The 72,089-nt window shown below is 42.1% G+C and overlaps 2 protein-coding genes across 3 annotated transcripts; both read left to right on the top strand.

The window, feature by feature from the left end:
* Positions 1-26,186: 26,186 nt before the first annotated feature.
* Positions 26,187-65,501, top strand: LOC107396314 (acetylcholinesterase). The gene is made up of 10 exons (XM_015975977.3): positions 26,187-26,251; positions 26,925-27,231; positions 38,962-39,184; positions 54,877-55,009; positions 55,095-55,246; positions 57,154-57,340; positions 59,044-59,354; positions 63,238-63,447; positions 63,528-63,688; positions 64,897-65,501. The coding sequence occupies exons 2-10, from the start codon at positions 26,931-26,933 to the stop codon at positions 64,986-64,988; spliced, it is 1,770 nt and encodes a 589-aa protein (XP_015831463.1). The 5' UTR covers positions 26,187-26,251; positions 26,925-26,930; the 3' UTR covers positions 64,989-65,501.
* LOC107396315 (P2X purinoceptor 7-like) lies at positions 39,110-54,862 on the top strand. Of its 2 annotated transcripts, XM_070543491.1 has the most exons (3): positions 39,110-40,462; positions 41,081-41,152; positions 50,535-54,862. In XM_070543491.1, exons 2-3 carry the CDS (start codon positions 41,123-41,125, stop codon positions 51,018-51,020), a joined length of 516 nt encoding a protein of 171 aa, XP_070399592.1. In that variant the 5' UTR covers positions 39,110-40,462; positions 41,081-41,122; the 3' UTR covers positions 51,021-54,862. The 2 variants fall into 2 exon arrangements, with proteins under 2 accessions (XP_070399592.1, XP_015831465.1); XM_015975979.3 differs by lacking the exon at positions 39,110-40,462 and having other exon boundaries at positions 40,471-41,152.
* Positions 65,502-72,089: the final 6,588 nt, after the last annotated feature.

Raw genomic sequence — 72,089 nt, 5'->3', positions numbered from 1 at the left:
ACTGCATTTTTGGTTCTTTTTTTAAACGCAGAAAAGGTTGATTTTTTACCTTGCTGACAGTCTCGTTTACCGGCTGTAAACTTCCTCAGAGCTGACGCTGATGGTGGCGTCACTTCCTTCTCTGTTTATCAGCAGGCAGCAGAGGACGTTGTCGCCCCCTGCTGCCCGCTCTCCCTTCACTGATGACACCCGATCCAATGTGTAAACCCCATCGTCTCTGTTCATAGTCCCATATTCATGTCTATGGCTTCCTTTATCCATCTTTTGAATTTCTGTTGTGCGGTGTTTATGATCCTTGTGTTGTCCCAGTCCATTACATGGTTTTCTCTTGTGCAGTGATCTGTTATGGCTGACTTCTTTATTGTACTTTCTGCTTCTTGTTTTTCTGCTCTTGTGTGTTTTCGACTTGTTTCTTTCTCACACTCCTTTCTATGTTCTATTGTTCGTGTGTTGAGTTGGCATCCGGTTTCTCCTATGGACATTTTATTGCTGAGTTTACATGGGATTTTGTAAACGACTTCACACTTATGTAACTAGCGTTGCCTCTCTCCGCTTTCCATGAGAGGAAGGGGGAGGGTTGCTTTATCGATGTGAGAAATTGGAGGTGTAGCATGAGAACGTGTGAAGGAGGGGTCAGATCTGTGTGATTTGGGGGCCCTGGCTCAATGTTAAACTAGCCTACTTTACCCGACAGCAGAGTAAAACAAAAGGATTTTGCGGCTTTAGAAAACATTTCTGGGTCGCTCCTGTTTACTGGCTTTGGTTCTTTCAACAATTCTGTTGCGTTTTGCTGGCTGGTGTTGGAAAACAAATCCCGGCACAGCAGCCTTCTCTGGCAACTCTGCAGGCTCAAATATTATAAAAAAAAAGTCTTCGTTCCTCTTTGGGTTTTTTTAAAAGGAGAAAAAAACAACATCCCCCAGTGAGCTGAGAAGGAAATCTGTTTCAATGTAACCTTTCTTCTGACATGATTGAGACATTAGACTGTTTTGTGATTATTTTAACAGGTAAAATCTGAAGTATTACAGCTCTCTGCTCTCTTTGCAGCAACAGCAGCTTGTCGTACTTGGTGATTGGATTTGGACAGCATAACACAAAACCATGTTCATGTCAGCTAAAGTCAATTAGTAAATTGATTGGGAAAATATCCCATAAAAAAGACTGGCAATGTATAACTGTTAAACAATTGTTCGTGTGATGAATGCATCATAATGGTTGTGTCAATGGCTGGTCATGCATAATTATTGGAAAACAATGTCAATAAACAAGAGCCTGTGCAACCATTATCTTTTCTTTGTTACAAATCTTCATGGATTTCAAACTGATGATTTGAAAAAAGAACATTGACACCCAGTAGATTAGCAGTGTATTTCATCTAAAAAGAAGGCTAAATCATTGTTTCTGTCTTTGTGCAGTTCTAGAAGAAACCCTACTCATTTACTAGCCAGAAGCTCAAAGAGTTTAGTGAAAATAGTGGCGAGAACGCTAGGGGAAAAATGGTCGATATGCAAAGTTCAGTCAGATGAGACGCTGAGGTTTGCTGAAACAACCTGTTTAGTGCTGACTTTAAGATGAGGTGGGAAAGCTCATTATTGCCTTTTAAGTAGTAAGTCATGGCCCCGGGCATAATTGGACATTTAGATAAATAATTAAATCCTCTTTGTGTATTTTCAGTGTTTTTCTCTTTGATGGGTACTTTTCATATTGAAGATGTTAAATAAGGGACTAATTATGGAGGTGGTGTCTGTAAAGGTTTGATGTTCAGTGAACTTCCATTGCCAGAAAGGCCTATTACTCTGGCAGCTGGTCTGTTTTTTGCATCCTCAAACACAAGAATATGCAGGATAAATGTTGTCAGTAAAAAAAAATAAAAAAATAATATCAATGCGTTTTAAACCTTTTAAAGCCTTATTTGACATGACAGTGAAACAACTGCAGTTTATCCAGTCAGTTAATACTAATAATGCATTTACATAATTATATTAACTTTTATTAAATGACTAATGTTACACAATTTTCATACAATTGGTCCTTCACACCTAGTTCTGTATTTTCCGGACTATAAGACACACTTTTTTTCATAGTCTGGCTGGTCCTGCGACTTATACACCAAAGTTACTTATATACCAAATTATGTACACCACGCTGCTGAGGGCCGCTCCGGACCAGGAATGAGCTCCCCTGCCCCGCCATCACCTGCTGGAGACCGTTGCATGCTGCTAAAGGCTGGCTCCAGTCCAGGTTTCAGCTCCTCTGCCCCGCTGCGAGGGTTTCAAACAACGCCATTACCTGCTGCAGCCTGTGGCGGGGTGCTGCGGGCGCTCTCACCGCCCGATGGGAGGGTTTGAAACACCGCCATCCTCTGCTGGAGACCATGGCGCGCTGCTGCGCCCTGGTTGTTTATTCTGTTATTGTTACCAGTACTTTCCTTGCAATGTGAAATGCTTGGTCTCAGATTTTGTAAGATAAATAATAAAATTTCCCCCAAAATGCGACTTATATATGTTTTTTTCATCTTCATTATACATTTTATGGCTGGTGCGACTTATACTCTGGAGCGACTTAAACTCCGGAAAATACGGTACTTCTTATTCAAAAACCAGAAATTGGAGTATAAATACATTACAGCAAGCTTTTGTGGAAAGTACAAATCCTGTTAAAGAGGTAAAAGTCCTATAAAGAAGCCATTATCAGCTGCTTATCTGGGGTCAGGTCGTGAGGGCAGCAGCCTAAGCAGAGAAGCCCTGACTTCCCTTTCCCCAGGCACTTGGGCCAGCTCCTGTGGGGGAATACCAAGGCATTCTCTGGCCAGCCAAGATACATAGTCCCTCCAGTGTGTCCTGGGTCTTTCCTCAGGTCTCCTCCCAGTTGGATGTGCCCGGAAAACCTCACCAGGAGGCATCCTAACCAGATGCCTGAGGAACCTCAACTGGCTCCTCTCGATATGGAGGAGCAGTTCATTTACATCCAAGACCATGGTTTGGAGTCGGAAAAGCGTAGAATGCTTTCTCCAGGTCTAGAACGAAGTCCTTCCCCAAGTGAAGGAGTTTAAGTAGCTCGGGGTCTTGTTCACAAGTAAGGGAAGGATGGAGCGTGTGATAGATATGTGGATTGGTGCTGTATCTGCAGTAATGCAGGTGTTATACCCATCTGTCGTGGTGAAGAGAGAGGATAGCCAGGCGGCGATCTATGGTCCTACCCTCACTTATGGTTGCAAGCTTTGGGTGATAACAGAAAGAATGAGATCACAGATACAAGCGGCCAAAATGAGTTTTCTCCGCAGGGTGCTTGGGTTCTCCCTTGGAGATAGGGTGAGAAGCTTAGTTATTTGGGAGGGGATCAGAGTGGCTTCAGAGGAGCTTCATCAGACTGTGATCTCCAACATTCATTGGAGTGGGTCACAGACATGTGCGAAGCAGCTGGGATGAGAATCAGCTCCTGGAAAGAAGCATTACAGAAACATATATTGCGGTCTTTACTTCCTTTATTTGCAGAAACAAATACCGCCATACTATGGTAGCTGGCTGTTTTACCTTCACTTAACTGTGAAATCCTTCTGTATTTTCATCAGATATTTGGCAATTCAGATTTAGCAGAAACAAAATAGTCCTTCCATTGAGGCTGTGTTAACTGTTATAGCAATAAAACAGGGTTGTGTTTTGAGGAGAAATGTTTGAAGAATAAAAGGTTTAGCTGTGTAAGAAAACAGTGAGTACTATAGCTCAAAACAACGTCAGCAAAATGGGATGGAAAAAAAGGAAAGACTTTAAGCAATTTAAGAGAAAAAAAGCAGTACAGGGGATTATTAATGGATGGAGAGCTGGCAACACAGGAAGACAGGCTGAGTAAAGAAAAGCTTCTAAAAACAATAAAGCTTGAATGGTGGTGTATTAGGCATCCACAGGGCTGAATGTCAATGAGCACGAGGGAAATGGTAGTTACAGGTTAGGGGGAAATTCTCAATGGCTCAATTACACAGCCTTGTATAACCTGAGGGGACTGCTTGATAGGTCTATTAGCTCACAGTCAGGGCACCAATGCTGCCTGTGCGACCTTTACTTCAACACACATCCTAAGTACTTGAACATACCTACACACAGAAGTGGACACATATGCACAACAGCCCATGTGCTTAGTAGAATTATTAAACTATTGAGTTGAGTATATATTGCTGAACATCGGTGGTTTTATGTCTCCAGTGAGCTGGATGGGTTGTTTGAGCGTGAAGGAAGAATAACTCCTCCATGCTTTGTGTGTTTAATATGTAATTACTTACACCACCATAATGCACCAATCTAGAGGAAAAATGGTGAACATTGTGAAAATAAAACATAAAAGCTATAAAAAGGTATAGTGGAAGCCTCAAAAGTCAGACTGCTAGATCTATTGAGTCAATCTTTTTTTTTATTTGTTATTTGCTATATTTATTCATATTTTTTATAAATGTACAGTCTAGATTACCATTCTAAATTATAAAAAAAAACATTCGTCATACATGTTAGTTGGTTTCACAGTCAAATAAACAACTTTTTTCTAATTCGGATTTTATGTTTTTGAGTGATTTAAGGTCTAATATGCAACCCCTTTATGTCCAAATATAAAAAAATAAGTATAAATGCATAACGTCCAGGTTGTGCTGAAAAGATTGATGCCACAGAAGGCAGTGGTTATGGTTTTTATTTTGGAAATATAAAGGAAAACTCTAAATTAGTCAAAAATGGCAAATTGCACCCTGGACCCCAGAGGGTTAAACATGACATAGGATTGCTTTATTGTCGTGATTACAAAGACATGGCTAACCTCATGGGTACTGTCTCTAACAAGCCTTGAATCACAAGTTCTGTCTGGTTTATACAATGAGATAAATACGGCAACTCCTAAAACAAGGCTTGACTCAAAACAGTAGCCCACATCTCTTCTCAATAAGCCCTTCCCACAGTTCTCTGAGCAGGTCTTAGTCAGACCCATCATTTTCTAATTTCCCTGAAGACCTTTCAAGCTAAAACTGTCCAGGCAGCAAATACCCCAGGTGACACCATTCTTTAAGGGGTCACTTAAGGCAGTTGCTAGGGTGTGTTCAGAGTTAGCAAGTTTAGTTTAATTAAAACATATGCTGGCACAGTTGTCCTGTTAGTGCTGATCATTTGCAGATGTGTGAAAGCTCAACAGGAAAAAGGAAGCTCTGATAAAACTGGGTTTCAGATTGCTGCCAGATCAGGTGCCGTGCAATGCTGCTGAAGCATAGATGCAGATGCACAGCACTTGATTCTAGTTTGTTACTTAATGCTGGTCAGTCAAGGCTTTGGAGCTATTCCTCGCTGGGTATTTAACATCTTGTGTGCAACCCAAACACCTTCCCATTCATTTGCTGTAGTACTGGTAGACAAAACATGGGATCATAAGTCCCTCACAAAGCCTAAAGTACAACACTAAAGACAGAAAGAATATTCACAAACTCATCCAGTGGCACATATGGCCTACTTAAAATTTCTGATTACCTAATTTACATGATTTAAAACCAGAATAAGTCATAGAATCTCTTGCTTAAAAGGCCCCACATCCCTTGGTTTAAATTATAATTCAAATACGACATGTCTGATATAAAAAAAATACCCTCCCAAAAACAGATCCAACTGAAATCCATGAGGCATTTATCACAACTTTTAGAAATACAATTGTTTTTACCCAGTACTGCTGCAATTTCCTAATGTTGAGATTTCTTGCACATAGGCAATGAAACCTTTCTGATTCTGATAGGGGAACAGGTTAGAAAAACTGTCCAATCAAGGTTTAACGTTGTTGTCCGGGCCTTTCTCTTTTCAGGAATTGTGTATCAAATTTTTAAAAATCCTTAAAAGTGATTGTCTCATTATGTCAGAAGTCATTAAAATAATGACTCGAGTCTGACTCGAGTCCAAGTCATGTGACTCGAGTCCACACCTCTGCTAACCTGAACCTTACAGGAAACAAGACTAGAGTGGTTTTGATCTAGAACTAACTAAAATCAAACCCTCCCTTTTATCTAGTGAAGCAAAGAAACATATCTAACATACTATTTGCTACGATCCTTTTGAAAGAACTACACACAAGTGCTCAGGCAGCTCTGTCAGATTTATACTAAATGTTCTAGATTAAATGCTCTTTATGTTTTCCTGCATCCTATACAAGTCAAAAGACAGTGGTTAACTGAGCCTTGTGATTCATCCCAAACCTGACTCAAATGTTAACTAATAGATATTAACAGTTATTCTGTTCAAGCAAGAGAAGACCAAACCCCATCACCTCTGCCCGATAAAAATATCTATATTAATTTGAATTCAAATAACAAACTCACATTTAAGCGTTTTCGTCTTGTTTGATACTAACTGTTGTGCACCAAAACTGAAATAAAACATACGTTATATTAATTAAGCAGAGTATATTTGGAGTGAGAAAGCACAGGAAGGTTGTCATATTGATAGCTTTATTTACAAGTTTAGCCTTTGTAAAAATTCAACAAAGACAATTTATCCATCCATCCATCCCTTTTCTGAGCACGCTTTGTCCACGCAGGGTCGCGAGGGGGCTGGTGCCTATCTCCAGCGGTCAACGGGCGATCAGGCAGGGTACACCCTGGACAGAAAGCCAGTCCATCGCAGGGCAACACAGAGACACACAGGACAATCACACACACACACACACACACACACACACTTGAGGACAATTTGGACAGACCAATTAACCTAACAGTCATGTTTTTGGACTGTGGGGGGAAGCCGGAGAACCCGGAGAGAACCCACGCATGCACAGGGAGAACATGCAAACTCCATGCAGAAAGATCCCAGGCCGGGAAGCGAACCCAGGACCTTCTTGCTACAAGGCAACAGCTCTAACCACTGCGCCACTGCGCAGCCTATGACAATTTAATCAATATTATCTTTGTCTAAAATGGGGGACACATAGTTTGTTTGAAGGAGAGGAGAACGAAGTTTAGACGTGGAAAAACATCAATCATGATTTAGAATTGACTAATTAAATGTGTCATCAGTTAGCTGTGTGTTTGTGTATGTGCATTTTTCCATTGTCAAACCAGGACTGCACACCAATTAGGGTCATAGACAACATATTTATGAGTATTTGGACCCATTAGATCACCTTGTACAACCTTTACAATCTGTGTGTGTGTGTGTGTGTGTGTGTGTGTGTGTGTGTGTGTGTGTGTGTGTGTGTGTGTGTGTGTGTGTGTGTGTGTGTGTGTGTTATTGTTCTTAGATGCAAACAAAAATAGTTTGAATTTCTCTCTCTCTCTCTCTCTCTCTCTCTCTCTCTCTCTCTCTCTCTCTCACACACACACACACACACACACACACACACACACTCACGTGCAAAAATGTATCCATATTTAGATAATTTGCTTTCATCTTAGCTCAAATGATTTGTGTTTTATTTGACTTGATCAATTGGTGACAACGTAATGTTTACATTACTAATCATATTATGGAACTTTTTTCTTGTTCGTTTTTATTTCTACTACTCATCTGGTACATAAAAACTTTCACTAAAGGCTACAGCGTTGGTTTTCTTCTGCATACAAGGCCATTGGGACTTTATAGATGTGCACATTTGTAGGAAAACAAACTGCCCAAACAACTAAGTTCTTTTGCCAAGTCTTACAATAATAATAATATTTTTTTAATTGTGTAAAAGAAACAAAATACAGCCCCTTTAAATGTCATCTCTCTCAATGCTATCGGTATAGCAACAGGGGCGTCATTGATGTGTACTTTACCACTTCCCATCCACAAGCTTTGTAGCTTTTTGGATTTGCATATTATTATATATGAATGTCATCGTTTTTTATACCATTTGTTTTCGTAGTCATTTAAAAAACTTTGTATATCCGAGTTTCAACTATTTCTGGTGAGCTGTGATCGTTCCCTGGTGTCCTGCTGGGCTCCCCTCTAATGTGCCAGCTGTTTTGTCATAGAAACAGGAGAAGCAAACAGAGATTTTATGTCTACACTAAAAAGTTATTTTCAATTAAAATTAATTCTGTACATTTTTATAGCTCAAATTTAAAACAAATGGAATCATTGAATACTACAAAAAAGTCAAATGTTGTACCATAATGTGGACTGGACCGCATAGCGGTAGGAGGCAGAGCAGCACAATTAATGCAGAGGGGTCTTAGATGGAGTAGTTTCCCATTTTTATTTACACCAGTGCTCACATGCATTTAGAGCTCTGACCAGCAACACAGTACAGATGTTCAACGGCGCCTTTTATACTGTGGAACTCATCAGTACTCTGGACTGAACCATGTGATAATGCATGTTTAATAATTACACTCCCTTTTACATAATCAAATCCTAAAACTTATACGAAGCTATCACAACAAATATAAATATCTATAACTGACATTTTAACACCATCAACATCCTAAACGCAAATCCCTCACACCCTTTCCCACTCTGCCTCATGGTTCTCCCAGAACCTTTAAAATGGTGCCCGTGTTTCCAAGGAAACTCTTAACAGGACACTCTGGGGAAGACAAGACAGGCATGTTCGGTTTCATTTAATCATTTAAAATACAGTCCACACAATTCAGTTTCATTTAATCATTTAAAATACAGTCCACACAAAGAACATATTACTGTCAAGGAGTTTACATATTGCCAATAGTAAAACTGACTGATTGTTCTCTGTACTGTTTAGGTGGAACCAAACACTTTCCCCACCAGCTGGAACCAATCAACCAGACAAACATTTGGACAAAAAGACAAAGAAATAACGAGTTTTTAAAATAAGACTTGTGTCAATCATTGCTGCTAGGATTTGAGTTAACCCCATGGTGTGAAAAATGTAAAAATAGCCACTAGTAAGAGTTTCTTCTGTTACACATAAATACACGATTCAAACCTGTCTTGTGGAAACAAAGTTGAAAGTGCCAATGAAATGTGCTACCATTTAGTACCATTGGATCAAGTCCACTTCCTTTCACTTTCATTCAGTTTATTCCAATGTCAAGTCAATACAATAGCTTTGAGTAACAGTTTGAATTTACATGTAAATCCAAGTCATTCCAGTTAGTAAATCATATTCTGTATGCAAATGTTTGGGCAGTCTTGTTAATCTTCATTATTTTCCATTATAAATTGATGGTTGTTACAATGAAAAATGTCAATTAAATATATCATAAAGGAGACACAGACCGTGATATTTGAGAAGTGAAACCAAGTTTACAGGATTTACAGAAAGTGTGCAATAATAGTTGAGACAAAATAAGACAGGTGCATAAATTTGGGCACAGTTTCCAAAATCTTTAGAAGTAATTACTGGAACTCAAAATTGGTTTGGTAAGCTCAGTGGCCTTTGACCTCTATACACAGGTGAATCCAATTATGAGAGAGTACTTAAGGGGCCAGTTGTAAGTTTCCCTCCTTTTTGCATATTCTCTGAAGAGTAGCAACATGGGGGTCTCTAAATAACTCAAATGACTTGAAAACAAAGATTGTTCACCATCATGGTTTAGGGGAAGGGTACAGAAAGCTGTCTTGGAGATTTCAGCTGTCTGTTTCCACAGTTAGGAACATATTGAGGAAATGGACGACCACAGGGACAGCTCAAGTTAAGGCTCAAAGTGGCAGACCAATCAAAGTCTCAGATAAATAGAAGCAAAGAATGGTGAGAACAGTCAGAGTCAACCCACAGACAGCACCAAAAACCTACTACATCATCCTGCTGCAGATGGAGTCACTGTGCGTCGTTCAACTATTCAGTGCACTTAACACAAGGAGATGCTGTGAGAGTGAGGCAGAGGAAGCCTTTTCTCCGCCCACAGCACAAACGTAGCTGCTTGAGGTGTGCTAAAGCACATTTGGACAAGCCAGCTTCATTTATGAATGAGGTGCTGTTGACTGATGAAACTAAAACTGAGTTATTTGAGCATCATAAGGGGCGTTATGCATGGAGGAAAAAGAACACAGCATTCCAAGAAAAACACCTGCTGCTTACAGTAAAACACAGTGGTGGTTCCATCATGCTGTGGGCTGTGTGGCCAGTGCAGGGACTGGGGATCTTGTTAAAGTTGAGAGATGCATGGATTCCACTCAGTATAAGCAGATTCTGGAGACCAATGTCCAGGATTCGGTGACAAAGCTGAAGCTGCACCGGGGCTGGATCTTTCAACAAGACAACGAACCTAAATGCTGCTCACAATCTACTAAGGCATTGTAGAATGGGCATCTCAGTCCCCGGACCTGAATATTATTGTAAATCTGTGGTGTGAGCTAAAGAGAGCTGTCCATGCTCAAAAGTCATCAAACCTGAAAGAACTAGAGATGTTTTGTAAAGAAGAATGGTCCAGAATACCTTCAGCCAGAATCCAGACTCTCACTGGAAGCTATAGGAAGTGTTTAGAGGCTGTTATTTCTGCAAAAGGAGGATCTACTAAATATTGAGTTAAGTTCATTTTTGTGCTGCCCAACTTTACACGCCTGCTTTGTTTTTACTTCTCAAGTAACACTGATATATTTAACTGCAAGTGGCTGCATGGTGGCGCATTGGTTAACACTGTTGCCTCGCAGCATGAAGGTTGCAGGTTCAAAACTCGGCTGCGGCCTTTCTGCGTGGTTGCGTGTTCTCCCCATGCATGCATGGGTTTCCTCCGGGTATCCCCCACAGATCACAACATGCCCTATAGGTTATCAATTGTAAGTCGCTTTGGATAAAAGTGTCTGCTAAATGAATAAACATAAACTGAAAATGTTTATCGTATAACCAACAGTTTATATAAGGAAATCATGAAGTTTCTGTCCAAACTTTTGCATGCCACTGTAATTCTAGTGAGGAAAAAAACATTGTTCATGGAAGCAAATAGATTTATCAAATTCTAACTTTCATTATCCATCCTGAGCATGCTCTGCAGCCCATCATTAGAACCTGCTATTAACCCTACAGTCTGGGAGTGGTGCGCTCTACTGAGAACATATTGAACTGCAATGATCAATAAAAGGTTTTGTGATAAATTTATGAAGGAAGTGTTAAAAATTTTACAACAGCAGCACAATCTTTTCAGTTCTCTGCACAACTTTCACTGTATTTGAACATTGTGTTAAATAATTGCAATAACATTAATGGTGGAGAAGCATGTTTCTTATCTCCACACAAGGAAAGAAAAAAGTACAAAGTACCCACATGTGAACGTTTAAGGATGTAACATGGTCGGAAATAACATCAAGGTTTATCGTGCTACTGGAAGCCAAAGTAACACCATCAAGTTAAACCAATGTATTAATTACATGGGCAAGAATAGAACCCAAAAGTAGATGTACTCATGGGAAATGAGCAGATGAGGCTGTGGACTGACTATAATAGAATCCAGCAAACAAAAGCTCTGCATAAGCAAGAAATTCTAAAAGGTACCAAACTAAGCACTAAACTACATAATTGTGAAGATGTAAAACTGGAGCAAGGTGATAACAAGGATATGACAATGAGCAGAAGAACCCAAGGGATTTTTATACATAAAATTAACCATGAACAATGGCCATGAAACTGAAGATTGAAACAGGTGTGCTGGAAAACCACCAAAGCAAGTCCAACAGGAAACAGATCTTACTAAATAAAATGGTAAATAAATGTATCAAACAAGACACCAAAGAAAAAAAATACAGTCATAGAAAACCTTAGTGGTTCTAGCTCATCCAGAGTCACAAAGAACACATTTTTGTTTTCTCATAAACTCAAATGAAACAACTTCATGTCCACCATCTAATTGCATACACTTATGTAAAGATCTGATCTTAACATCAAATATAACAAGATCTGTCAATGGAAGTTCCTCAGGCTTCAAAAAACAAGGGGAGAATTTGCTTGATATGCTTGTTTCATTTAAAATCTGAACAAGTAAACATTGTTTCTATTTATATTATTTCAATACCAGTTAATGACAATGAATAAATGAGGATGTTTGCTCTGAATTTGATTTGAGATTGGAATAAAAACACACAGGAAAAGCCTTTAGTCCACAACAAACTGACATAACCCAGCTATTATTGAGCAGCTGTGTCATAGGTCAAAGTGATTTCTAAATCACTTTATTTTCTACTGATGAAAACTTTAGGTTACTATCGTAACCCCGGTTCTCTGAGTAACATGAGTGAGATGTCTCACTATGGGATACGCCCCTCCGCGGATTCTTCAGAAGCACTTATCTCAATACGCCAATCCTGATTGGCCAGTGACCGTGACGTACGGGTCCCCCTGCTACTATAAGTAGCAAGCGTCCCCACGCACGCACTATTCAAGATAAACACCTCTTCTCGCTTCGCCCAGCAAGAAGGGTTGTCTGGTGAGATATCTCACTCATGTTACTCAAGAGAACCGGGGTTACGATAGTAACCTAAAGTTCTCTTTCTTAACATTCGTTTCGATGTCTCACTATGGGATATGGAGACTCCCGTATTGCCAGACAGCTTATCCAGCGATCACCAACCTACAGGGATACGTCTTGGCCCGCCAAAGACCCCACACTCAGAATCGTGTGAGTCATTGCAGGGACCGAAACATCAAGCTTATAGAAACGTGCAAATGCAAGTGGAGAAGCCCAACTTGCTGCAGCACAAATCTCCTGGATTGACAGCCCCCGAAAAAGGGCCCAAGAAGCAGACAGGCCCCTAGTAGAATGGGCCCTGAGCCCAACAGGAGCCTGAATGCCCTGACAGGAGTAAGCCATAGAAATAGCCTCCACAATCCAGTGGGAAAGCCGCTGCTTTGTGACGGGTTTCCCCTTACGAGGCCCACCCCATGACACAAAAAGCTGGTCCCCCCTGCGAAGGTTCTTCGTCCGATTCACATACTCCTTGAGCGCGCGAATCGGACACAGCTTGTGCCACCGCTCCTCCTTAGGAGAGGAGAAGGGTGGTGGGTAGAAAGCTGTGAGGATAATAGGAGAAAAGGAGCCCACCACCTTAGGCACAAAGGCAGGGTTGAGCTTTAAGGACACCTTCATGTCACCTGGTGCAAACTGGGTGCACAGAGAGAGCCTGTAAGTCATTTACTCGCTTTGCAGATACCAAAGCCAGGAGTAGCACCACCTTAAGAGACAGGATCTTAAGGTCCAGGCCGTCCATAGGTTCAAATGGAGGCCCGGAGAGGGCCGACAGCACCAAGGACAGATCCCATGAGGGCACCAGGGTTCGGAACACAGGGAGAAGCCTGCGCGCGCCCCTCATGAAGCTACACACCAGGGGGTGTTGACCTGCCAATTTCCTCCCAAAACCCAAGTGTCGGGCGGAAATGGCTGCTAGGTACACTTTAATGGTGGAGAAAGCCTTCTTCCCATCCAACAAGTCTTGCAGGAAAGACAGAATGATGTTCACCGGGCATTGGAAGGGTGAGACCTCCCTGCCCTGACACCAGGCTTCAAACACCCTCCATTTACAGTCATATAGGGACCTAGTGGAGGGGGCCCTAGCATTCTGAATGGTTCGAATGACTGCCTGGGGCAGCTCTGCTGACACTAGCCCACACCCCTCAGGGGCCAGGCCCACAGGGCCAGCTGTTCTGGATGAGGGTGGAAGATCGAGCCTCCCGCTTGGGACACCAGGTCCCTGCGAAGCGGCAGTTTCCAAGGTTGGCCCTCCAGGAGCTGGAAAATGTCTGCCACCCAATGCATGGCTGGCCAGTATGGGGCCACCAGAATGAGAGTGTGGCGCTGGGTTCGTACCCTCAGCAAGGTGGGTGGTATCAGGGCCACTGGGGGAAAAGCGTAAAGCAGTCCCCGTGGCCAGTCGTGCGCCAGCGCGTCCACGCCGAGTGGAGCGTCTCGGTCGCGCAGGGAGAAGAACAGAGGACACTGAGCATTCTCCTTGGAGGCAAAAAGATCCACTACGGCTGTGCCGAACCGGATCCAAATCTGTTCCAACACTGCTGGATGCAGGCTCCAATCCCCGTACAGGGGTGTCCCTCTGGACAACAGATCCGCCCCCCGATTCAGAACACCCGGGACGTGGGTGGCTCTGATTGAGAGGAGATGCCTGCTGCACCATAGGATCAGTCTGCGTGCCAGCGTGTGTAACCGCACGGAGCGCAGCCCCCCCTGGCGGTTTATATAAGCCACAGTCGTGGTGTTGTCTGTTCTCACTAGGACATGATGGCCGGAGAGAAAAGGCAGGAAGCGCTTCAGGGCCAGAAAGACCGCGAGGAGTTCCAGATAATTTATGTGTGTCCCCCAGAGCTCTCTGCTCCACACACCCCTGACAGAGCGACCCTCCAGGAGCCCCCCCCCCCCCCCCCCAACCTGACAGGCTCGCATCTGTCGTGACCACTTTTCTCACGAGAACCAACCCCAAAGGCACCCCCTGTGCCAAGAGGGAGGGGTGACGCCAACAGCGGAGCGCCGCGACGCACGCTGCAGAGAACGTCACCCTGCGCGCTCTGTGGCGCACTGGAGAGAGACCCAGAGAAGCCACCCAGCGTTGAAAATCTCTCATGTGTAGACGGCCGAGTGGTACCACTGAAATAGCCGACGCCATGAGACCCAAAAGCCTGAGGCATAACGCAAACCGCACCGAACTGTGTAGGCGGAAGCGCGCCAGGCAGAGCGAGAGCGCGTTCACGCGCGGTGTCGAGAGACGGGCCGTGAACGCCCCTGAGTCCAGATTCAGACCTAGAAAGGTTATTTTCTGGGAGGGGAGTAAAGCGCTTTTCTGCCAGTTTATTCTGAAACCCAGACCACACAAGTGATGGATCACAACCAGCGTGTTTGACGCTGCCTCCTCTCTGGACCGTGCCAGCAGGAGCCAGTCGTCTAAATACGTGGCCAGCCGAATGCCCCTCCCTCTCAGAGGGGCGATCGCCGCCTCCGTACACCTGACAAACACCCTCGGGCTCAGCGAGAGGCCGGATGGGAGCACGGTGTATTCATAACACACTCCCTGAAAGGCAAACCTCAGAAATTTCCTGTGTGGAGGGTACACGGGAACATGAAAGTATGCGTCCCTCAGGTCGATTGAGGTGAACCAGTCGTTCTGGTGAATCAGACGCAAAAGGGATGAGAGCGTGAGCATTTTGAATCTGTACTTTCTGAGGCATCGGTTCAGGGCCCTCAGATCCAGGATCGGGCGAATCCCGGTCCCTCCCCATTTCGGGACCAGGAAGTACCTGGAGTAGAAACCGCTCTGAGACCGATCGGGAGGCACAATGCATATCGCTCCCTTCCCCAGCAGGGAGGAGATTTCTCCCTGAAGGATGTGAGCTGACGTCCCCTGGGCGTGGGAGAATAATACGCCGGAGAATCGAGGAGGAACAGAAGCGAATTGGAGCCTGTAACCTCTCGAAATAGTTCTCAGCACCCAACGTGAAGCAGAAACCGCTGTCCATTCCTCCATGTGAGTGGAGAGCGGTGACACAGCCGTGACACACAGAGCAGCAGCTCCCTCCCGAGGTTGTGGGGCAGCGGTGCTCGTGGCAACCACTGCGCATGCGCGGGGGCTTTGTGCTTTGACGGCCCAGGCGTACGGGGACGACCCGTGGCTGGCGGATAAGTCCGCCAGGGGCCGCCCACGCCTGGAACTGCTCATGGGTAACATTTTTATTGATTTTTGCTGCGCCCTTGACATTTTGTCTGGATGCGGCAGCGAACTTTTTAATGCTCCTTGAGCGTGACATGTTTGTGAAAAACAATGTGAGTGCTTGTGACGTGTGTTTTGAGCCGGCACAGCCGGCTGCACGTCCTGGCCCCACCCTGGACCGCTCGGGGACTCTGCCGGAGGGGTTCCGTGAGGGGGGGAGAAGGCACCATGGCAACATCGAACAGGAGGAGCTGGCGAACGGGGAACTGCCAGCTGCAGCGTCCAGAGGGAAAGAACTCCGTCAGGCTGCCCTCCTCTTCTTCCTCACCTGCTGACCGCCGGGTCGGGTGGGTTGTCCCGGCGGCGGAGCGGCTTGGTTGCCGGATCTCTGAGGCCAAACTGGTCGAGGCGCTGAGCCCGAAGGAGCTGGTTGGACAACTTGAGGCTTCGGGCGCTTTGGGATCCAGAACTGAGGCTGGGCTCGGACAGCCGCCTGAGGAAGGTTCGGCCGAGCCGGCAGCGCCGGTGAGGGCTTACGGGGAAGGCAGAGATGAAGGGCTTCATCCTCTTTCTTTTTGGCCTCACACCGTTGCTGCATTGATGCCAGGGCAGAGCCAAAAATGCCTTCAGGCACGATTGGCATGTCCAAAATGTCCTCCTTCTCTCTATCAGAGAGGTTGGAGAGGTTCAGCCATCGTGCACGTTCTTGAAGCACCATCATGCCCATAGCTTTTCCCGTGGCCTGGACCGCGCAGCGCTGCACACGCAGGCAGATGTCGGTCAGTACGGTGATTTCCTCCCACACCTCCGGGTCCGGCTTTGTATTCATGTCCTCACAGAGCTCGGCTTGGTACGCCGAGAGCATGGAGGAGACATTCAAAGCTCGGGCGGAGATGGCGGCAGCCTTGTACGCCCTCTCGTTCAGCGCCGACTGGAAGCGGTCTGCCTTCGCGGGGAGAGCGGGAGGCCTGGAGGAAGTTGCCGAGAGCCGTGGGTGCAGGTGGGCTGCAACCAGCGGTTCCATCGGCGGCATGCGAAGCATGCCAGCCTTCTCCATCCCCTCGAAGTCCAGCGAGGAGGCTCCTTGGACAGGAGACCTGGAGCTGAAAGGTTGTTTGTCCCAGGAGGACCTCACTTCTTGGAGAAGCTCCGGGAAGGGGGGAAGGAGGGGCTTTGCCGCTCTTGTGAACTGAGGCAGCTTCTTTCCCTCGTAGCGGGATCTGACAGCCTCAGTGACCACGGTGGGCCAAGGGATGTTGAGCCTGGTCGCAGCGCGTCGGCAGACTGACTGCATGTCCAGGTGGGCGGCCGGAGAAGCCGCTCCATCCCTGGGAGAGGACGGAAAGCTAGGCATGGAGGCCTGAGCGATGGGGAGAAAAACGTCGTCATCCTCGTCCTCCTCTGAAATGAGGAGTTCCGAGGTGCCCCCGTCGTCTCCGTAGTCCAACTCCAACACGTCCTCGACGGGGTGGCTCGGACCGGCCGGTTCGAGCTGTGAGCCCCAGCTGAGTTCGGCACACGGTTCCGGCTCCGGGAGGACATGTTCGCTGGCGTCCCCAGGCGGTGGCCCAGGGGCCGGCAGGCAAGGGTCCTTCCCCGACAGGCTAGCTTGGCGCGCTAGCCGCCGGCGAAGGCTCTTCAGGCTGAAGCAAGCACAGCTCTCGCATGACCCGGGGACTTCCAATGCCAGCTGGGCGTGTTCCAGCCCGAGGCAGCTCGAGCAGACCTTGGCGGGTCTGTGCTTGAGATTTTGTTCCCACAGGTACAGAGGCGAGCTCCTGCGCCGTCGACTCCTCTGGTGGGAGGAGCGGCTTCCATGTAGGCTAACTGGTGTATTAGCAGAGAACGAACAGATGCACTGGAGTGTGAAGCTGCTCGTTATGCCCCGAGCCTATGGTGAAGGCCAGGACAGAAGGACAGTAAGTTAACGTTCGGCGACGGAGAGAATATTAGAAGGCTCCGTCTGTGAACAGTTGAGCTAACTTACCTCAGAGATAAGCGACCACCGAAGCGAGAAGAGGTGATTGAATAGTGCGTGCGTGGGGATGCTTGCTACTTATAGTAGCAGGGGGACGCGTACGTCACGGTCACTGGCCAATCAGGATTGGCGTATTGAGATAAGTGCTTCTGAGGAATCCGCGGAGGGGCGTATCCCATAGTGAGACATCGAAACGAATGTTAAGAAAGAGAACTGAATGTAACCTGTAAAATGCGTAATGTTTGTGTTTAATCATGAGTGTGAGAAGGTGTCAGTATTTGTGCATCTTTGTTTTTCTGTGAAAACATTTTTTCTCCCAGTAAAAACATTAAATGGCAATCCGTGAAGTGAATTTCTAAATATTTAGGGAAATGTTTGCTCCCAATGATTTGCCTTGTGTTTACATAAATCACAATAAAGATTTTGAAATTGACAGTCACACAACTCAGCTCAAAATTAAACATCAAGGTCTCCCGAAGTGCTCCAATGGGCAATGGCACTACTGAGGACTCAACTTTCCATAACTTACCTGCTTTCAACCCTTGGAATATCTTTTTGATGTTCCACCTTCTGTGACTTACTGTCACTTGGGATTGCTACATAAATCAACACTGCCTTGTTCTGCAGTTTGTCCACCTGCAAATCCCACTTCGTCAATCATCACTTGTCTACTAAAAGTCTGTCATAAAATTTGAATACATATATTTAGGTAGAAGATTTTTTTAGGTTTAGATTTTTTTCTTTTGGGAGATAAAATGAATTAAATGTGCCTCAAAGTTTATTTTTTGTTAGTTAATTTAAAATACATACAAACAAGAAGAAGGAGAAACACTGGGAGAGTAATGAAAATGAAACACGAGGAAGAAGGTCTGAACGGGAGAGAAATAGAAAGGCAAGGAAAATGAATAAGAACATAAACAAGTCGCTCACCTCCCTTTCTTTTCCTTCACTCTCATATATAAATGTGATGGTACCTCTCCCCACACAAAACCCCAAAGGCAATTTAAAGAAAAGTAGGCCAAAATGAAATATGGCTGCAATATAGAAACAACACTTCCGACACATAGCAGGCTGATAGGACCATTTTTGTGTGTGCACATAAATGAACGTGTGTGTGTGTGTGTGTGTGTGTGTGTGTGTGTGTGTGTGTGTGTGTGTGTGTGTGTGTGTGTGTGTGTGTGTGTGTGTGTTTGCAAGTAAAGAGTGTGAGTTCTGGGGGTATGTATGGGTGATACGGGACACTTAAGTAGGTTGTGAGACAGTAAAGTGTTTTATTAAGATTGAACAGGAAGTAGGGTTCCAAATGTAATTTTGTGCCATTGAAATAGTTTTGTAATCAATCATCAATTTTATTTTATTTTTAGTTTCGTTACCCACGTCAACACACACCCAAAAACACACATGTGGTTCTGATTCCCATGTAGTCAGGATGCATTTACACTTACCCAACCATTTAGCTGCCACCATCCTGTTGCGTAAACAGAATAAATCCATGATAATCTGTATGAAAGCTGTGAGTGCTCTATCAAACTACACATAAGAGTGAAGCCTGACCCTAATATGGATGTGGACATTAGCCAAGATTGTGACCTTTCAGTAATGTGATGTCACACATGATTGCATATGGAGTAAAGAGATGGAGAAAACCGTGAATGTGAAGTGACAATTTGCAGTTAGAGATGACACATGTTCTTGTTTGGAGACTAGAAGGCTTACTTACTTAGAAAATTACATGCTGCAACATCAAAAAGTGGACATTAATCTGACTTAAATGCCCCATTCCTAATGGTTTAAATGTGTTTTCAAAATAAAGTTACAGGTTCAACCACTCTATTTGCAAAGACATGGTGCTAGAGATGTATTGGGAACATTTTGCGTTCACAAAAAGAACTGAAGACATGTTGCTAAATCACAGCAGCAAAGTCTGATTTCTTATGGTCTAGCTTGTGATTTTAGATGGAAAATTGGGGTACAATGTGAATGGTAAATGGCTGGTATTTGATATAGTGCCTTCTAGAGTCCTAGAACCCCCCAAGTCGCTTTACAACACAATTAAGCTACGTTCACAGTGCAGGCCTTAATGCTCAGTTCCGATATATATATATATATGTACATTTTTTTTTTGGTGTGGCCGTTCACAATATGACTGAAATGCCACATCAAACTCTTTCCAGTGTGAACGCTCCGTGGCACCAAAGTGACCCTCATGCGCAGAAGACAAGAAGTCACACAGTGGAGCCGAAACCAGGAGCGGTGAAGTTGTGAAGTAATCCTGTGTAATGGAATACATTTGTTAATCATGACCAATAAGATGCAATGATTCCTTTCAAATATGAAATATCAATCTGACTGATTTTTGAATGTTTAATCAGAAGATTCTAGGGTTCTTTGCTTATTCAGTGACCATAAACACACTTCACATTAATTCAGACAGAGTCAGGTATATAGTTTATGAAATTAATTTAACTCTTTCCTAAACTAACAATTTATACATGACGAGATATGAATAATGAGATGTGGTGTAGTGGATATGGAGTGATTTAATGTGCTGTGTGAAATGTAATAGAAGCTTTGTATCCGAAAGAAAATGTGAAGTCTGGGCTGTAAAATAAGTTTGTTGTTGCTTATAACTAGTGTTGTTTTGATTAAGAACCTCATCAGACACCAGTATGCAGGATGCGATACCTGTGGTATGAGTTTCTCCCGGCGGTCCGGAGGGTTGTGGTCAGATTGGTGAGGTCACCAGACGTCGAAACCACAATACTCAGAGATTAGTAGCTTCCTCTGAGTTCAGCTTCCCCAGCCATGAGATGCAACCCGGGATCTGCAGATTAGGTGTCCAAGATGGATGTCTGAGAGTTGAAGTAGCTCTGAAAAGCTGTTGTGTCTGTATCAGTTTGCAGCGTGCAAAGAGGCTTTGACAGGAGGTCAAAGGACGAAGATGGTTTCAAATGAGGCTTCTTTCCTGGTTTGGCCGAATCGGGAGTCAGCTGGAAACTGAATTAATCGGGAAGTAATTCTTGTTTTATTAAACCACCATGTTATGACTTTTGGTCAAGTTTTGGCAAATCAGAATTTGACACGTTTGGAGTTTTACCAACATCCATCAGAAAGCCACGCCTTCTTAAGATACAAAGCAATGTGAATAAGAATGTTCAAAACTCTTATGTGAGGTGAATATTAACCTAAATATGTAACTTATTGTAATGTGTATGAGTGTAAACACTGATTAACTTGTTAAATAAAGCACATACTGATTTGTGATGTAAATAGATCATTGTAAGAACAATATTCATTTCAAAGCGATCATTGGTTTAAGCACAGATTATTCAAACATTCGATTAAAACATCTTGTTCATTCATCACATACGATTATTTAACTTATAAGTAAAGTCATGGATTTGAGTAGGTTCACTTTTTATTCAGAGTTAGGAAAAGCCACCACCAGGCTTTTATGCAGAGAGTGTAGTACCTTGGGTGAGAATGTTTTGTCTCCAGGGTTTTGTCTTCTGGTATGTCAACAAGCACTGAGCAGAACCTTCTGAATTTGGATGGCCAAATCGAAAGTGGATTTATTTCTGTAGATGAAAGGTTATTATGTTGGCCAATATGTAGGTGAAAATTGACCCTTTTGGTATGTTACACCTGATCCTGTGGATAAACTGTCAGTGAAAACTTCCATACCTGTTAATTATTCCGTTTTGGGCTGGAAAATGGTTTAAAAACTGTAAACTATTTTACTCCTTCTTCCCACCATCTCCATGAATTATTTTTCACTGAAAATGTTCCGGCATTAATTCATTCATGGAAAATCCCCCTCTAACAGAGAACACCCCCACCCCACACACACCCCTCATGGAGACAGGTGAGAAGCTTCACACCAGTAGCACCTCCACCTCCCATTCACATTATTTCTTGTATTTTTGATTCCAAAACTTAACAGGATGTCCAGACAGACTCCTGAACTTTTCTGTCAGCGCAGCCTTCTGTCTCCTCAGGAACATTCATACACGACGCTCATCTCCGCTGACTCAGAGACGTAGGAGACTGGTTTAATGCGACATGACCGTTCAGACTGCAGTCGCTTTCAGAAACATCAGACATGTCGGATTCAGTACTATATATTCAAGTGACATGAATCGCATAAAAAAATTAAAAAATCAGATCTGTGCATTCAGACTGTCATAAAAAGATCAGACATGGCTCGCATGTGGGGAAAAATGCGATTTAATGTGTACTGTAAACATAGCCTTCATCATTCACCCATTCATACGCTGGTGAGGATGAGCTACGATGTAGCCACAGCTGCCCCGGGGCACACTGACAGAGGCGAGGCCTGCCGAACACCAGCTCCACCGGTCCCTCTGACCACCACCAGCAGGCAAGGGGGGTTAAGTGTTTTGCCCAAGGACACAATGACAGCGACAAACTGAGCGGGGCTTGAACCTGCAACCTTTCAATTACGGGGCAAGCTTAACTCCTGTGCCACTGTCCATCCATTTTCATCCGCTCATCCAGAGTCGGGTCGCAGGGGCAACAGCCCAAGTCGAGAGGCCCAGACTTCCCTTCCCCCAGCCACTTGGGCCAGCTCCTCCGGTGGAATCCCAAGGCGTTCCCTGGACAGGTGAGAGACATAGTCCCTCCAACGTGTCCTGGATCTCCCTTCAGGCCTCCTCTCGGTTGGACGTGCCTGGAAAACCTCACCCGGGAGGCATCCAGGAGGCATCCTGACCAGATTCCCGAGCCATCTCAACTGGTCCACCGTCGCCCCTATAAAAACAGTCTGTCTTGCAGAGAAAAATTATGATGTAGAAGATAGAAAATTACTTGCCGTTAAAATGGTGTTTGCAGAATGGCGACACTAGTTGGAGACGGCTGATGAACGTCTGGTGATCTGGACTGACCATAAAACATTAGCCTGGCTTGCCAGACTCTCTCTGTTTAATTCTGCACAGATAATGAGTCTGGTAACGTTCCCATGCAAATGACCCCACCCCCTGAGAATTCTAACCGCACCAATCAGCGCTGAGCAGAGTACGTCTGGTTACTCAAAGGCAGAGAGGCACATTAGAGGCGGGACTAACCAGCTCAAAAATAACCAAATCAGAAAACATGCGGAAATGTTGACTGTACCATGTGACGCTGTAGTCTTTTAGGCCTAGTCCACACGTAGCCGGGGTTTTTTTTAAAACGAATATCCGCCCCTCCAAAAACTCACCACACCACGTTTTTAAACAAAACTCTGTCCACACGTACCCAGATAAATACGTTGTTAAGGACATGCCAGACCTGTTGGCGGCAGTACTTCCCCCGTTCTTAACCTCGTCCTTCGTCTGTGGTCTTCCGCAAGGAGCAGTAATTCCGCTTGCAAAAACAAACAAGCAAAAAGCGCTTGGACAATTGATGGATCGGGTAGTGACAGAGCGCAGCTCTGAGGGCTTCCATGATGCCGGCTAGTATAAACACAGGTTGCACACGTGATGTCAGCATTTTTTTGTCGCGGAAAGTGATGTTGCGGACCTTAAAACTCCGGTTTTGTCCGTCCACACGCAGACACCCAAAACGGAGAAAATGCAGATCTTCACTTTGGCCGGAGTTTTTAAAAAGATCCGTTTTCGTGTGAAAAAACTCTGTTTTCATGTGGATGACAGGCCAAAACGTAGAAAAATTTCTACGTTTTGGCAGATCCCCGGCTACGTGTGGACAGAGCCTTAGATGCAGTCAAAAATGGCGCCTGGCGATGGCACAAACATCTTTCTTTAGAAGAAAGGCTTTTAGCTGTTATTTTTTGTTGTGTTAGACAAGTCCAAGAGGAAAGAGCCGCGGTGAACTCCAATTCAAATGCCATCTTCATTGTTAATGAGAAACTGAGCATTGCGGTGTGTGACATACGCTGCTCAGCGCTGATTGGCTAAGTTAGAATTCTCAGGGAGTGGGGTTCTTTGCATGGGAGAGTTACCAGGCTCATTTTCTGTGCAGAATTAAACAGAGGAAGAGTCTGGCACGCCAGGCTATGAAAACATGTCTTACCTAAATAGAATTGAATTGTATTCAGTTTATTTATATAGCGCCAAATTGTGACAAGTGATCTAAAGGGAAATTACAAAGTAAACATTCCAACTGAGTTAGGTTAATTATGCCAATTAGTAAAAATGTTTCCTATCTAAGGAAACGCAGCAGATTTCATCAAGTCGCTGACTAGTGTTAGAGACTTTACAGCAGGGCTATTCAATTCCAGGTCTCGAGGGCCGGTTTCCAGCACATTTTAGTTTTAACCCTGCTTCAACACACCTGATTTCAATCAGTAGGTGATTAACAGGCTTCTGCAGAGCTTGATGACCTGCTGCACAGGTGATTCAATCACTGACTCAACTGAATTGGACCACAGAAACCACTAAAATGTGTTAGATACCGGCCCTCCAGGCCTGGAATTAAATAGCCTTGCTTTACAGCAATCCCCATACTGAGCAAGCATAGAGGCAACATTTTTAAAGCTAGAATGGCTAATCTGCCAAACAAGCTAACCTAAAACATTTTTTATGCCTCTTAATGTTCTAACATAATATAGATACAAATATATTGTGCAGATTTCTCTCTCTCTCTCTCTCTCTCTCTCTCTCTCTCTCTCTCTCTCTATACATATATATATATATATATATATATATATATATATATATATATATATATATATATATATATATATATATATATATATATATATATACACACACAGTACAGGCCAAAAGTTTGGACACACCTTCTCATTCAGTGTGTTGTCTTTATTTTCATGACCGTTATCATTGGTGGATTCTCACATGCAGAGTTATGTACTTAAACCAAAAAGAGGAAATAACTGAAAACATGTTTTATATTTTATTTTCAATGCCCATTTTAGTACCCTTTGAAATTTAAAGTTGCTTCCTATGTTTAAAAGAAGGTTTAAATTTAAGTATGAATGAAATTAGACCCTTTTATCCTGACAGAAGTGACATTAAATTACTTTATAACATAAGCATAACATAAAACACATGCCATTAGTGAACCTGAGTCCAGCATTAAGGTCTCTTATGGGTTAGTTATTGGAAGATTATAACTTTGGAAAAAAAATCCCCTTTACCCTGTCTATGGATACATTAAGTTCTGTTCAGTGTTTATGATCTCTTCTGCCTCAACTCCAAAACCTTTTAATTAGTTAAAGCGTCACATTTAGAATAATGTTAACCTGCATTATAATCAATAAATGTTTCTTTTTCTTAGCTCATTGCATTCTAATAGAGTTCTATGAGACAGTAAAACACTTAAAGTTCTTCACTGATGAAATGGTGTGTGTGTGTGTGTGTGTGTGTGTGTGTGTGTGTGTGTGTGTGTGTGTGTGTGTGTGTGTGTGTGTGTGTGTGTGTGTGTGTGTGTGTGTGCAAGCAATGAGTCATAATCTGGAGGATTTTTTACAAACTTCAACAAAATATGTTTCGACATATTTATCAATGATGAAAAATAGTGCCCCTGGAAGCCATTGCATCAAATATTTGCTATGTGGACACACACACACACACACACACACACACACACACACACACACACACACACACACACAGTGCATATTCATATAAAACAGAGACTGACACAGAGAGAGCATGGCATAAACCAATATCCGTCTCTCTGACACCATGATTGGATATTTATTATCTCTTTTGCTTCAGGCTTTTTACAAAAGAAATGAATTAAATGTTTTTATTCTTTTATTTTAACTACTTCGTTCTGCCTTCATACCAACAGACATGCTAACACACATTAAATAAGGACACGAATATAAATACATTGTGTGTGTGTGGGGGTGGGGGGTGGGGGGGGGGGTGGGCAACATTTCACCATACACCTATTTTGGGTGATGTTGGGATGAAAGACATTCACTGACAGGCACTTATCAAATGCCTACCATGTCTTCCCTCTCCACCTAATCCCCAGTGGTGTGCAGTTAGGACGAAGATGGTACTGTCTTGCATTTCAAATTGCCCTTCCTTCTCTGTGTTTCCTGTCTTTACCACCTCCATGTGCACTTATCCAACCTTACCACTTAGCTGTGCATGATTCTAAAAAACAAATGTAACCAGAAGAATGTCACTTTACTTTTTTTCTGTTTGTTTCCAATAATTAAGGAGAGTTCGGATATCTAAAAGGTGACATTTGACTCAGGCAAGTTCAGAAGATGTTTGGAATGTTGGGAATCTGGGGGATAAGTAACCATAATAAACCGCACCAAAATAGTATTTTAATACACTTATCATTTTCATGACACCCTTCCTAATGTGGGTTACACTGATCTTAATTATTTAACTGGTTTGTGTCTGACTGGCAGGTTTGAAAAAAATAAGTATTACATAATTAACTTGGATTTCTTTGTTGACAGTCCATTTCAGTTAAATGTTCTATAAGATAATTATTTCTCTTCACTCCTTGATTATCCTGCAAGAAGGAAAAGCAATGAAGACCAAAATTCTCTGATAGAAGCTGAAGTTTTCCCGATTTTATTTGGCAAAAGTATCACAACACCTGACATGTCCCTTTACTCAGCAACAGTTCAATCTTAATATCTTATTTTCAAATGTGATAAGGGCAGCCTCTCTGGAGGACAGCCCTGCAGACGGTTGAACACGCCTTCCAGATCCCATCAGCGGTGCCTTTACGGACCGTGCCCACAAACACACTGTTAACTCACAAGGTAAGATTATTTAGGATTATTTTGTCCTTCAGTCCTTTGTGCGCTTTTTTCCGTCAGAGCGCAGCGCACAACAGCTGATTGTGCGTGGTCTTTACACTTCCAGCTCGTGTTTTTTGTGGGTATCACTGTGACGTTGTACGTTCAGCTGCTTCAGCACAAACTTAATATATATGGCACGGAAAGTGGATTTGCCGAGGACGTTGTGATCTTTATCCGTTCTACTTGTTAATCGCAGCGCGGATGGCACAGAACTTACGCGCGTCATCGCGTGAAAAAAAGAGATGACTTCAGTTTTACTCAACACCGTACGTGTTATAAACTTTTTACAAATACCTGAAACGGGGACAGTGTTTTAGGTTTTTAGAAACTATTTTAAAGAGTCAATGAAACTGCATATAAATGCCGGAACGTTTCTACTTTCTATCATTTTTAAGCAGCCATCTAAAAATAAAAAATTCCGTGAGAAATTCTGACATTTCCAGATTAATTTGACCAAAAATCCTTCAGCGCACGCGTCCTGGCACTTTTAATGCCGAAAACGTGGAAGCAAAAGTTTAAATTCTTTATCAAGCAAAGTTGGGTTTTTAAAAAAAAACCTGCTGCTCTGTTAGAATAACAGATTACTAATACATTTCTGTTTTTTTTTTTTTTTTGTTTCTTTACACTTCCCAAGGGTTCTATGGCGTCTCCCCTTCTGTTTACACATTTTCTTGTTTTTTTTCTGCTGTTTACAATCCTGCCTGGATCATTTGCCACACGAGATGACCTCTTGATCAGCACAACACATGGGCAAGTTCAAGGGAAAATGCTTTCAGTTCTGGGTGGTGAACTTAGAGCATTTCTTGGAATTCCATATGGAAAACCTCCTCTTGGAAAACTGAGATTCCGAGCTCCGCAGCCTGTAGAAAACTGGAAGTACGTGAAAGATGCCACCAGCTTCTCAAATACCTGCTACCAGGTGCCTGATACAACTCTTCCAGGTAGGACTCATCTGATAGGCTCAACATAGCTGACTTTTTTTTTCTTGGTGAATCATAATATAGTGATTTCAGCTTTTTGTAAGCTTAAAAATACAAAATATTCTTGAATTAAAATAACTTAAAAGTAGAATTATATTGGCCCAACCCTGACAAACTTTGTGAAGTGGATGTTAGCTTTTTGAATGACTTCAATTTAGAGAAACCTAAAATATTTTTGAGCAACGACGAGTCAATGTGGTTTCTAAATAATTAATGCTATTATTAAAAAAAAAAGTTATGTCATCCATGTAGAGGAGGTGGCTGATTGTGGTTCAATTCTTGAGTCAGTATCCATATCCAGTCTTGTTGATTATTTGGCTGAGGGGGTTCAGACCTATGCAGAACAACAGTGGGGACAGGACATCTCCTTGATAGCCACATTGGGTGGAGACATGTGCACCAAATGTGGTCTATAACAAGGAGACGTCCCCCATACCTCCTGTACATGGATGACATAAAGCTGTACGCCAAGAGTGAGTGAGACATTGACCCAATGAGCCACACCACCAGGCAGGGGCAGACCGTGACATCTACAGCACTGATACTGGAATGTCATTCGGACTTTGAGTGTGGTCGGATGGTGACAAACAAAGGGAAAGTAGCCCACCCAGAAGGGGTCTTACTCCCAGAGGAAACAATAGCAGGCACTGGGACCAGCTACAAGTACCTTGGTATCCCACAAGCAAATGGCTTCTTGTGGCCACAAGAAAAGGAACCACAGCCAAATATCTACGAGTGAGGCAAGTCCTAAGTTGTCAGCTCAATGGCAAGAACAAGATCTGGGCCATAAAAAGCAACGCCCTGCCAGTAATCAGATATCCTAGCTGGAATAATAAGCTGGCCAAAGGAAGAAATAAAGAACACAGATGTTAAGACACAGAAGCTCCTAACCATGCATGGAGGGTTCCATCCCAAATCCAGCATCTTGAGAATGTACACTAGCCATAAGGAAGGACACAGAGTACTAGGGAGTGTGAGAGCCACTGTCCAGGATGAAACATCCAAGATCCATAATTGCATCAGTGAGACCCCAACAGATGACGTGCTCAGTGAATGTCTCAGACAACGGCATACATTAGAGGAGATGCTGGATATATCGTGGGAGGACAAACCACTATATGGGGTCTACCACAGACAGTTGAAGTGGCTGATATAAAGATATCCTCCAATGGCTAGAAAGAGCTGATCTGAAGGACAGCACAGAGGCACTTATCATGGCTGCACAGGAACAGGCCCGGAACAGCAGAGCAACAGAGGCCAAGATCTACCACACCAGACAAGACCCAAGGTGTAGGCCATGCAGAGGCCCCTGTGACAGTCCACCACAAAACTTCAGGGTGTAAGATGCTGGCAGGGAAAGCATACATTGAACACCACAACCAATTGGCTGGCATAGTGTAAAGAAAAATCTGTGCAGAGTATGGACTAGAATCCCCAAGGTCAAAGTGGGAAACACCCAATAAGTTGGTGGAGAACAAGAGAGCCAAGCTCCTGTGGGACTTCCAGATCTAGACTAATGACATGGTGATGGCAAACCAACCAGACATTATGGGGTTGATAAAAAAAAAAAAAAAAAACGAGAGCAGCTGTTGTGGCTGATGTAGCAATAGTGATGGCAAAACTCAGGAAAAAGGAACACAAGTAAACAGAGAAGTACCAAATTCTAATTCAAAGATACTTTATTAATCCCAGAGGGAAATTAGAGTTTCAGTACACACAATTCTGAGATCAGACATACATAGACACATGACAAGAATTGGTGACTGTGGTCATTCGCAACCTGAGTCACACTACCTTAGAGATCAGAGGGGTTTATATGAGGATTGAATCAGTTGGAGGAAAAAAAGGCACTTCAGAGTTACCCTCCACAGGGAGGGCAGCGTTGCCATGCAAAAAACACCTCAGACAGAAATGCAACAGATTTCAGACATTACACAACATAAGTGTCCACTAGGTGGGGAGGTAGGGTTGGGGACTGTCCTCACATCAGTGCATGCAGCCGCAATAAGCAGCACTTGTCACCTCCGTTTGGACAGGGGAGGGAGGTAGATGGGTTTAAAAAGCACAGTGACTCCTGGAAACGATTCAATGGCCTTCACCGGTCACAGTCCCGCCCAGGCTGGGATAGGGAGACAGAGTTGCCATGGCGATGGCAGCATTCCACATTTCTTCTGAGGGGGAGTAATCACTTCAACCTTACAGGCTCAAGGACACCAGATTCAGATAAGAACTTGTTTTGGGGCCAGGCAGAGATAATTTCCTCTCTGTCTTAAAGTTCTGTTGGTCCTCAACCCCTCTAAATCCAAAAATGGAGTAGTCCATTTGTTTCTCCAGGCATTTTAAACTTAGTCTCATTCAGATTGGTTTTATTTGACACTATGTATATTGTGGCTGTATTTTACTGTATTTATATGTTGTTGCCTTTTAACTTGTGAAGCACTTTGTGACCTTTTTGTCTGTGAGAGGTGCTATAGAAATAAAGTTACTTACTTACTTACTTACTTACTTAATCTATCCCAATCCGTGCTGATACATAAACTTTCTCTGTATTTGTATAGAGCCTACTTAGGGCTCTATAACTCCTCAAGGCACTCCCCAACACAGTCATTCACATATTCACAGGCTGGTGGGGATGAGCTACGATGTAGCCACAGTTGCCCTGGGGCACACTGACAAAGGGGAGGCCTGCCCAACACTGGTGCCACCAGTCCCTCCGACCACCACCAGCAGGTAAGGTGGTTTAAGTGTCTTGCCCAAGGACACAATAGCAGCATTCAGTGGTCAGAACCGGGATCGAACCTGCAACCTTCCGATTACTGAACAATTTGCTCAATCTTCTGAGCTACTGCTGTTGCAAAGTAGTATGCAAAATCAGAGTCAGTCTCCAAAAGCAAGACTGCTCCGGCCGCTTTGTTTAATAATGGAGACACTGCAGACTCCTCCACGCTCTTTTGCCCCACCCACGTGTTGGAGATGCACTCATGACATCACAGGCAACAGATCGCCCATGTGCTCAATCTCATCCGCATTCCTTAGGCAGCGTGGAACAAATGTAGCTAGGCTGGGGTAGGGGGTGCTGAATAGAGTGAAGCCGATTCTAGTGCGTAAGTGGCAAAAGAAAAATTCGAGAAAGTGTGGAGAGTGAAGACACCAGTGGTGCCCATAGTCATCGGGTCTCGCAGGGCAATAACCCCCCAAACTAGAGGAGCTAAAGCAGATCCCAGGGAAAACAGACATCTTAGTCCTGAAAACTGCTGTTTTAGGAACAGTTAAGACACTGTGCAGGACCCTCAAGCTCCCAGGTCTCTGGTACAGAACACAAGCTTGGAAGAATGACGCCACCCACGGAGAGTGTGTTACAACCCCGACATGTGTTGTTAAAATGTGAAGGAAGGGGGTAACATAAGAAACATGACAGTGGATTAAAACTGGGTTAGAACTGCCATAAAAGGTTTTAAAACAAGCAAGCAAATAGATGGAGAGCATAATTAAAATAATGCAAGATAAAAAAATTCTCAAAAAGGTTAATGTTTAAAAGACAACTATTAATACACCTGTTTAAAACTGAAGGTGTTTTAAAACACAAAGTAGATAAAATTCTTAAAACCAATACAAAGTTAACCTTAAAACTGAGTCAACTAAGTTGACATCACCCAAAGACCTCTATGGATCACTAAGAGCTTTAACCTTTAAAACTCATTACTCGGAGTTAAAACCTTTACATTTACAGTGGGGCAAAACAGTATTTAGTCAGCCACCGACTGTGCAAGTTGTCCCACTTAAAATGATGACAGAGGTCAGTAATTTACATCATAGGTACACTTCAACTGTGAGACACAGAATGTGAAAAAAAAAATCCATGAATTCACATGACAGGATTTTTAAAGAATTTATTTGTAAATCAGGGTGGAAAATAAGTATTTGGTCACTTCAAACAAGGACAATCTCTGGCTCTCACAGACCTGTAACGTCTTCTTTAAGAAGCTTTTCTGTCCTCCACTCGTTACCTGTATTAATGGGGCCTGTTTGAACTCATTATCTGTATAAAAGACACCTGTCCACAGCCTCAAACAGTCAGACTCCAAACTCCACTATGGCCAAGACCAAAGAGCTTTCGAAGGACACCAGGAAAAGAATTGTAGACCTACACCAGACTGGGAAGAGTGAATCTACATAGGCAAGCATCTTGGTGTGAAAAAAAAATCAACTGTGGGAGCAATTATCAGAAAATGGAAGACATACAAGACCACTGATAATCTCCCTCGATCTGGGGCTCCACTTAAGATCTCATCCCGTGGGGTCGAAATGATCATGAGAACAGTGAGCAGGAATCCCAGAACCACACGGGGCGAGGGGGGGGGGGGGGGGGGGGACCTGGTGAATGACCTGCAGAGAGCTGGGACCACAGTAACAAAGGTCACCATCAGTAACAAACTACAACGGCAGGGAATCAAATCCTGCAGTGCCAGACGTGTTCCGCTGCTGAAGCCAGTGCATGTCCAGGCCCGTCTGAAGTTTGCCAGAGAGCACATGGACGATACAGCAGAGGATTGGGAGAATGTCATCTGGTCAGATGAAACCAAAGTAGATTTTTTTTGGTATAAACTCAACTCTTCGTGTTTGGAGGAAGAAGAATACTGAGTTGCATCCCAAGAACACCATACCTACTGTGAAGCATGGGGGTGGGAACATCATGCTTTGGGGCTGTTTTTCTGCTAAGGGGACAGGACGACTGATCCGTGTTAAGGACAGAATGAATGGGGCCATGTATCGTGAGATTCTGAGCCAAAACCTTCCATCAGTGAGAGCTTTGAAGATGAAACGTGGCTGGGTCTTCCAACACGACAATGATCCCAAACACACCGCCTGGGCAACAAAGGAGTGGCTCCGTAAGAAGCATTTGAAAGTCCTGGAGTGGCCTAGCCAGTCTCCAGACCTCAACCCCATAGAAAATCTGTGGAGGGAGTTGAAAGTCCGTGTTTGCTCGGCGACAGCCCCAAAACATCACTGCTCTTGAGAAAATCTGCATGGAGGAATGGGCCAAAATACCAGCTACTGTGTGTGCAAACCTGGTTAAGACCTATAGTAATTGTTTGACCTCTGTTATTGCCAACAAAGGTTATGTTACAAAGTATTGAGTTGAATTTTTGTTATTGACCAAATACTTATTTTCCACCCTGATTTACAAATAAATTCTTTAAAAATCCTGCCATGTGAATTCATGGATTTTTTTCACATTCTGTCTCACAGTTGAAGGGTACCTATGATCTACATTACTGACCTCTGTCATCATTTTAAGTTGGAGAACTTATACAATCGGTGGCTGACTAAATACTTTTTTGCCCCACTGTAAAACTCATCAGTTCAAAGGGGTTTAAAACAAAAATGAGGCCTGGAGGACATCAGAACCCCTGCACTGCTGCCTCCCAGACTGCTGAAGGCACAGCCTTTTTATCCCAGTTGTGGGTCATCAGAGGCATTTGTCTCAGCTGTGCTCCTCAGCAGCCTGGAAGAGAGGAGGAGGGGCAGTGGCGGGCTGATCACCGGGGCTGGGTGATCCTAGCTCTTGCACCTGAAGAGGCCAAGCTGGTGGCCATAATAACCCCACACATTAAAAAAAGGATACAAGTATAAAATTTATTAAACACACAATACCAAATTTCAAAACTTTTTTCTTTAAAAGCAAGGATCACATTTTAGAAACGAAGACAGCCCCTGGTATAAAAATAAAACAGGCTATCTGAATCCCTAGTCTTCATGCAGAATATTGATGGGGGGCATATTAAACACAAAACCAGCCTGGAAGAAGGCCTCTGACTAGCACTTCCCCCAGACTCCCTGGGCTGCTCCTGAGATGGTGCCCACAAGGACACCAACACTACCTTCCTCACTGCAACACTAGGTAAAACAAACAGATCTCTCCCTAAAGAGGGAGAGCCTCTGAGCCTGCCTGCAGGGATCATCTCAGGATCCAACATCTCCTTTCCTCATGCTGGGCTGGATCAGGCTTGTAGGCTCTGAGAACACATCCAGCAGTGGATCTTCCGGCAAGGGTGGGACCTCCAGCAGCACCCGCCAGTCATCCACACAGTCATATGTTGCTTAAAACAAATGAAACACCATTAAAATACCACCAGCAAGGGACTGTATATTCCTTCACGGGCCGATGTAGTTGAAAATCCTGGACGAGCCCCCATTTGTATTACAACCCCGACATGTGCTGTTAAAATGTGAAGGAGGTGGTAACATGAGAAACATGACAGTTGTAACACCTATGTAATTAAGTACAGGGTAATAAACTACTTGACCAGATCTAGGTTCTGAAGGAGGGGTGAGTGACAAAACGTTAGCCAGAGACTGTGACCTTTAAATGGAAAAGCCGGCAGATTTAATCACAACAAATAAATAAGAAACAAAGACGAACAATAAACAGATTAATGCTACTTCAGTTACTTGAGGTATGCTTTAGAATCACCCCTTTTAAGTTTTTACTTTTACCATTTGGGTTAAAGATCTAATAAAGGTTTATTTCTAAATTCATAATCTAATTTCAAGTTCTACGTTATGACCGGTCATCTGGTTTTGAGTGTCTTGATTGTAAACTCACTTTTGGTTTGCCCTAATTTATATTAGACTGGAATTAGGATCATGCAACTCATCCCTTTCAGTTTATACAATTCATTCCATTCGATTTCCCCAATAAAATGGTGTCACCTTAAAATCACACTTTAAGTACCCTTTAAAAGTACAAAGGAATATAAGTTCATATTGACAATTACACAGCAATATAAATACAAAACGTCTGAGGTCTTGCCCTCAAGCTTAGCAAATTCTCAATTGTCCATAAGCAATATGAACGACTTGACGTAAGTTCCTCACGTCAACAAATCCTACCCCAGCCTTGGACTGTATGGAGTAAAGTTGGTGAAAGCAGGAATTTGAGTGTGTCTCTGTGAAGCTCCACTGATCCTGAAGGTGGTCCTGTTGAGTTATACTGGCTCGCCTCGATCCTCATCTCAGACCCAGGTCAAATCCAGACATGAGGACTTGGTGGTTCCCGGGATGGATAAAAACCTGGCCTGTTGAGCAGGCCAACAATTATCTTATTCAACATAGATATTTTACATTTGGCATAAAGTAATATTTACACTTACTGTTGCCATTTACAAGAAAGCAGAAGCTAATAACTGTTAAGTGTTAATGTATGTTAACCATTTGCAGTTACACAAAATGAAACCTCATTTAAATAGTAGGAATCATTCAGTTCTAAAAACATTTAATGGTATCTATATTATTGAACAGAACTGTGTTATAGAGCATAAAAATAATGTCAGTTACTTTGCTATGTAATAACCAATAAATGCAGTTTATATATGGCACTTTCCACAACCCTGTAAGGGGACCAAAGTGTTTCACATGACAATAAAAACTGATAATAATAAACCAAAGAACATAAAATTAAGATTATGATAATAAATTTGACATAAAACCAAAGGTCAAATGGTGAGAAAGAACAAGTAGCACAAACAAAACAGTTATAAAACACGATAAACATGATAAAACAGGTAGTATAAAAGATGCACTGAAAAGTCTCCTGGAAAAGGGAGGTTTAAAGCTTGTGTCTAAAATGGGACAGATCAGAAGTTAGATGCAGGTCATCAAGGAGTTTGCTTCAGAGTGCAGGAGCTGCCATTGAAAAGGAGTAGTCGCCCCAGTGCTTATATCTTGACTTATATCTTGAGGAAGTTCAAGGAGAGCGTACCTGTTGCCCTAGTGGCCTGTGGATGCTGGCATAGGAACAATGAGTCAGAAAGGTTTGAAGCATGTAATCTGTGGATACTCTTGAACCTGCACAGGTTGATTTTGAATTGTATGTGGGAGAACACAGGGAGCCATTGCAGTTCAGAAAGAATGGGTGAAATCTGGATCTGTCTAGATGTGTTTGTGAGGAATTATGAACTAACTGAAGATGTGCAATGGAGGACTTAGGCCCTGTCCACACGTAGCCGGGGATCTGCCAAAACGTAGATATTTTTCTACGTTTTGGCCTGTCATCCACACAAAAATGGAGTTTTTTCACACGAAAACAGATCTTTTTAAAACCTCCGGCCAAAGTGAAGATCTGCGTTTTCTCCGTTTTGGGTGTCTGCATGTGGACAGACAAAACCGGAGTTTTAAGGTCCGCAACGTCACTTTCCTACAGGTCTGGCATGTCCTTAACAACGTATTTATCCGGGTACGAGTGGACAGAGTTATTTTTTAAAACAAGGTGGTGTGGATGCAAGTTTTTGGAGGGGCGGATATTCGTTTAAAAAAACCCGGCTACGTGTGGACTAGGCCTTAGACACATCAAATGTACAAGGCATTACAGTAATCAAGACGTGAACTAACAAAAAATGGATGACTTTTTCTGGGTCTGAATAATTTAGAAATTTTTTCAGCCTTGGTCCTGCCCCTAGTTGATAAAAACTTGTCTGGACCACTGCATTGATGTACCTGTGAAAAAAAAAAAAAAAAAAAAAAAAATATATATATATATATATATATATATTTTTTTTTTTTTTTTTTTTGTCAAATATGACACAGAGGTTTCTGACACATGGCTTACATTTGAAGGCCAAATTACCAAGATCAGGTGCACAAACACCAGGATGGTTTGGAGAAGTGAAGACTATGAACTCTGTTTTGTCATCAATTAACATCAAGAAGTTGTCTTCAGAGCCACAGCTGGAGGTCATTGAGGGAGATCAGCAGAGATGTTGTAGTAGTGTTGGAATTTGAACTTGTTGGTAGATACATCTGCACATCGTCATCATAGCAGTGAAAGCTAGGGTTATTTAGTTTGTATTCTACCTAGAGGTAGCATTTACAATGAGAAGACCAGCAGGCCCAGAACAGATCCATGGGAAAACCACTGTAGAAAGGGGCTGGCAGAGAAAGAGCATCAGCAAGCTTTATCTTTATGTTTATGTATTTAGCAGATATTTAACCGTTAATGAAGCCAGCAGGTTGTCCTTGAGGCTAACAAACCCTAATCAGTCAGTCCTAGTGGCAGTAAGGCAGCATAATGAATCATAGAGGGAAGTGAACAAGGAGTGTGTAGTAGAGTGAGGGACGGGAACAGGGCGGGTGCTAGTTCAGAAGATGCTCTCTGAAGAGCTGGGTCTTCAGAAGTTTCTTAAAAATTGACACGGTCGCCCCTGTTCTGTTAGTGCTTGGTGGATCATTCCATATCTGGGGAACGAGACATGAAACGAGTCTGGATTATCCTGAGCGTGGTGTAGGCACTGCTAGCCGGCGATCCTTTGATGACCGGAGTGGCCGAACCGTGATGAAAGCCTTTACAAGAGGATTCAGGTATCCAGGATTTTGTATTCTAGTGTTAGCGCTTTGAATTTGATGCATGCAGCTAACTACAACCAATGGAGCTCAGTGAACAGAGGCCTCACAGGTGCTCTTTTAGGCTGGTTGAAGACCAGATGAGTTGCTGCATTCTGGACCATTTGAAGAGGTTTCACAGTACAGGCTGGAAGACTAGTTATTGCAGTAGTTGAGGCGGGAGATGACAATAGATTACACCAAGAGCTGTGCTAGGTATGGTCTGATCTTTCATGTGCTATACAGAGTGAAGCAGCATGAATGAGTGACAAAGGCAACATGATCATTAAAGGGGCATTATGGAAGTTTGACAGCCAAAACATGTATAGAAATAATAAATTTCTTCATACATTCTCCTGCAATGCCCTGGTCCTGTAGAATGAGCCCTGACATTTTTACTGTGATTGCCTGTTTTTCTGTAAAATCACAGAAAAAGAGAGCTGCTCGGGTCAAGCAGGCTGCTTCATGTGCGTTCACGCATCGCCCGTAGCATTTGCTATCAGTAGCTTTAGCAGCAGAGAGTGAGGTAGTGCCAACTCAGCGATTTTGTCGCTGTTCCTAATGCCTAGTGATGAACCTAGCTACATTTCTGAGGACCCTTAGCTACTTTCATCTAAATATTTCCTGCAAATTAGCAACAAAATAGTCATTTTCGCTCCGAACCATTCTTTGAACATTCTTTCAGCTGTCATCAAGGATATAAATATTACAGGTACAAAATATGTCACTGGAGTTTTAGCTCATCTAGTAAGACGATGGACTCTCATGCAGGAGACCCGGATTCGATTCTCGAAGTGAACATAGTTTGTGTAGAGTTTATTTTTTACATTAATGATATATTTTTTTTACAGTAAGATGCCCAAATTTTTATTTGAGACTCGCAGAACGGCATTGAATTCACAGATAAAAAAGATGTGGGTTCAACTTTCATTTTGGAACAATTTTTCAAGCAAGGGACGGGCTGTGCTGAAGAGACAGGTACAGAACCAAATTATTTAATTAATTAGCTGCGCGTTCTCCTGTCCTCTGTCCTCCGGGCCACCCACACACACACACACACACACACACACACACACACACACACACACACAAGGGACTGTCTCAGCTGTTATTTTCATTACGGAGTGTGCACGTACAGCATGCGCACCTCGTGCACGAGCCTACTATTGAAGCTGCCGTTACGCTTTTGGCCTGAGGGGGCAATCGCGAGCATAAAAATTCAAAACTCCGTAAAGTCCCTTTAAGTTAGCAGGTCGTCAATAACAACACTCAGATTTCAAACTGCATTTGAATGAGAAAGGAAATCATTTAGGATTGAGATATTGTGCCATATGGATGGTTTCACTGGGATGACAAGTAATTCAGTTTTAGAGAGGTTGAATTGGAGATGATAAGATTTCATCTATCTTGACGCCGAGATAGTTCAAGGAGGCGAACCATTTCAGGACTGTGCCACAAAACCTACAGTTTCCAAGGCGTGAAACGAGGATCCTGTGATCAAAGTTAGTAGAGAGGTCTAGCATGACTTGTACAAATGGCTGCCTATCATCCACGGCTCTAGTAATGTCATGGTGAGTCATTGTGAGCCTTCAGGAGAGCCATTTCAGTGTTGTGCCATGATGTAAAACTAGATTGGAAGGTTTAATTACTAATTACTTTACAATGTAGTAACTGAGGTAATGACTCAATTGCTTTTGGAAAAAGTAATTTGTAACTATTACTAATTACATTTTAATGTAAGATGCCCAACACTGTTTCAAGGTACTGAACCAGAGCACCATCAGAAATAGTTATTTTTTAGAGGAATTTCCAAAAATGGAAAACTTTTATTTTTATTATTATTATTATTATTATTATTATTATTATTATTAGTTTTATATGCACAAAATGAAATGATCAAAGTCATAAAGTCTTTTGTCAGCCAGCATATGGCCAGGGTTGACTAGTGGACATTTAATTATTTATAGACTCAGACATTTGCCACAGATTGTTTGAGGCCAGATTGAACCTTTGCTGTATATAAATCGCCAGAACAGACTCCAAATCAAGAAATTACACACTATCAGGAAAATGAAAAGGATGCATTAATGTCAGAATGTTGTTTCTAGTGTGAGCGGCAAACATTCTGGGTTCATTCACTCTGCTTGAGAGCTTTTTATCAAACGATTATTCACATCACGCTTTAATCTAGCTTGAATCTAACCTAAGGCGATTAAAACTATTGATGACGGTTTAAAATAGCAATCAGCAGCTAGACCAGAGTTCTAAAAGCATTTATCGACAGCATTGTAAATGATCATTTTCTATTTACAGGATTCAGAGGTGTAGAAATGTGGAACCCGAACACCCCTTTGAGTGAGGACTGCCTGTACCTAAATGTTTGGTCACCAGTTTTCAACAAAACCTCACCAGCTGCTGCTGTTCTTGTTTGGATTTTTGGTGGCGGCTTTTCCGTCGGAACATCATCCCTGGACATTTACAATGGCAGCATCCTTAGTAAATCTGAGGGTGTTGTTGTGGTGTCAATGAATTACAGGTCAGAAATTTTCTAACATGAAAATATAAAATAACTATTTCACGCATTGTGGTTTTCACTAAAACTGTAAACCAGTCCGCAATCTGTAAAAGATTGGTGAGTATACATTCCACGCTAAACTCTTTCTACCACACAGGTGAACCTTTGGAGGTCACCACACTAAGGTGAAGTTTAAGGACAGCAGCTATATCATAACTTATCATTGTACAATAACAAGCGTATACGATACTACACCACCTTGCGATGGTATCGTGGATTTATCAGGCCTGCCAATCACATTTTGACTACATGAAATGTATTATGATATAATTCACCATTAAAAGTCTTTAGCTTTTTAACAGAGACATTTCGACGTGGATCATGTTTGCACCACTAGGGTCCAGCTGGGAGGGCTCATCTTCTTTCTTTTCCAAAGTTCCATCAGTGTTGCTACCAGGAAACAGGTTTTCCAAGCTGAAAATTGAGATTCACTACCTGTCAGTGGATAACATGGGTGTGTCCAAATTCAGAGGCTGCATCTTTCATCGACCATATTTAAAGGAAGCTCAACAACGACGGCTGATGACTCCTTCAAACGTAACCAACAAATCCAGCCCTCTCTCTTTCCCCCAATATAAAGGATGGATCCGGTGTGTTCTTCACAGCTAACCGCATCAAGATTTCTTGTGGGTCAATTAGGAGATTTGTCTAACAATAACAAAATAAATTTAAAATTTTTATTCTAAGTATAACTTTAAAATAGTAAGGTTTAATATTTTAGTAATTTAAAGGTGGACTATGGAACACGGAGACCAAAGTGTCATCTAGTGGTAGTAGGTTGTTTTTGCAACAACAGAGCTAGGTCTCCAGACGTCGGGATGCCAGGTTTGCTGCCGATGCATGACGTGACCAACCAGCACCATGTTTAGTGACGAATCGTACAGGGTAAGGACTCATTTCTACTAATAAGTGTATTTTACTACATCATTTAACTTGTATTATTCTTAGTCTTTCAATTATACATTAGATGAGTAAAATTTCTGAAAGTGTTACTTTGGGTTACTAGCGTTAGCCTGCTATCATTCACTCTTTTACGTAGCTAACTGATGCTACATGTAGTTATGCATTCTTCAACTGGAAGTCTTTATATTATTTTTATTTTTTAATGACAAGACATCTGGGGCTCAACTAAAACTGGATTTATGGTGTCTGTACCCTGATGATGGTGACCGAAGCAGCAGCTTCCACAACAGTAGCAGTGAGGCGGAAGGCAGGTGGAGAGCTGAGGAGGAGACTGAGGTTTGCACAAAGTTAGCTGTTAGGCTGTGTTCTAAAACTATTGAAGAAAAAGCAATTGTTTGTCTTTCATTATTGTGAAATTGTTTCAGGGTTGACCCTCGACTACATCACTGACCATATTTATAAGTTTAGTGTGCTAATATATAGTAATAATTCTTTCTTGGGTTTATAAAGAACTTTTCACACAATGATAAACTAAAATGTGGTAATTTACACATATTGTGTAGCAGTTTGTGCAATGTAAAAAAAAAAAGCACACCATTAAATGTACATTTATATAAAATGTATATATTATTCTCGTCTTTTTGAAATTAACCCACTATGGACACCAGTATGGGTGGGCCAGAGGCCAGGCAACATGCAGCAAGAGGAAGAGGAGAAAGTAGCAGAGGTAGAAGAGGCAGGAGAGGAGGAGCTGCAGGACAAAGAGGCAGAGTTTCAGGGCGAGGTGGATGGGGCAGAGCTGTAAACACAGGTGATATTAGTAGACCTGCAGTAGGAAGGGGCACAGCTAGATCAGGAAGTACGTGTGTGAATGTTATTATTCACTGCGTAAATTATGCTTTTATTATTGTTTTGAACTGTGAGCATAATTGGAATAATCTTGAATCCATTCAGGATGGAGGATGCAGCCGAACGCAGAGGAGCAGAGTGTCAGCTATGTTGGAAGAGAGAAGGCTTGAGACAGAGGTTAGTATAAAGCTATCAGTAAAAAATGTTACTATAAAATGTATATTTTTGGGTTTATACATGTTTATACATGTAGAGGTTAAATATTGTTGCTTTTAAGCTTAATATATTACCTTGACTCATGACCAATAAGATGTGATATTCTATATAAATATAGAATATAAACCTGCTTGGTCTTTGGATGTTTAATCAGAAGATTCTAGGACTCTTTGCCTTTTCAGGGACCAAACACACTTCGTATTAATGCAGACAGTCAGGTTTATAAAAGGCAAGAAATGAATTTTCTAAACAATTAAAAACATGACAACTAGGGAACACTTTATGTGATGACTGGCTGTAAGTGGATGGAATGTGAGGTGTGGTTATGTGTGAATGTGATGTTGTCAGAACCTTCGCAGCAAGAAGAAAATGAGTTCTGAGTGTTAAAAGAATTTGGTCTGCAGTAACTAGAAGGTTGATTCTCATCAAAACCACATCAGATGCAATTCATGCTGTGTCTACCTCACCCTTTCTGGAGACACTTCGCGGATTCGGAGGTCAGGAAGGTCAGATGACCTCTGGGCACAGAGGTTCAGTAGATTAACCGCAGCACCGACTCTCCAGTCCAGAGATGTTTCCAGGCAAAACAGGTTGGAACTAGTTTGCGTCTAGATGGACTCTTAGGGAGTCAGAACTGTATCAGCTTCATTCTGCAGGAACTGTTTGCTGTGTCAGCTTCAGCGTGTAGCAGGTTTTTGACAGCTTGTCAAAAGATGCTCTGGGTTAAAGAGGTTTTTGCTCCGTATGGCCGGTCCGTAGCTTTCTCTAGAACCGAATCACTCAGGAAGTGACCTTAGTTTTATTAAAGGTTTTACCAAACAAACCTCTGAACACACCTCCTTCAGATAAAAGAGCTCTGATTTGTGGATAAGAAATTCATATGTGTCATGACGTTTAACTTAACCTTACGTCAGGAAGATATGCACATTTGTGTGAGTGTAGATCATGATTACTTTGTCATATCAAACATTACTGATCATCATATATGAATCTTTCAGTGTGATAATATTCATTTCAACTTCAGTAATTCAAGCCCAGATTAATCAACTTTATTAATTTAAGCACAGATTAATCAAAACATTATTATTATTCATCAACCATTATTGTTCATTCAACCATATGATTATTTACTATTATAACGGTTCAGTCCTTTATTCTGTGCAGGACAGCCTAGATGTGTGTGTGTGTGTGTGTGTGTGTGCGTGCGTGCGTGCGCACGCGTGTGTGTGTGTGTGTGTGTGTGTGTGTGTGTGTGTGTGTGTGTGTGTGTGTGTGTGTGTTCGTGTGTGTGTGTGTGTGTGTGTGTGTGTGTGCTCTGTCTTCTCGATCCCCAGTGAGTCGTGGAGGATGGCTGCTTATACTGAGCCAGGATCCTCTGGAGGTTTCTTCCTGTTGAAAGGGAGTTTTCCTCTCCACTGTCGGTATATGCTTGCTTAGTATGAGGAATGCTGTGAAGTCTCAGACACTAGTCAGTGACTTGATGCAATTTGCTGGGTTCCTTATATAGGAAACATTATTTCTGATTGGCTTAATGAACTGACCTGAATTGGAATGTTTAGTATGTGAAGTGCCTTGAGATGACTCTTGTCATGATTTGGCGCTGTATAAATAAAATTGAATTGAATTGAATTGAATAAGCAGACAGGCTTGGCAGAGAAGAACCTTGAGAAGGGAACATGATGTTGAAAATCTGAGTGTAAACACGTTGTCGTCGTAGTCATCTTCCTCCACTTATCCGGGCCCGGGTCGCGGGGGCAGCATCCCAACTAGGGAGCTCCAGACCGTCTTCTCCCCGGCCACCTCCACCAGCTCCTCCAGCAGGACCCCAAGGCGTTCCCGGACCAGATTGGAGATGTAACCTCTCCAACGTGTCCTGGGTCGACCGGGGGGCCTCCTGCCGGCAGGACATGCCCGAAACACCTCCACAGGGAGGCATCCAGGAGGCAACCTGACCAGATGCCCAAACCACCTCAACTGACTCCTTTCGATTCGGAGGAGCAGCAGTTCTACTCCGAGTCCCTCCCGAATGTCCAAGCTCCTCACCCTATCTCTAAGGCTGAGCCCGGCCACCCTACGGAGAAAACTCATTTCGGCCGCTGGTATCCGCAATCTCGTTCTTTCAGTCATTACCCAAAGCTCATGACCATAGGTGAGGATTGGGACGTAGATCGACTGGTAAATCGAGAGCCTGGCTTTCTGGCTCAGCTCCCTCTTCACCAGGACAGATCGGCTCAGCGTCCGCATCACTGCAGATGCTGAACCAATCCGCCTGTCGATCTCCCGATCCCTCCTACCCTCACTCGTGAACAAGACCCCGAGATACTTAAACTCCTCCACTTGAGAAAGGACCTCTCTCCCGACCCGGGGTTTGGCAAGCCACCCTTTTCTGGTCGAGAACCATGGTCTCAGATTTGGAGGTGCTGATGCTCATCCCAGCCGTGAACCTACCCAGCAAGAGCTGAAGGTCAGAGCTGGATGAAGCTAGGAGGACCACATCATCCGCAAAAAGCAGAGACGAGATTCTCCTGCCAGCAAACTCGACACACTCCACACCACGACTGCGCCTAGAAATTCTGTCCATAAAGGTAATGAACAGAACCGGTGACAAAGGGCAGCCCTGGCGGAGTCCAACCCTCACTGGGAACAGGTCCGACTTACTACCGCAGTGTCGAATCTTTTCCTGCAGCTTGGAAGATTAAGAGATGCACAGAGGCAGATCCGTGTCTGTAGATGACAGGTGGCATGTACTGTAAGTTAATCTGTAGGTGAAAACTGACCATTCATGGATGTTACATTAAAAAAAATTATTATACTTCCATCATTTTCTAAAGGCAGTCAAATACTGTGCAGGAATAGCGACAGCTTCACCAAGTCAGTTATGTTATGAATACCAGCATATCAAGTGGACTACTAATTAATGATATCCGTGACCACTTGCCAATTTTTATATCTCTAGAATACAGCACAAACAGAAAATAGAAGCAATACTATAAGAAAGAAAATAAGACTGAGATCTGAACTTTCAATAAGGGCTCTTAAAAAAAGCCTTTCGGAACAAAACTGGAACAATGTTCTTGGAGACAATAATGTAAATGAAGCGTATAAAAACTTTGTTGACACAAGAACTATATGACAAACATTGTCCAGCTAAAACCTGTACATATACACATCTAAAAAGAATTAGTCCATGGATGACAAAATGGTTATTGGAAGCATGTAAAAAGAAAAATACCTTGTATAAAAACATATGAGGAAGAGAACATTTGAATCGGAAACCAAATATAGAAAATATTAAAATCAATTAATAAATATAATAAAACAATGGAAAAATAATTATTACAGAATGTTGATTGAAAGAAATAAAAATAACCTGAATGGACTATGGACTGTGTTAAATCAAGCCATTAATAAGGATTTTAACAGAGCTGTTTCCCAAGATTATATAATTGACAGTGAAAAAAACAACAAACATGAACACTATTGTTAATACCTTTAATGACTATTTTGTCAACATCGGACAACAACTTGCCTCTAAAATATCAAAATCAAATAATGACGTTGACAGTACGAATAGATATAATAATGCACACTCTATTTCTATCACCAACAAATGAAAATGAAATCATCAAAATAGTTAATACTTGTAAAAATAAAAAGTCTACTGATTGCGATGATCTTGACATGACTATACTAAAACAGGTAATACTTAATATGGCAACACCTTTAACCCATATCTGCAAATTATCTTTTATAAGCGGAGAGTTTCCCAAACTGATGAAAACAGCAAAAGTCACTCCAATCTATAAAAGGGGAGAAAAACATCAGATCACTAACTATCGGCCGATCTCTATACTTCCTCAGTTATCAAAGGTAATGTAAAAACTGTATGTGGAATGCATGAATGGTTTAAATTGAAAAATACAACTTACTCAGTAATAGTCAATATGGATTTAGACTAAACTGATCAACTGCTCTTGCATTGATAGATCTCATAGAAGAAGTAACCGAAAAAATGGATCGTAAAATGTATTCTATTGGCATATTTATAGACCTCCAAAAGGCCTTTGATACAGTAGACCATGAAATACTTTAAAATAAATTACAACAAAATGGGATTAGGGGCATTGCATATCACTGGGTGAAATCTTACTTAACTGGCAGACAGCAATACGTACAGATAAATGATCACAGGACAAGACTCAGAAATACAACCTGTGGAGTCCCTCAAGGTTCAGTCTTAGGACCAATACTGTTTATTCTATATATAAATGATACATGCAGGGTATTATCAAGACTCAAAATCATCTTATTTGCTGATGACACTACAATAGTATGTACAGGTAAAGATCTACAGTTACTTGTGACAGAGATGACAGCAGAATTAGAAAAACTTAAAGACTGGTTTAACAAAAACAAATTATCTTTAAATATTCAAAAACAAAAATGATGCTGTTTGGTAAACAAACTAAAGACATTGAAATCAGAATCAAAATGAACAACAATGAAATAGAAAAGGCATACAAGTATCAATTTCTGGGAGTGATACTTACTCACAATATCACCTGGAGATCTCATATACATAGCATACAAAAGAAATAGGCAAAGGACATTGCAATTATGAGAAAATGTAAATTCCTTCTGGACCACAAAGTCTACTAATCTTGTATTATGCATTTATTCACCCCTATCTTAGTTACTACACAGAGGTCTGGGGTAATACCTACAGTGGCCATTTGGAGGCAGTATTTAGACTTTTAAAAAAAGCTATTAGGATTGTACATACCGTAAATCCTCTAATACAGGCCCGGGCCTGTATTTGACTCAAGCTCATCAAGCTCCAGGCCTTTATTGGAAGGAGGACCAGAATTAGAGGCAGGCCTCAATTTCTATTTGAGCAAATTGATAATGGTTCACTGGAGTTTTTGACAATTAAAATTGCGCCTACATTTTCAAAGTTAAACACATTTCTTTTAACAACGGTAGTTTCTGCTTCAGCCCTCTCCCCCCTCCCCCTGCGCAGCGGCCGCAAACTCACTAATGCGCCTGCAGCCTCTCGGAGTTCCTGCTGCTCTAAACATTAAAATAATTATTTCATTTTCTGTTCCTCACTTCTGATAACCTTCAAAGGTGTCTGTTTGTTGCAACCACCAGGTACAAAAACTAACTTGTTTTTATTTGACTATTTTTCTGTCCTGTCTGTTTATTATCTTCCTGTAGGGCTGCTCAATTAATCGAATTTTAATCACGATTACCATCTGAGTTTTGAACGATTATAAAAAAACAAAACAAGCCGATTATTTGCTCCTCCCACTTGCGCTGCCCTGAGTAGCAAATGAAGCGCTCCTTACAGTGTTGCCAACTTGGCGACTTTGACGCTATTTCCAACAGCTTTTCAGACCCCCTTCTTGACTTTTTCACTTAAAAGTACCTAGCGAACACCTCAGAAACATCTCTGGTAACCCTTAGCTACGTTCTGGATAACTGTCGTCGACATTTCCTGCAGGTTAGCTAAACACTCTGCCTGCGCTCCGGACCGTTCTTCAGGACATTAGGAAAGGGAATGATGTAGTGATGTGTCGGTCACTAAAGAAACAGCTCTCGGAGCCGGCTCCATGTTGGATTAACCAGAGTGAGTGACACATACACCGCACCTGCAGACTTCTGAGCCGCTAAAAACGGCTAAATGTGCGCGTGCTAAACACATGTGCAGCTTGCCCCGTTTGCTGTGAGAGCAGGTTGGGGGGGTGGGGGGTGCAGCTGTGGTTGGGACAATTGTTACATTAACTGATGTAAATAAATAGTTTATAAATAAGGTAGAAATAACTTCCTCACGCTGATAAATAATAACGAATCTCTCTGAGGACACAGTGCTAGTGCACTCTCCTACAGCACCCTGACACGACTTCAATAAATGTTATGCAACATTTTGTGAACATCAATTTATTTGCGTTTATTTGTTATAAATGCCACTGTATAATTCTTGCTGTCAGTATTTGCAAGATATTGGTATTTGGGTCTGTACTGGTTAGACTTAAATGAGTTAAACCAAGGTCTATAGCCCTTGGGTCATAGACTATGAGCTATAAGTATATTGGTCTTTTTATACTGGGAATCAGGAGTTATTTTAGTGATCATCTTGTTTCTTATTTATTTTTGTCCTGATTGCAAGTGGTGCTCGCTGCAGAACCACAAAGGCGGAGCTGCACCAGAAGGTGGAGATGCACCAGAGTCAGCCCCGCCCATTCCAGAATCAGCCCCGCCCATTCCATCAGAGTCAGTCCAATTCCTTCCAGTTGTCAGACTTGATAGCATTCTGGAATCAAAGAGGGTGTTATAGCTAAAAAATGCAAGATTGAGGACGGAGTTGAGAAGTTAATTGAACAGTTTTTGTAAAGGTTCCATATAATTAAAAATCTAACTTTTGGAACTTTTAATCATGTTATATTGTCATTTCCTCATAAGAAACACGCCAAAGCCATTTTTAGTCTTATTCATGTATTTTCCTCCCATCTCAGCTTCAATTTGGTCTCCTCCCCCGAAGCGGGTCTAGTCTTGGTTCTCAAATCTGGATATTCTGTGAATTTTCTGACAAATTATTTCTGAAATGACTTCTACTGAGACATCGCCAATAAACCATACATTCCATCTCAGAGACACACTGGGCAGCACAATTAGATGTAACGCCACATGAGGAATAACAGATGTGGTGGTGTAGTGGTTATGGAATCAGGTTGACATGCAGTTTTGCGCAGGTTCGCCTCCCATTAGTGTAAGTTTTAGGTAGTGTGCAACCTCTTTTCTTCATTTCTAGCTACACTTGCCAGTACTATGTTTACAACAATTAACTGGTATACCGTTTAACATATAATGACTAATGCGTTTTTTTATTTATTTATTCGTTTATTTAGCCAGTGTGAGTCCATTTGTGAGCAGAGTTTCAACTAAAATGCTGTTTAGGAACGACCAAATTCAAAGAACTTTTAGAGACATAAATATTTTGCTGAAAATAAACATTACAACTAAAATATAAACAAATTAAATGTTTCAGCTGGCTAAATAGATTGCTGACGACCCCACCGAGAATCGAACCAGCATCAGCTGAGGGGAAAGCAAAATTCAACTCCGACGATCTCGCTACTAGGCTACCAAAGCCCGTTTGAAAGTCTGACATGCTGTTATACAGCATTTCTGTTAGACCAGCTGTGGGCAGATATTCGCTAAAAGAAACCTTTTTCATTTTGAGATATATTCAGTCTTTGTCATGTAGCAAGTTATATTTATCTTGTTTAATTGGAGCATAGAACATAGCATTAACGACTGTAAACTAGTAACAGCCGTAATTCAGGTGGGTCAGGTCAGTTTGCGATAAAGTTGAAAACAAAAACCGAAGTCAGTGGGTAAGCTGAGTTTGCGTGAATGGGCGGGGCTGACTCTGGTGCAGCTCCACCTTATGGGGCAGCTCCGCCTTTGTGGTTCTGCAGCGAGCACCCTCTCCCTGATTGTGCCCTGAGCAATTTTATGACTGAATAAAAACAAATAAAATCAACATAAATAGAAAAATCGTCCTAAATAGTTGTGATCTCAATTTCAGTCACCATAATCGTGATTATTATTTTTGCCATAATCGAGCAGCCCTATCTTCCTGCATCTCCTCTCAATCCTAAAGAAAAACTGCTACCTGGGTTCATATATATTGACCTCATGAGTTACCTTTGAACTGCAGTTCTAAAAGACCTACCGGCCGCAAAAACAGCGGAGTGCTCGCTGCTTGGCGGCCGCATCAGTGATCGGTGCGTCACCGGAGGACAAGGTGATGCGCCCCGCTCCACAGCAGCGAAACGCATCAGGCGCAAATAAAAGACAGAAAACATTAAAGGAAATGAGCCGACATGAACGATCGCATGTTAAATTAGTTATTGAGGTGGCGACACCTGATTTGATAATGTTACTGTGGCCGTGCTCAGGACGCAGATGTCTGGAGCGCGTCAACAATCAGAGCTTTGCATGCGCAAGCTGGTTAAGGCTAGGATGGGGTGAGGGGAAGGTTAAATTGCAAGAGGGAGAAGGTCACAATTTGGTTAAATGTCCGTTTTACGGCGGGTGTCAGTACCGACGACGCTCTGGCACAGCGCGTTGCCCCCCCCCCCCCCCCCACCCCCCCACCCCCACCCCGGACACGCAGGAGCTTGTCACCTGCTGATAGCAGGCTGCTGTCTTTTCCGAGGGCTGCATCTTGCTGGTCATTATCACGTGACAGCGACTAGTCGATGACAGGCATAAAAAGTCACTATAGAGCGGTGAAGTCGACTAGTGGTTCATACAACCCCTACTACTCCCCAGTGTTCTGCAGCATAATCAGCAAGTTCGCTTTGAACTTGATATCAAATTTTCGCTTCCTCTTCGTCTCCACACCTGCCAAATCGCGGTCTGTCACTGGCAAATCAAAAGTGAGACGGATGACACAACCGTCCCCCCTGTGGTACTTGCTTGTTACCACATTCCACCTGGCCACAATAAAAAACCGGCCATTATTCACCTCCGCCGACTCCGGCCAAAATATGATACCCGGCCGTTAATTGAATACAGGCCAATATTAGAGGATTTACGGTAATGTTCGTTTCACAGACCATACTAATACACTTTTCATGAAGTCTAAAATCTTAAAACTTGAAGATCTAGTTAACCTAAAGTCAATGCTAATTTTGTACAAAGCAAGACACAATCAATTACCAATCAATATTCAACAGCTGTTTTTTGATAGAGAGGGTGGATACGATTAGCGGGGATCAAATAATTTCAAGGTGGTATGTGTCTGCAAAACCCTCAAACTCACTGCATATCCAGAAGAGGCATTGAGCTTTGGAATGGTTTAGATGACAACTTACAGGGTGCTGATAGTCTACTACTATTTAAAAGACAATATAAGATGACTGCTATTGAGAAATATGTTGAGAATATGTGATGGAAAAGCTTCTTGGTTTTATTCTGACTATGTGTTGTTATATAAAAGAACAGGACAACATATAAAATTGAATAACAAAATATGCATGAAAGGTTCATTAACAAAACATTTACTGTCAAAAAGTCTAATATTGTAAATAGTATAATATTGTAATGTGGGGTAGGTGCACATAAGCTTCTTTGCTTCAGCCTACTCCATTTGAGCATTGTTGTTGTAATGTTGTGAAATTTGAAAGAATACAACAAATGTAACTGCCCAATGAATGTGCTAAATAAATAAATAAGTATTGAAGTTGAATAGAAGTAATTTCTGTTCCATTTTGAAAGTGAAATAAATTCATGGTTTTGGAATAACTTTTTCCTGTGCAATCTGCTCCACCAGGAACTTCTTCAGACACTCACCCTTGAGAAATACAGGCATCTAGGAAGGGAGCTTTTTGACAGGGAGCCTGGGCTGGTATTTGATGCCTTCAGAATCAACCAAGTCCAGAGCGGTGCCCCTCCACCTGCTGACCTGCTTGGGATACCACCATGGTGCACATGTGGAAACTGCAGAGACATGCTCACTCTGCTGGAGAGGAAATGTTGTGGCCAGGAAGCAAATAACTGTGTCTGCCTACTGCCACACTTTTCCTTATTTTGTTTAGATGAAGGCAACCTGCAAATTCACAGGCGATACCGGGAGGACCTGATGGTGGTGAGGCCAGCGAGAGAGCCAAGTGATGACAACCGGGAGTACCGCTATGCTGCCTACAGACATTTCATCTTTTGGCAGCATGGTGCTCTCAGGCGTGGAAACCGGTTGGTCATCCCCAGCTGCTGTGTGTGGGCGATCAGGGACAGATATTCAGACCCCTACGGACAGTAGAAAGGTTTTGTCCCTGGTCTCTAAAAAGTTTGTAAATAGTCCTATTTAAATAAATTTTATGTAAATAAATTCTAAGTGTCATGTGAAAAATAAGTTCAATGTAAATAATAAATACAAAGCTTTTATGTCTATTCATTTTCTGTTTTTTGTGTCATTAGAGGAAATGACTAAAAGGCAATAACTTTTTTACCCAGCCCCAATGTAGAACATTTCTATCATGGTGTCCTATCAGGCCTCGCTTTGGAGCATTTACACAGATCAAATTCTTCACAAATGACTAAGCAAATAATGTAAATAATAATTCAGCCATCGTTTCCCAAAAAATATTATATTTTTATTTGTACTCTGAGTGAACCTAGGCACACGTTCACATCCCGAGGTCCCAGTCTCTCTTTGAACCCAAAAGCCATGCAAGGTGAGGTGGGTCAGGTTGGAGGTCAAGGTCACTGCTGTGAGGCTGCTGCTGAAGAACAATGGGGTAGGGAGGAGGAGAGAAAATATTTGTGTTCAAATAGCAGGACAGGAAAAAGGTATAACAATATTTCTAAATCTAGGTTTAAAACTTGTTGGCATACCAACACCTCACTTGACTTGTATACGAAGGAGTTCTTCTACTGGTGGTGGCGATACAGGAGGGAGAAGACCGAGTCTCCTTGGGTTGTCTGGCCGTAGAGTCCTGCGTTTAGGCAGCCCAGCACTTGCAGCCAATCTCTTACAGAGAATGTGGGCCTGAAGAGGTGGAATGTGCTCATGTGGTTTTCGGACCTTCAGAGCGTACACACTCCCATCTCCTGGCTTTTTTCTTGTAAAGCCTCATTGCCCTATAATGTTTACAAAGACAAATACAATTAACCTTATATCAGTCAATGAAATATCTATCAGTAAGTAGATGACTTATGATGCAAGATTAGCCTAGTGCATGGTTTGGTGTCATAAACGTACATAGGCCTGCCATCCACTGTGTGCCTTAAAAGGCGGCCTAGCTGAAGGTTGTAGTCCAGAGCCGCGAGGAGTGTCCTGGCCTCATACACAGGTGGGGAGAAGGAGAACCGCTCGCCAGCATACATCAGGATGTGATTTTGAAAAGCCTCCAGATCTGCAGTTGATCTGTGCAAAAAAACGTTTGTGTATAGAATAAGATTAGAAGAAATACTGACATTTTGTATTATAACACACAACACTTCCAACATTACCTGAAGGTGAGGTATTTATGAATGTTCCTCAACCACCGCTTGTTCACAATTGCATCCTTCAGAGCCTCATGAGCCACTGACCCGATTTCCAACCACTCCTTGGTGGAGCTGTTCTTGAGCTCCTCGTGTTGGCAACGTCCCATCACCCACTCACGCTCACTTGCCACATGGTTGGTGAGACCAAGCCACCATTCCTGATGACAATTTTGAAATTAGAAGAAATTTAAAGCACAGATTTAGAGCTCAGTTACGTTTAAAATAAATGTTTCCTAAAACTATTTTGGAATTGTGTCCTGTAAGTACTGTGTTTACCATGAACTCGACAAATGTTGTTGCTTTTTTGCATGCCCACCAAAAATGATTGATAATGTCACATAACCAATTCAGCAATGCCGACTATCTGGGGATATGTGCTGCCTGGTGAGCAGAAGTAAGCAAATCCAGAAACTACTTATTAGTTCATTCAGAGTTTAATTTTTCACCAGTCGCTTCCTGTGATAAAATACTTACAGCAGATAACCTTTTGGACCCATGCCACATATCAAAACTGTGCAACACTCCTGGGAAATGTCCTTTGTCTGGGTTCAAGAAAAAATATTATTTAGCTCGACAGACATACTTACACTGCCAGTTGTACAAACTGGCAACAGTGCTCATTTACCCATGAGAGATGAGATCTGTGCATGAGCGTCTGTGCACACCTCCACCACCTTCAGCTCTGATAGAAGCTGCGTCATGGACTCGACAAACTCCTTTTTCTCCGTAACAACAGAGTTCTGTGTCCGCCGCTTGTCAGCCGTGACCCATTGAGCAGAATGTTGCAGGCCAACATGGAGTCCCCTGCTTGCATGCCAAAGTTGAGGGTTTGCTGCGAGTTCCATCTCCACATCAAGGGGCCGTTGGCACAGTTCTGGATCATACAAAAAAAAAAAAAAAATAGAATACATGGCATTAAAAAATAGCTTAGTGTAAATCACTTTATGCCCTTCGTTAGTTCTGATACAAATACTAGTTTTTAACATGTAATGGCAGTAGAAGTAATACAGTTTAAATAACTAACCCAGTCCATAATGCAAGTTGTTCCACTTGAGGTGAGGCAATAGAGATGTCATATGGGGGTAAGGACTGGAACTGCATTCCAGTTAGCTCATCCTTGTATGGACAATTTTGGACAGCTAAGATCAGGAATGAAGCCAGCTGTTGCAGCAAGTCTTCATAATAATAATATTGAAGGCACGCCTCCCAATGAGATCTTCCTCACATTGCACAGTTAGTGGTGTTGGGAACGTGGGTGTTGTTTTGCCTGGCAGAGATTGGAGTAATTCACAAACTTAATATTTTGAAGTCTTTAAAAAGTTTTGAATTAAAAGTGTCAAGTCCTCATGTTTGCAGCTTGATACCCTCACCTCTGTTTCTTGGAACACTGAGCAGTGGTTGGTCTGTGTCATCAGGGATGTCATGAACTGTATCCTCTAAATTTATGATGGGTAGATTTTGGATGCACACCTGTGACTTTAATGCTCCACCCGTCCTAGAAATGCATGAATGGGACATAAAATAAATAATTAGAAATCAATAAAAATCACTATTACTTTTGTCGAAGGTGCCGTTACAGTTTTCTCATTCAGGGTTATTAAATGTACATATTTTCTTTTCAATTATTGCAATGTAGCTTTCTAAAGAGTGTGTACTGTACATAATCAAAGCTTGTGCTTATATTGTCCACTGACAGATACTATTTCCTGAAACTAGCTTGTACTCACTGTTTTCAATGCATCTATTGCAAGTAGGAAAGGGTTTTTCATCACATATGTCACATGAACAATGTCCTCATCTGAACTGTCAGTTGGAGCAGAATCCACCTCATCAATTAGTATATAACAGTATAGTAATAGTATTGCCAGAAATACTAGACAATAGAAACTGGAACGGGGTTAGTGGAAAATATTTAGTGCAGAGATACTTTCTGCATTTGGGATGGAAAAACAATGTGGGCACATCTTGCTTCTCATCAACAACTTCAGAGGGAAGTTTTCTCTTTCTATAAGGTTTCATGGTTTATTTACAAAAACAAATCTAATGTATAAAATAATAAAAAGCCTCAGTGAAAAAACGCAGCTGAAAAAAGACAAAACTACAGGTGACCGAACGAGTCCAAAAATACGGCGAAGCAATGTCAAATATGACTAAATATAATCTAAAATTACAAAATAAAAACATAACATAGGAAATTTACTGAAAATAATTTTATTTACACCAGTAGAAGAGATAGAAGTTGAAAATACGCACCCAAAACAATTCCTCCGCTCCTCTATGAGCACGGCACATGGCAGACTGTTTATCTCCCGGTTCTCGGGCAGGGACTTGCGTAACATTACTGTAATGTATGGTATACCACTGGAAAGTACCGTCTCAGCTTTCAGAATCTGTTGATTTCGCAAACTGTCGAAGAGTTACGGTAAAGTATGAAAGCCATTTTGTTTCGCCATCGACACAACCGCAGCACATAGGAAAAATCGGCCATGCGGACGTGGACTGGGTAGACTGCTTCCTTAAAAGATGCAGCCCCAGAATTTGGACACATCCAAACTTGTTTATTGGTGAAGAAAAGAAAACAGATGTGGCTTCTTTTAAATCTTCACTTTTGTTTTTATGATCCATAGAGTTGGAGCTTTTGGTTTCCTGTCGCTTCCAAACAACCACAACATCCGGGGCAATGCTGGCCTACTGGACCAGCGCTTGGCACTCACATGGGTTGCCAAAAATATTGCAGCATTTGGAGGTGATCCTTCAAAGGTATCATACTTTTGTCTCCAAGAATATCTCAAATGGTTTTAATTACTTTTACAAGCCTGTGAATATTCTTGTATTTTGTTTCCAGGTGACTTTATTTGGGGAGAGTGCTGGATCAGCTTCAGTGGGCTTCCACCTTCTTTCTCCAGGTAGCCAAAGCCTTTTTCAAAGGGCTGTGATGCAGAGTGGCTCACCAAATGCACCCTGGGGTACTATGACCCAGAATGAGGCCCTGGACAGGTAGTGCGTGTTTCTTTTCTCTACACCATTGTATAACAAATGCACTGTATATGTCACTTGGATTGTATTAAATGGAGCTCCAGATGGATATAAATCCTTCACTAATCACAATTAGGTGGTTGGAAATCTTAGTTTGATGATCTTCTGTGGCAATTCAAGTAGAATGTTCTGACTGTGATGTATAACTTTGGTTATGTTCCAAAGCCATTCTTGTACTTGCCAGACAGTGGTAGAAATATAGGAAGAGCTTTGGAAGCTGAATCACTGAGCTCAAACAATGAAGACAGGACCAGAGGGTTTGCTTCAATGAAAGCGTTTTAATTTTTGGGCAGTTTTGTACGCATACCCAAACTCAAAATTTGGCAGATGTGCATGCAGTTCATTGGCTTAAATCTTGATTGGTGTAGTCACTTGTAATCAAAAACGAGCTGTTGTCACAAAGTGTGAACAGATTTTTAAAAAATTATTTAAAAACGAAACATGAACTCACACACAAAAATTAAGCAAAAAAAGGTTCAGTGAACTGAAGAAGAGATGACGAACATTGACATTTGTTTTAACAAAAGGAAATAAACATTTCCATACACCGTGGCTCACAAAACACATACAGTATAGTAAGAATAGAGACCATCACAGGGTAGCCAGGCTAGAAGACCAAAACTAGACATAAGCAATGCCGTAGCAAGTTTGAGTGAAACCATTGGTACCACCCATGCATTTCAAGTATGGTACCCCACCTGGGTCACCCCATTTTAAAAGGTCTGGACATGCTACTGGAACAGACAACGGCTTCAAGAATCCAGTAGTCTCACTGAGGCATTTTGCAATTCTCTTGCAGTTATTTACACATATCTGTCCTTGTGTTTAGACAAGATTTAAAAAGGCAACCTTAAGCAAAAGAAAATAAATCAAAAGATATGTACACATGATTTATTTTAATATAGTTGCATATTATTGGAAGATACCTTTTTGCCTAGTGATTCCATTATTTTCAGAAGCAGAAATGTGTATTTGTTTAGTGGTCTGAGGAAGTGATGAATACAGCCAAAGAGAATGGTCCTTGAAGAAAACCTGCTCTAGAATGCAGTGATCTGAGACACGGATGACAGCTCACCTTAATGATCGGAGGAACACAGCCAACACTGGAGTGGCTTGAGGACAAGTCTTTTATCATTCTTGAGTGATTCAACTTGAACTACATAGAATAGCTGTGGAGAGACCTAAAGATGGTATTTCAGATACACCCCTCTGTTTAAAAAAGACTTAGGAACTCCAGTTCCTATAAGAAAGGCTTTTAGAGAGAAGTGTAATGAAATATCCTATAATGAGTTATTTCCAATCATTTTTACATTTGAAAACTAGAAAGAAAGAAAACAATCTTTTACATAGCACCTCTCAATATAAAAACCATGAGGCATTTCACAAAACATAAAAATTTTATATATAAAAATATTTAAAAAAATGATTAAAACATTAAAAGATTTGTAAAAAAAATGTGATTAAAATGTAAGGAAGCGGGAGAGAGAAAATTAATAGGAAAGAGGGAAATCAGTGGATTTCTTCATACAAAAAAAATGCTTGTTTTGCAAAGTGAGACTAGTAACTAGTTTACATGGAGATACCTTTGTTGGGGTCCAAATTGATCTAATATTACAATTTTTTAAAGAATAACCATGCAGAAAGCAAAACAGCTGTTTTATGTGATACATTTCAGCTTTAAATTTAATAAAAGTTAAAATTATAATAATGTTGCAACATTTGTTATTCAATCCACTAACTGTCATTTTGTCTACTGTGGATTTCCACATCTTATATTTATTTGTTGCTGGTTTTCCCCCACATTTTTATTACTATTTCACCATCTTTCTGACATACCTTTGTGTTTTTCCCCTCTTGTTTACAAATAGAGCCATGATGCTGGGAAAATTACTTGGATGCTCTACCTCTCATCCTGTTCAGATGGAAGATTGCCTGCAGCAAGCAGATCCTCAAAGGATCTCAGAGAAACAATATGAAGTTCTGACCAAGCCAACAGTCTTAGCTCTACCTTTTCTGCCGGTTGTTGACGGGGACTTCTTACCAGACCAAGTTGAAGTAGGTGTGTGTGTGTGTGTGTGTGTGTGTGTGTGTGTGTGTGTGTGTGTGTGTGTGTGTGTGTGTGTGTGTGTGTGTGTGTGATGATATTTTCTAAATTCCATAGGCCAACTAAGTAATTTTCAAATAAGGTTGCCAGTTTTTTTTTTTTATATCTTATAACTAAATGTTTACTTTTCACAACAGTTTTACTTTTTAAAAACATTTTCTGTCATTTCTATTTGCTTTTTGATTGTAGATTTTTAATGTGCACATTTAATCTGAATTTACATTTACAGTACAACAGTTAATATAGGGATGCACCCAAAATTCGGCCGAAAAAGACTGAAAAGTGCATTTTCGGTTTTGGGCCGACCACCAAAATCACAGAAAAAACATGGCCGAAACAGAATGTCAGTTGAACCCAGTTTTTGTTTCATCCTCGTGACAACTTGCTCTTTACATCATAAAAATTGTACATTTGTACTGATTTCAAAAGTAATGTTTTCCCTTTTTAGTAATGCTGTTACTCCAGTTACAAATGCTGGAATATTCATACCAAGTATGTGACACACTTTTTACTTTCAGTTTCTACTGCACCTGCCCAGTTTTTATTTTATTTTATTTTTTTACATTCTCGCTACGTCTGTCCCTATTAACTGTATTTTTTACCACCCTCTCTACACCCACCATGTCCTGAACATGGTGAATTAAGAGAATCATGTGTGTGTAGAATGTTTTCTCTCATGAAGCACTCATACTGTTTTTGGAGCAATGTCACAAAGACCAGATACAAAAGTCGAGGTGATCGCTCCTTCCAGACTGTTGCACCCCGACTCTGGAATGATCTTCCTTTATCCTTACACAGCACTGACAGTCTGGACACTTTCAAAAAACAGCTAAAGACCCTTTTATTTAAAGCTGCTTTTACCTAAACATTTTATTTTCTTGTTTTTAACTCAAAATTTTCATCTTTCATCTGTTTATGAAAATTTATCATTTTATGACTTAATTTCTTCTGATGTTAATCGAATTCTGTTTTGAGATCATTTTGATTTTATGATGTCAATCTATTTATGATTTTATGATTTTGTTTTATTTTGTTTTGATCTATGTGAAGCACTTTATGATTCTATGTCTGTGATAAGTGCTTTATAAATAACATTTACTTACTTACTTTCTTCCTCACTGGACAAGTGAACATCTTCATAAGAGGGTGAATATTACTCTTCAGAATCAGAGTCAGCCATTACCTATAAATTCCAATAAACCGACCTGTCTGCATTGTAAGTTTCTCCTCTCTAATATATAATAATATCGTTCTCTCTGTGCTCCACTCGTCCCCTCTGCTCCATCGAGAGTCTTCAGATGAGGGGTAGATTTCAAACTCTAACTCCAAATCTTTCATTAGAAACACCCAAAGGTGTTGCTCAGATTGAAGTTACCCATCTCCACTGTCTTCTGGTATAAAATATAACTTTATGAGGGATAATGTTTGCAGCTGTGGCTCGTTAAACGCAATGTTGCAACTCGCACACTTAAAGGGTTAATTTGACATTCCTTCTAATGCTATGTTTCTTGTTATTGGCATTTCTTTCGGTGTTTCAGTCTTGGTTTACTCATTTTCGGTTTCGGCCATGGATTTTCATTTCATTTTAGTTAAATAGTTTGTTTCAAAATTTTGCTAAGCCAAAATAGAGTAATGTTTTTATTTTTTTCCCCAGGTGCTGTTAAATACCACTAACCTCCCCAAAAAGGAGCTGATGCTTGGCTTAGTTAAAAATGAAGGGACCTACTTCCTTGTCTATGGAATGCCTGGTTTCAATATGACTGGTGACAGTCTCATCTCCAGAAATGACTTCCTGGAAGGCATACTGATAGCGATGATCGATGACAGTGATATTTCAAGAGAAACCACCATTTTTCAGTACACTGACTGGAATGATGTTGAAAACAGGACCAAAAATAGAAATTTACTTGGTAATCTGGTTGGGGACCAACTGTTCTTTTGTCCTGTTTTGGAATTTGCTCAAAGGTAAGTGCAAGTCTTAGTTTGGAGATTCAGATAAATCATAGAATCTGTTCTTTAGATTAATCATAAGATTTCAGTACTGTTATTTTACAGTTTAGTCAGCCCGACCCAGGCCAGGTAAAGACAACCCACCTCCACGCGGCTAGGTTGTGTTTACATAGCCTTCACAGCAATGTGGACGTGGGCGAGGACCAGAGGTCGCGTTAACCGAATACTCACACCTCCAAATTAATGCAGGAGCACAGATTGAATTGCAAACGTAACTAAATCAATCACAAACGATTCACGTGAGCGCATCTGAGCTTATCTCACACTTGAACACCAATGTATCTCACTATTAACAGCACAGAGGTTTACACCATGCTGAAGAGCTATGGACAGGAGGCTTTGGAGTGCAAACTAGTACAGCTAAACCACTGGTGCAGAAAAATGCATGCAGGAGGATTTCCTCCCACTGAAGCAAGTGCATTCCAGCCCTAACCCCACCCTAACTCTAACCCCATGAGCTCAGGGTAGTGACCGAAAGATCAAGATCGCGGAAACAAGCGGCCCAAATTTGTTTCCTCCGAAGGGTGGCCGGTAGGGATGAGCAAGTACACCACTATCTGTATCTGTATCTGTTCAGCCATCTAAATTATCTGTATCCACATCTGTACTCGGAGTGGGCATGGCCTAACCCGGAAATGGGTGTAGTTTAACCAATACGTTATTTTAAGTCTGATCAGAAGTTGATATGTGTATTGTTTATTTGAAAACTATTTACAGAGCAGCCTCAGAGTTGAGATTAAGTAGTTTTGAACACAATAGTAAAGGAACTATTACAGAACATGTTTTTCAATAAAATCAGAACATTATTATTTAAAGAGCAAGTCACCCCTACAATAAACTTACTCCACTCCCACTTCATGTTTGAAAAATGCAACAAATGCTGTTGCTTGGCAGACCGAGAGGGCGGAGCCGCTAACAAATACACACACACACAGACTCACAATGGCATTATGACATCATAATATACCAGATGACATCATAGCATACCTCTTAGCCAATAGCGGTGGCAGATTTAAATTCAAATACAGTGCAGAATTTTTCCCTGACGACGGCGCAACACTGACAGTTTTAGGCAGAATATTTGAATTTTAACCAAGATGCACTGAACTGCCAAATTATTGACTACACGTGTCTGTAGCATGATTACACACCCCTTTATATAGTTTATCAGCAAAAAAAAAGTGATTTGGTGGTGACTTGCTCTTTAAGTGCATGCATAGAGAGAGAGAGAGAGAGAGAGAGAGAGAGAGAGAGAGAGAGAGAGAGAGAGAGAGAGAGAGAGAGAGAGATCTTTTCTATAGCGCCTCTCAAGATAAAAATCAAGGGGCGCTTCACAAAAACAAAACATGTAAAATAGAAAAAACAATTTAGAAAATGATTAAAATATATTTAAAATGAGCAAAAAATAAGACTATTGTGATTAAAAAATGCAAAGAAAGAGAGAGAGTGAATAGGAAAGAGGGAGTGGATCCTGAGGAAGAGGAGAGAAAAAAACCCGACCGGAGCGGAGATAGTGACTGACGCCGGGGACACACCGGCCGCGGAAGCGCCGCGAAGCGCCGAGAAGCGAATCGCTCACGAAATTCGGCCGCTGCTCACCGCTCCTCAGTTCAGATCAGACGCGCCCCAGTCGAGGCGCGCCTCGGCTCAGCTGTAGTTTTTCTTTTAAACACTTGGTGTCCTCCATTTCCTCTCTGCCTTTTCTCAGCTCTTTTCCTACGTTTGAGTGTTTGTGCGCGTGCGCGCGCGCGCGCGCGTGTGTGTGTGAACCTATGGTATGAGTTGTTTCTGCCAGTTGAATCTCTTGGATCCCGCTCCAATTCTGCAGCTGTATCCTAGCAGTTTCTTCCGACATGGGTACGTAAACAATCATGTTTTTGGGGGGTCGTACAGCTCCTTGTGTTTCTCAACTTCCATAATTAATTTAAAGTCATCCATCCTAACTGCTTGCCTCAGACTTTCTGCCTCTCTGTCCTGTTTGCTCCGGTGAAAAGACACCCAAAACCACTCCCCCCTTCACGTGGTCACACACGCACACAAGTTCGATGTGTGTGTATGTGTGTGCGTGTTCGTGTGGTTTTTCTGCAGTGTCTGTTTACGAACACATTTGACTATTGCGGAATTTTATTTTGAAATGCTTTATTTTGTTAACTTTACCGGCCTGCCTCTTATGTCTACGTTTGACTTCCTGCCAGAGTTGACGCGATTCACCCGCGGCTCGCGAAAAAAATAGAGCCAACGCCGAAATGATCGCTGCACGGCGCGGGCTGGAGCGCCGGCGCGCGCCGGCGCGAGGCGATTCGCGGCGCTTCGGCGGCCCATGTGGTCTATAGAATAGCTTAACAAGGGCGCCGAATGAAGGCGGTCCCATTTTCGCGGCGCTTCCGCGGCCAGTGTGTCCCCGGCCTGACGCAGCACAAGCCGTTTTCAGCTCTGTCTTGTCAAATGCACCACGTACGTTACGAAAAAAGTAACTTTAAATAACTTTAAAGTAACTTTAAAAAGGCGAACTGAAGAAAACCTAGGGAGCACTGAAGAAACGTGAGCAACAGTGAAGCAAGCACAGAGAGATCTGTTGCTGTCTGTGTGTGTGCTTGGATGGACTGGACGCGGACTGAGCTCCCGGTGCAGAGTTTTGTGTGTTGGGAGGGGCGGGCGCTCTATTTGACTGGCCAATCACAGAGCGTGAAGACAGTCAGTTACCCAATGAGGATCTTCCTTCAGCACGATTACAGATATTTACGAGTTTTACTCGTTTCTTGCTCGTACTCGTCAAAAATGCTTTATCTGTACCGAATACTCGTCTGAAACGAGTATCCGGCTCATCCCTAGTGGCTGGGCTCAGTCGTAGAGATGGGGTAAGGAGAGATTGGGGTACTACCAGAAGAGCTGGTGGAGGTGGCCAGGGAGAAGGCTGTCTGAGATGCCCTAGTGGACATGTTGCCCCATGACCCGCACCCAGATAGGCGGAGAAAAACGAACAAACTAACAAATAAATAGTATTGAATGATTATTCATTATCATTTTAAGAATGAAAATGATCATGGCCATTTTTTTTTCCTGTCAGTCAAAATTAGGCACAACAAAAATGTCTAGCGCAACCTCTGGCGAGGACTTTGGCATGCACTGCTAGAGTAGCACGCAGAAGCCTGTGGCGTCCTTTCAAAATGCCACAAGTTGGTAAACAAAAACGGGTGTTAGCATGGTGCTTTTGCAGACTCTGACATTAAGCACACATCTTCATACTCTTCTCTCTGGGCAGCAGTGCTGTTGTGGGCTCCTCATCCATCCAAGGCCCTTGCAGCGCTCTGCAGTCAGAAGATGTTCACCATACTGTATCCAGACAGTCAGTTAATAGCGCATTCAGGAAGCCGCATCTGGCGTATTGTTCCTGTGCCAATCAGAGGCACCCACTAGTAGATGCATGTGAGAGTCCATAGGTGTGTGTATGGTCGGCTTAGCACTAAACAAATCACAGGGTAGCAGGGCCAAAAAAAGTGGTCGGCTCAGCACGAACCATACCAATGCGCTGCCCCTACCAAAGCCAGACCAAGCTAAGCATAGTGTTAAAAGGGGGGTGGGGGGGTGTTACATAGTGATGGTATAAACAAATTGCTACAGAAATTGGTATTAGAATGCTTCCTGCTTATCTCATTAAATTAGATGCTCTAAACACCAGGTTTTTTTTCATGATAAATGAAAGCCTATTGAAGAAAAAAGTTAGTGGTATCTATTCATTTACCTTATAGAGGAAGAAGTGGTGTATTTTGTTCTGTTAATGGAGCAAGATCTGTTGAACTGTAACAAATATTTTCATACCATGTATGGCATTTCTTAGGTACTCCCAACATGGTGGTAAGACCTACATGTATTTATTTGACCACCAGTCGTCCGTTAATCCTTGGCCAGAGTGGATGGGTGTGATGCATGGATACGAGATAGAATTCATCTTTGGAATGCCCCTGAAGTCATCTTTAGGATACACCAAGAGTGAAATCGCCATGTCCAAGAAGTTTATGAAACACTGGGCCAACTTTGCTCGCCACGGGTAGGCTAATCATCCGTTGAATCAGTTTCATTTTTCAGCGTTACAAAGACCTTTGTGACTTATGCATGTTTTCTTTTCAGGAAACCAGATATTGAAGGAGTTGCCTGGCCAGCGTTTTCTGCCGAAAATCAGGTGTACATAACTCTGAATTCTAACTATCCAGAACAAAAAAGGAGGATGAAAGCTAAAGAGTGTCAATTCTGGAACAAATTACTGCCTCAAATACAGAAGATGTCCTCAGGTTACTTCATCTCTCTCTCTCTCTCACTCACACTCACACACACACACACACACACTCACACACACACACACACACACACACACACACACACACACACACACACACACACACACACACACACAGACACACACTTAAAGAGCAAGTCACCCCCAAACAACTTTTTTGCTGATAAACTATATAAATGAGTGTCTAATCATGCTGAGGACACATGTAGTCAATACTTTGGTACTTTAGTGCATTTCAGTAAAAATTTAAATATTCTGCCTAAAACTGTCAGTGTTCTGCCCTATTCAGGTCAAAACTCTGCAGTGCATTTGAATTTAAATCTGCCATTGCTATTGATTATTAAGTACACTATGATGTTAACTGGTACATTATGATGTCACAATGTCATTGTGAGCCTGTGTGTGTGTGTGTGTGTGTGTGTGTGTGTGTGCGTGCGTGCGTGCGTGCGTGTGTGTGTGTGTGTGTTTGTGTTTGTATTTGTTAGCAGTGCTGCCCTCTCGGTCTGCCAAGCAACAGCATTCGTTGCAATTTTCATACAGGGAGTTGGAATGGAGAAAGGCTCTGGTAGGGGGTGACTTGCTCTTTAAAGCTAGTATTTCACTGAGTTATCTGGTGATGTAAAACTGCAAAACATTGTAATTTTGGGCTGGAACTGCACTAATATGGCACGTAAATTTGAAAGCAACTTACGCAAGGAAAAAATAACACGTGAAAATTCTAAGTAATTCTGGAAACTACTTCAAATCCTTCAGTTTTTTTTTTGTTTTTTGTTAGTTGTAGCTCAGTTAAATCCTAGTCAACACAGCAAAAGGGAGTAAACATGTTTTATTTGCACTAAAGAAAATGGTGAGCCCAAAAAAAAAGACTCATATCACATAAACAGCACAAGATTCTTGTGCACAATGGAGATCCCTGGTGCTCATGAGCAGAAATTGTATTTCAATTATTTCTGTTAGCATTAGAAATATTGCTCCTCAGTATGAGATCATTGAGTTTTTCTTTACAAATTGAAAGAAATATTAATAATATTAAAATTATATTTTTAGAAGAATTAAAGCTATCCAAAGCTATCTGGTCCACTCTGTAAATGTAATTAATCATCTAAATAAATCAATTGTGATGTTTGTATCAGCAGTTAATTTAATTTAAGTGATAATTTATAAAAAATAATATTGCTATAACAATCTTTTTTTTCCCCACAGACATGCTGACCTGTTTGAATGCAAGTGAGAATACACACCACACCAATTACTTGTTCCTTGTTATTTTACTGGTTATTAGTTTAATCTCCTGAGGTCAACTGTTTATGTAGAAAAGTGGTGGAAACTGGTAAACTGCTTACCACAGCGTTAGTTGTAGTTTCACAGAATTCTCTACCTATAAATGTGAGAATGTAACAGATTGTAAATGCAACTTGCATGTTTGAATGAATTTTGTATTTTTAAGTCCAAAAAAAAAAAAGAAAACATTGTTAGCTGACATCTAATATTCAGTAATACATAACTTTGAATCTATTTCTACAAGTAAATATGCTGAGTTACAGTGTAAACTCTGTAGCCATTTTCCTCATTTACCACATTGACCTTGATGTTCCTCCCTAATAACGCACACTGGTGAAACGGAGGAGGCGTATTCTATACAACGCTAAAAATACAGTGGAATTACAAGGATTGTATTGCTTTCTACATTGGTGAAAATTATAACAAAATTAATGCACCCACATGGCATGTGGAATGATTCCTGTTTGTCTTTTTCAGTGCAGATGTAAAAATCTGTTTGTCAATTATATAAAAACAAATTTTGAATATATTTTTCCAGTTCTTCCAGTTTTTCCAGTTTGAGCTGTGTAGCTATTCTTTTACTTTTTATCTAGTTTTACTGAGCTTTTATTAGTTGATCATGTAGTTATTGTTTTACTTTCAACCTGTCATTTTACTCATGGTTTTATTATTTGTATTGTCTACATTTTATCTATTCTTTTTGGATGTGTTTTATGTCATATTGTTATTTACAGCACTTTGGGTTGGGTGAGCAACAGTAAGTGTGCTATATAAATGAAGCGAACCTTGACCTATACCTGAGGCACAACCTTTATTTGTAGCTTTCAATGGGACTAAATGTTCATTTATCATAAAAATTAAATCTAAAGCATCTATTTTAGTGGATCCAAAAGGTTTATTGGTCACATGCTCAGTCATGCAAGTACAACTTGTAGTGGAATCCTGAGCCGACCCATTGACTGCAACATTCAATACAAATACATGTAGAATTGACAATATGCTAGACTATAAATACAAACAATATATGTGCAAGCAATGATTGAAGGGTGGAAGTGTAAGTGCGTAGGGAAACTTACAAATCAGGAATTTACAGATAAATTTAAAAAAAAATGTTCAGGATTTGGTGCAGCTTTCAGCTGCTCTGATCATTTTCTGCAGGACTTTATGATCTTGTATGATGCTGTTGCCAAACCAAGATGTGATGCTCATGGTCAGGATGTTTTCCACAGCGGCTGTCCACCATCAATGGAGAGAGGGGATTAGGAGCACTGTCTCCTCCTGAAGTCTACTTCCATTACTCTGGTTTTGTTGATGGTCTGCTGGAGGTTGTTACCATCTCTCCAGTGTCTTCACTTCATTTCTGTAGGCTGACTCATCATTATCGGAGATGAGACCAAGCACTACAGTGTCATCAGCAAATTTGATGATGGAGTTGGAGCTGTGGGAAGAGTACAGTCGGAGGTATAGAGTACAGCGGGGGGCTCAAATTACATCACTATAGAACACCAGGACTGAGGGTGATTATGGTGAACACACAGTTGCCCAGCCTAACTACAAAGCTGGAAGTTGAGTCCTAGGTTCAGAAATTTGTTGGCCAAACTGGTTGGGATCACAGCGTTAAAAGCTGAACGATAGTCAATGAACAGCAATCTAACAGTTTCTATTCTTAATGTCCACGTGGATGAGGGTGGTCTGTAGGATGTAGGAGATGGGTGTCATCAGGAAATCCGTTTGGGCAATAAGCAAATTGTAAAAGATCGATGGAGCTGGAGATGGTGTTACAGATGGAGTTCTTCATCAGCCCTTCAAACACCTTCATGACTAATGATGTTAGACCCACAGGGTGGTAGTGCTTTAAGCTGGAGGGCTTGTTGTGTTTTGTTACTGGCACTATTTGAGGCACAGGAGCATGGGAGCATGAGGGAGTAAACACACCACTTAGCTGATTTGCGCAGGTTCTTAGGAGCCATCCAGAGATGCGACCAGGATCAGCTGCTCTTCTAATACTCACACACTTCAGCTTCCCCCAAATCTCCTGCTCAGTGACAGTGACCGCTTTGATTTTCAGGTTTAACATACGCAGCTGTATCACATGTAGCAATTCTGTGTCAATTGAACTTCAATGTGATCCATTTTTTATTTTCAATTTTGGGCCTTCAACTAGCCTTCAATAGTTGCATCTTATGGAGATATGGCCTAAAAAATGTAAAAGAAGAGATTATAACAGATCCTGTAGCAAACATTAGTTTCAAGGGCTTCTACAGATTCAGCAGCTAGAGAGTTACACAGAGACTCATAGGTCAAGACTCAAAAAGCATAGAATCATTGCGGATCTGCAAATTATTTTGGGCTGGATGTGCTAAAGTGTTTCAAAGCATATTAAAGCACACGTGTGTTCTGGCTTTCCTCAATGATGCCTCACTCTTGCCAACACGTCAGCTTACCGTGTTACTCTTCTCAAACTAAATGACAGTGAAGTGACAATGAACAGCATAAACAAGCAAAGGTCAGCTTTTTGACCTAAGAGCTAATAATGAGATGCGGGGGAAATGTATGAGTTAAATGAGCTGGAATTCTTAAAAAATGCTCGGGGACATACGTTTCTATTGTTAGCATCCCTGTGTATTGAGTGCCTGTGTGGGTGTATTTAAAATTAACAACTTTTTTTATTAGATAACTTGATTTTATTAGAAGAAACAATGTGTTTCAGATAGAAAACAAATTAAATTGAATTCCCATGGCACACCAAGTATTCAACAGAACCCTCGTTAGTAACAGTACTGTCCAGCAGGCAACAAAAAGCAGACTATTTTTAAATAGATGCTGCACGAGTTGGCCTAGCAATAGTTCAGATGACTCAGCCATTCTCAAGGTCTTCAAGGAATTAAAGAAGGTGGTTTCTTTTTCTCCCCCAACAAAGCCTCAGAGGAACATCTAGTTCTTTGTGAAATGCAGTCCTATTTGCTACCTACTAAAGCACAAGCTAGTTTTTCTGGACATATTACAGCAAACTTTGCAACAACCTGAACACCACCAACAAGGTGGAACAAATGAGATAAAGTAAAAGCTGGCCTGATGAATAGATGCAGCTAATCTGAGAGTTTTGGACCCATGTGAAAATGATAACTGCACCACTATGCGATGGATAAAAATAAACTATATAGTTTTTCTCTCCAGTTCATGGAAATCAGCATGGACATAATCATTTAAATTAAAGAAAGGGGTTTGATGGCGACTGCCTACCTCAGAAGCACATTTTGTGACACTTAGAATGTATTTGAAGTTGAATTTATTCATTTGAATGGGAGAGTGCATAGTAATGAACGTACAAGACGTAAATATACCAGAATTAGCAACGCTAGTTTCCATCTGTAGTCCCATGTACATAAAGCACAGACATTACAATTTAAAACAAGGTAAAAAAAAAAAAAAAAAAAAATTTAAAACAAGGATAGCTAAAATGTCATAACTCCTTATATTCCCCATACGTGCTAAAAAAAGAATCATATTCAGACATGAGGCAAATCATTAGATTTCAAGGATTAAACCATGATTAATGTTTGCATTGACAATTTCGAAGTAGCCATGTTATCAACTGACTTTTGAAAGTATGGAATGAAGGTCTGTCTCTTACATTAACTGGCAACTTATTCCACTCACTGCATCCCTTAATTGATAAAGAATTTGTTGCAAATGTAGTTTTCCTAAATTAACCTGCCCCCGTGAGGTCAATCGGGTATCTCTAGTACTTTTTTGCCTTTTAAAGTATTCCAATACGGGTGCTGGTGCGTTGCCTCTCAGCGATTTGTAAATAAGACAGAAGTTTTTAAAAGTCATAAAATCATTAAAGGCTAAGAAGTGATGTTTTTCTAAAATCTTGCAAATGCAAGCCCAACCAGCCATTCCTCCCCATCCCCCGCATATTTTTCTCCTCCTGCTCCCTCACATCATCAAACAAACATGCACATAGGACCTTGGGGGGTGGACAAGTCAGGGAGTGCGGGTATGGACCCCATCCCTGCATTCCTGTGGCAACCTGCCCCCCAATTTTATTTGCACCTTATACACTTCCACCAATGACATTCCACGCAAACACACACTTAGGGCCTTGGGAGTGAGCACATTCAACGGCACTTGGCAGGGGGATTTCTCAGCCTCCTCCCGAGTGCCGGTGCCCACTTCCAATTTTAAACTGCACTTAGACACCTAGGGCTGTAGGTGCAAATGGGGTGGTGCGGTGGCATCCGCTGGCATAGGCCAGACAATGCCCGCACTGTCCGCTCACCACAGCCATGGAATACACCTCATAAACACACAACACTACAATGGAGCAGGCGGAGGGAGACTAGGGGTCTTAGCACACCTCTGTTGTTGCTTGGCTTCCTGGGGCTGGAGGCTAGGAGGGAGATCTGGCCGTCTGGTTGGGGTCTGGGGTGGTGGGTTGCTGTGCTCAGTGTTGGGCGGGGGAGCCTGCTCATCAGCACCCCAGCAGTAAGGGTCAAACTCTGGTAATCGGTGATGGTTGTACCCAATGTGCAGCAGTACCGGGACCAGAGTGAATAGGGTGTGTATGGGGAGCATGAGTGGGTGTCCGGCATGCATTTTTGTAAGTCTTTGGTTGTATGTGCATGTGGGAGCATGAGGGAGGGAGTGTGTGACTGTGTTTGTGTATGACTGTTTATGTCAGGTGGGGCCATTGACTCCTCCCCTCTCCTGGGACGTCTTTTGATGATATAGATCTTCATCTCCCCTCCCCCTGCCACACCTGGTGTGGGGTGTGGTGCCTTGGTCTGCCTGAGTGTCCGTGGCTCCCGGGTCAGGGGGATTAAGATTTTTGGCGTCTGCTTGATCAATCCCGGTGGCTGCCTGGTGGGGTTTGGGTCCCTGGGCTCTGCTGGGTCCCCGGCGGGGGTGGTCACCCCTGGGTCCCGGGTCGCTGGGTCCCGGGCTCGGACGGCAAGGGGGCCTGTGGGCTTGCCGCTGATATCTCCCGGGACTCTGCCGGCTGCTGGTTGTGGCCCCCAGGGGCGATCCTCTGTGCCTCTCGAGGGGGGCGGGGGCCTTTCTGGTTGCAGTCTCCTTGGGGTTCCTGTGTTCTGGGGCAGCGCCTGGATCTCTGGGACTTGGAGCTCCCCCCGTCTCCTACGCATCTTTGGGGGGCAGATCTGTGGTCCCTCACAATCTCTATTGGACACTCCTATAGAGAAACCTTACATAAACAAGCTCGTGTACACACACAGGTGCTCACATGGTGCTCTCAAAAGTATGGGCTTGGGCACGTTCACCACATGTCTTAAGGCTGTCGCTGCCACTAAATGCACTGTGATTTATTATCGTGTGATTGTTCAGTTAAACAATGTTGATTTTATATTTCATCTTCAGGTTGACGCAGTGATAGCTTGCTCCTGATGTATTGTTGTGTGTCCCATTTTTTTCTGCTGTTTCTCTTTCTGCAGGTCTAGAAGCAGACTCTTGTTGATTATTGTTTATTTTTGTGGAACCCCCACCCCCTTCCCCCTCTCTTCCCACCTTTTTTCTTTTCCTTTCTCTTTCACCTCTGTCTCCGAGTCTGGTCGGAATTACAAAGCATTCAAAAACAATAACAATAAAGTTTTAAGTATCAGGCGTGACATTAAAAGCAGATGCTTTGATGCTCCACCTGAGAGTAAATCTGTAAGGCTTGTTACCAGCATTCAGACATCAATTCTGTTTGTTTCACAGGCAGACAGGACACGGTTAAAAATAAATAAATAAATAAAATTAATTCTTGCAAATGTGATAGGATGGTGGTTTTTGGTCTAAAGTCTCTATTGCTTTTTTATATACACTGCTCACAAAAATTAAAGGAACACTTTAAAGAAACACATTAGATATATCAGATCTCAATATGAAGTTGGATATCTATACAATTAACAACAGGGCAATGTCTTGGGAACAAAAGGATGCCAAGTCTTTTAATGGAAATAAAAGTTATCAGCCTACAGAGGGCTCAATTGTGTAGACACCCTAAAATCGGAGTGAAATGAAGATATGGCAGGGTAGTCCATTATTTCAAAAACTTAAAGGGGCATTATGGAAGTTTGACAGCCAAAATATGTATAGAAATGATACATTTCTTCTTCATACAATCTCCTGCAATGCCCTGGTCCTGTAGAATGAGCCCTGGCATTTTTACTGTGATTGCCTGTTTTTCTGTAAAATCACAGAAAAAGAGAGCTGCTCGGGTCGAGCAGGCTGCTTCATGCGCGTTCATGCTCAGGCTTAGCCCGTAGCATTTGCTGTCCGTAGCTTTAGCAGCAGAGAGTGAGTGCCAACTCAGCGACTTTGTCGCTGTTCCTAACGCCTAGTGATGAACCTAGCTACATTTCTGAGGACCCTTAGCTACTTTCTGTAGAACTTTTTTCTAGATATTTTCTGCAAATTAGCAACAAAATAGCCATTTTCGCTCAGAACTGTTCTTTGAACATCATGTCAGCTGTCATCAGAGATATAAATGTTACGGATACAAAGGCCATCACTGGTGCTTTAGCTCACCTAGTAAGACATTGGACTCTTGTACAGAAGTCCTGGGTTTGATTCTGGATGTGATCATAGTTTATTCAGAGTTTCTTTTTTACATTAATGGTATATTTTTTTACAGTAAGATGCCCAAATTTTTATTTGAGACTCGCCGAATGGCATTGAATTCACAGATAAAAAAGATGTGGGTTCAACTTTCATTTTGGAACAATTTTTCAAGCAAGGGAAGGGAAGCTCTGTGAAGCTGACGGACTGACCCATCTTAAACCTTTGTCGGCTGTGCTGAAGAGAAAGGTACAGAACCAAATTATTTAATTAATTAGCTGTGTGTTCTCCTGTCCTCAGTCCTCCGGGCCACACACAAACACACACGAGGGACTGTCTCAGCTGTTATTTTCGTTAAGGAATGTGCACGTACAGCATGCGCGCCTCGTGCACGAGCCTACCATTGAAGCTGCCGTTACCCTTTTGGCCTGAGGGGGCAATCACGAGCGTAAACATTCAAAACTCCGTAAAGTCCCTTTAATTTCTGCTACTTAAATTGCTTTTCAGACTCTTGTGTGGCCCCCACAAGCTTGTGTGTATGCTTGACAACG

Source organism: Nothobranchius furzeri, chromosome 13 (assembly GCF_043380555.1).
Source record: "Nothobranchius furzeri strain GRZ-AD chromosome 13, NfurGRZ-RIMD1, whole genome shotgun sequence".
NCBI lineage: Eukaryota > Metazoa > Chordata > Actinopteri > Cyprinodontiformes > Nothobranchiidae > Nothobranchius > Nothobranchius furzeri.
The sequence above is the reverse complement of the archived record's forward strand: the minus strand, read 5'-3'. Positions and strand labels throughout refer to the sequence as shown.

Excerpts from the sequence above, each read along its gene's own strand:
- LOC107396315 (XM_015975979.3), top strand. The coding sequence starts at position 40,784 with ATGGACACCAGTATGGGTGGGCCAGAGGCCAGGCAACATGCAGCAAGA. Across the intron at positions 41,153-50,534 it reads AGAGAAGGCTTGAGACAGAG|GAACTTCTTCAGACACTCAC; the intron begins GTTAGTATAAAG and ends CTGCTCCACCAG.
- LOC107396314 (XM_015975977.3), top strand. The coding sequence starts at position 26,931 with ATGGCGTCTCCCCTTCTGTTTACACATTTTCTTGTTTTTTTTCTGCTG. Across the intron at positions 55,010-55,094 it reads TTGGAGGTGATCCTTCAAAG|GTGACTTTATTTGGGGAGAG; the intron begins GTATCATACTTT and ends TTTTGTTTCCAG. Across the intron at positions 63,689-64,896 it reads AATACAGAAGATGTCCTCAG|ACATGCTGACCTGTTTGAAT; the intron begins GTTACTTCATCT and ends TTTTCCCCACAG.